The sequence below is a fragment of a genome, unplaced genomic scaffold (genome assembly GCF_019419815.1).
Source record: "Pyrus x bretschneideri cultivar Hongxiangsu unplaced genomic scaffold, Pyrus_bretschneideri_v1 Contig9, whole genome shotgun sequence".
Taxonomy (NCBI): domain Eukaryota; kingdom Viridiplantae; phylum Streptophyta; class Magnoliopsida; order Rosales; family Rosaceae; genus Pyrus; species Pyrus x bretschneideri.
The window spans coordinates 6,034,204-6,106,292 of record NW_025999831.1 but is presented as its reverse complement, the minus strand read 5'-3'; the positions used below and the strand labels follow the sequence as shown (position 1 = coordinate 6,106,292).

The 72,089-nt window shown below is 36.7% G+C and overlaps 4 protein-coding genes and 1 pseudogene across 4 annotated transcripts; 3 read left to right on the top strand and 2 right to left on the bottom strand.

The window, feature by feature from the left end:
* The first annotated feature begins 17,333 nt into the window (after positions 1-17,333).
* Positions 17,334-22,395, top strand: LOC103946495 (transcription initiation factor IIB-2). Its single transcript, XM_009357204.3, has 7 exons — positions 17,334-17,855; positions 18,622-18,646; positions 20,167-20,296; positions 20,389-20,519; positions 20,662-20,750; positions 21,739-21,815; positions 22,033-22,395. The coding sequence occupies exons 1-7, from the start codon at positions 17,503-17,505 to the stop codon at positions 22,164-22,166; spliced, it is 939 nt and encodes a 312-aa protein (XP_009355479.1). The 5' UTR covers positions 17,334-17,502; the 3' UTR covers positions 22,167-22,395.
* Positions 22,396-25,042: 2,647 nt separating this feature from the next.
* On the bottom strand, positions 25,043-28,856 carry LOC103946531 (annotated as a pseudogene).
* Positions 28,857-42,697: 13,841 nt separating this feature from the next.
* Positions 42,698-43,218, bottom strand: LOC103946498 (defensin Tk-AMP-D1.1-like). Its single transcript, XM_009357207.3, has 2 exons — positions 43,049-43,218; positions 42,698-42,965 (listed from the first exon to the last, which is right to left on the bottom strand). The coding sequence occupies exons 1-2, from the start codon at positions 43,110-43,112 to the stop codon at positions 42,766-42,768; spliced, it is 264 nt and encodes an 87-aa protein (XP_009355482.1). The 5' UTR covers positions 43,113-43,218; the 3' UTR covers positions 42,698-42,765.
* Positions 43,219-52,306: 9,088 nt separating this feature from the next.
* LOC103946496 (uncharacterized protein At1g65710) lies at positions 52,307-55,493 on the top strand. The gene is made up of 2 exons (XM_009357205.3): positions 52,307-54,299; positions 54,482-55,493. Exons 1-2 carry the CDS (start codon positions 53,043-53,045, stop codon positions 55,355-55,357), a joined length of 2,133 nt encoding a protein of 710 aa, XP_009355480.1. The 5' UTR covers positions 52,307-53,042; the 3' UTR covers positions 55,358-55,493.
* A 13,227-nt stretch (positions 55,494-68,720) lies between these two features.
* LOC125473517 lies at positions 68,721-69,803 on the top strand. Its single transcript, XM_048576427.1, has one exon. The coding sequence runs from the start codon at positions 68,721-68,723 to the stop codon at positions 69,801-69,803; it is 1,083 nt and encodes a 360-aa protein (XP_048432384.1).
* The last annotated feature ends 2,286 nt before the right edge of the window (positions 69,804-72,089 follow it).

The window sequence follows — 72,089 nt, the reverse complement described above, 5'->3', positions numbered from 1 at the left end:
TTATACTTGATGAAAGTATTAATAAACTCTTTAAGTGTTAGTGAATTTATCGTTTTGATGGTATACGCATCCTACGAAACTAATTTCAACGATCCAATTGTCAAATTGGTTTATATATGCTTCGAGATCGCATACGCCAAAAATTGTAAAAAACAAACATTCAGAGATCAAGTAATGAGACAAAATTTTTCGACAGTTATAAACGAAAAATCACGATTTAACGGTTATTTTAACTCCGATTTTGATGATTTTTTATAGCTACACTCCTTGACCCTATATGAATACAATGATGAATTCGATCTTCAATTTAAAATATTTACACTAGTGACTTGATGAAAGTATAAATAAACTCTTAAGTGTTAGTGAATCTATCGTTTTGCTGGGATACGCATCCTACGAAACTCATTTCAACGATCAAACCGTCAAACTTGTTTATATATGCTTCGAGATTGCATACGCCAAAAATTGCAAAAAACTTTTGACGGTTATAAACCAAAAATCATGATTTAACAATTATTTTAACTCTGATTTTGATGATTTTTTACAGCTACACTCTTTGATCCTATATGAATACAATGAATTAATTTGATCATCAATTTAAAATATTTACAGAAGTGGATACCACAAAATCTTATGTCATAATGATCTATGAAAATTGAGGATTTTGTAAAAGGAATAACATTTAAGCTTTGAGTTCCATTGGCAAGGTTACATGGTCGTTTAGATTTTTAAAACCCTCCAAATCTCATGAACAATATTATTTATTTGAGTGAAAAATTAATAATAATTATTGTAGAAGTGTGAAAAATGTAATCACTCGTAATGAAAAGCTTTACAACTTTCATTAAGGGGTCAACTCCGAAATTTAGTATGTATATACTAATTTAGTATTATGTTTGACATTTTTTTGGGTCAAACTATGTTTTTCATTTTCATTTTTATTGATTTAAAATATAATTTTCTTAACGAGTAACGGGTCGGATCATATTACCTGATAATATTAACGGGTTAATTTCGGATCGGGTCATATTACCCATTTACTTTAACGGGTATTACATGACACGACCTGTTAAGCTATCGGGTATAACACGAAAAGGACACGAACACGAAAAACACGACACGAATGTCAGGTCTAATGGGAAATACATTTTCCTATTACCCTTTTTCGTAAAGATAGGAAAGTAGATATAAATCTAGAGACAAGTTACTATTTTTAGTTTTTAGTAGAGATAAAATTGGAAAATAAAACTATGAAATTTAATTAATGGCCAAACTCAACCTAAGTTTCAACTCTCTATTATTTTTTGTTGAATCGTTATCGTATATGAAATTTCAACTGATAACCTCTTTCGACAAATTAAGATTAAATTTTATTTGACAAAATTGTCATTTGGCAATCCCATTTTATAGTGAACTCCGACAAGTCTGTTATTGTGTCATCAACTATATATGCAATCGTCATGCAATATTATAAGAAATAGTAATCAATCACGTACGTGAGGGGGCACATTGTCAATTGCTGGAGTAAATCTCCTATGCAGTAGGTTTGCAAGTAACACATGAGTTTACACAACTTGCGGCGTGGGAAAAGTACAACTTTGTTGCTGTTTGTTAGCTTTTCAAGAGCAAATCTCTATGATAAGGTAATTAAGCAAGTTGCTTGCTTTGATGAACATGATGAGATAAAACACTAACAAAGCTAGAGATTTTTTAATGTGGTCGGAATCGGAGCAGTATGTCATATGCTATTATACAAGTGGAGAAAACTCAGGATTTTTTTTTTTTTTAATTATACAAATGTCCACTTGTATAAGATTTTTTAGCCAAAATGATCCTAAAGATTTATATAACTCCTCACTTTAGTCCTTAAGATTTGAAATCAATAGAGTTTCGGACCAACCATTTCCATTTAGTTATTATCTCTAAACAACCATAACTCTTGAGTCTTTGAGAAGACATAATTAATAGTTTCGAAGTGCTTAATCAACAACCACCAATGCAATGAAACCAAGTACTGATCAAAACTGATTAAGATGACCTGTGACAACCCATCTCGAATTATAATATAGTGTACCTTCGAAAGCGTGGAAATGACGATTTTGCCCTTGTAACGATGTGTGGTGGATGTATAAGCCGGCTAAGGAAATGGACCAATTACTTCACCTCCTATTTCTTAGGTCCAATTAAAATTGTAGGGTTGTTTTTGGACCAAATGGTTAGCCTAAATTTGCAGCCCAATAGGATTTGAGGCAATTTAAAATTGCCCAATTCCATGAGCCACACACACACGTGCCCTTCTTCCCGTTTCTCTTTTCCTTTCTTGAACTCTCTTCACGTCCATGCGACCAAACCCTCTAACCTTCAAACATCGTCACACACTCATAGATCCAGTGTAAGGATAACATTATCGTGCTTCCCTTGACTTCACAAGTTGAGTCGTATCCTTGGTTGGAGGAGAGGATTTGCGAAACTCGAGATACCTGAGCTCTGGTGAGGAGTATGAAATTCTCCGACGCGATCACGAAGGTTTTAGTTAGTTTTGAGACCTAAGAAGGTATTTTTCTAACTTCTCCAGTACGTTGGAACAATTTTAAAGTAGTTTGACGTCGAAATACTAGGGTTTATTGAGTTGCAGGTTTAGACGGAAGATCGAAAGATTTTCCGACCATATTCTGTTGATTTTAGAACCTTTGAAAGGTAAGATCATGTTCTTCTAATTCAGGGCTTCAATTTGATATTGAAATTTGGTTGAAAAATGGCGAAGATATTAAAGTTCAAAATTTTTCCAGAAACCGACGAGTACAGCGGTGGTCGGCGCCTGAATCCTATGAACCATCGAATAAGACAAGGAATATTCTATCAACTTTGATGTAATATACTAACGGCGTAAGGTAACATTATTAGTTTTTAGACGGTATATGTTGATATTTAATGGAATATTCCCTAACGTCGTTAGGGAATCTGTCTTTTGCCAAGCACGTGCTTGCACGTGGCCTACGTGTGGGACGTTGGTAAATTATTTTAAACATATAGGGAAGCTGGTAGTGTTGAGTAGGCCACGATGATATACTAAAACACGCCAATTGAGCAACGTATGATAAGTTATTTCTTAGTGATGGTTATGTGCTTAAAAATAACATTAAAATAGTTGTTTCACATATAGGTGAGACGTTTCTAAAAGACTGAGAGTTGCCAGGTGAGACTTGGGGGTTATGACCCGGCTACATACCAGTGAATAGGCTTTTTGGTTACACACACACACACACACACACACACACACACACACACATATGCCTTATGTTTCCCAGAAACTGTTTAAATGGCTTTACGTTTTAAATATCATGTCGTATGCATTATATATTAGTGTATGTTATAATATAGCTGTGCATATTACTACTTGACGCCATGGACGCTCAAGTAAGCTTCAGGTGAGTATATAGTGATGGTTGGGATGGTAGTGTGTATGATTATGATGATTGCTTTTAGTGAATTATATCCTGCACATCGGTGTTAGTGCTCCGCCCAAGGATAGGGCCTAACCTTCACGTGATCGTTCACCTCCTGTACCACACGCTCACTTTGGATCCAAGGCAGCCAGCCTGTCATACAAACGACATTAGGTGGTTCCGACTCGTAGGTGACTTGCGATACTTGCGATACTTTGCACAGCCTTCACGTGATCGTAGCACTTGAGCATACTTATTTACACTTAGCCTATCGTATAGACCACATAGGTGGTTTTGACTTGTGTGCAGGATTTGATTTGATTGTTGAGTTATTGATTCAACCATACAGGTCATGTTAGGTGACTACGGCTAAGATGTCACTTTATATTAGTGCAATTCACCTGGCTTACTTATTCATGGTTGAGATAATTGTCATGGCATACACATGGTTTGGTTATTCTTGAATATAGTTTTCATATATGTTTACAGTATTATTTTCTGGGAAACTTATATGGGTTTTACAGTGAGGGGTTATTACATTTGAAAAGATAAATGGTTTTGAAAGTTTTGTTTTTGCCCACTCACACCTCTGTTTTGCGCCCTTCCAAGTTCTAGATAGAAGTTCATGTCGATGGTTCATGAGGACTTCACGACAGTTTTGACAGACATCCACCAGTGTAGGGTTTCTTTTATGATCTGTATAATTATTACTTAGTCTTCTGGACGACACTTCGACACCTATGCTCTGGTTGTGTGTGTCTTTACTCTAATCACTTTCACTCGTACTTATAGGCTAATCTAAGGTAAGATAACTAGTGGTTTTTATTTATTCACATTTTCATATCATTACCACTCCTGCACAGCACACATGATTACGTCACCCTCACATGACGGTCAGCATGCCTCGATTGAGGTCGGGGTGTGTCATGACAACTGGCAACTGTCAACTAATTAAAATCATATTAAAGTATGCTTTCACTTTCACATTTTCTATAGACCTCCATTCCCAAATTAACGCCTGTTAGACAAGCAAAATGAAGGTTGTACTTGAATAAAAAAAAAGTTGATTTGAGTGTTCAAAGCGCAATAGATAACAGTAAAAACTTAGTTTATTATTTGTCCATTTCATCAATTAATGATAGTGACATTATCATATAACATTGATGATCTAACGAATGTCTAATTTTCAAAATGTTAGATAATGATTTGAAATATTTCAAAGGCTAGGACCAATTTAATTTTCATTTTGTGTACATTTTCTTGTAGAAGTCTTCTACATCTCTCCCACAGTCATTCATCAAATCTTCTTCATCCACCGTCTCCTTCATGTGTTTCACCTTCATAAGTAAAAAAAACAAAAGAAAAAAAAGGGTTATCAAACAAGTTATTAAATAAATGTGAAATGATGCATGGCACTACAAGAAGGACAAAAATTTGAAACAAGTTTATACAATATTTCTTTTGTAGTCCGAAAAATAAACAGTAAAAATTAATTCTAAAAATTGAATACTTGACCATAAAAAATCTAACAGTGAAAATTATTTAAAAATTTAATCCACTCGATACTTGGTAGGATGGGCTACTAACATATAAGCTGCCATGTGGTGGAACGCATACCCGTTAGTCGTAATGTATAATATACATCCCAAGAATAATCAGTTTAATGACAGAACCTAGATACAACTTGAATTTAGTTTAGTTAATTAGCCAACTAATTAACTCTTAAAAAAATATAAATAAGTTTGTTTGTTTAAAAGGTACTTAAAATTTCATTAAGCTTGCTGGCTGATGGCTAACCAAATAAGCTAAACAAATACAACTTTTATTTTTTGTTTTTCTTTGTTTAATATTGTAGACAATTGCAACGACTGATTTTATTCTTTTATTTTTACTGTTGTGAATGCAGAAATTTTCATCTCATAACATAATAAATATATATGTAAAATAGATGACAATGTTGTAGGCCATAAAGAGAGGGAAGGTGCGGCATAAAGAGAGAGAAAAAAGATGTGTAATTATGATGTGTGTTCTATTCCACTCTATTGTGCTTTTATTTATAGCAGTAGGATAGGTAAAATCCTTACCCTTTTAGGATTACAGCTTAATAGGTAATCAACTCTTAATAGGAATATAAGAGATATTCCTAGATTCACTAGGATTTACACAATCATATTCCTAATCTAATAGAACTGCAACACTCTCCCTTGAGTGTGTAAATACTCAAGTAAATGGCCATCAGTTCTTAAATGATGAAGTAAGTACAGTTGATGAAGTCGTCAGCACAATGAGAGAATGCGAGTCTCAAATCAACGGAATAATGCATAAAAAGTAAAACTCACAAAACCTCGCTATGGTAAAACCCAAGGTGGGTGAAAAACTCATAGTCTAAGGAGAAAAGTGAGAAGTTGCATTAAGTCAAAACTATACGTCTTTTGGATGCAAATAAAATAGCTCACAAGGGAATGATCAACCCAAGATGGGTGCCTCGTTAAAACCTAGTTAGGTAGCAAAAACCTAGTGGGAAAAATGCTCCTAACCGTAGGGAAAAAGAGTACATTAAGATCAAGAGAGTATGCTTCTGGATACTCCCCCTGAGTTTGACATAACTTCCAAATGAGAACTACAAGCATTGCATATGTATAGTTAGGCATACCAATTCCTTGAACAAGCTTTTGGAAGGTTGACTTTGGCAGTGACGTTGTGTAGAGGTTGGCAAGGTTGTCTGGGATTGGTTTGCATGACTTCAATCTCCTGATGCTTTGCTTATGCATATGTGGACGCAATATGTCTTGACGTTGACTTCGTTGATGTATCATGTTTTGGTCGGATGGATACATGAGGAATAGTCTTCATGGATTGTTGTTGGGACTCAACAATAAATGAAAACAACAAGTACTTCGAATATGCTCAACAAGAACTCCTAACCATGTCTCGCTTATGGCGTAGTGAAGTGAGGTGAGTCGTGGAACGATTTGAAGATTTAGCAACTAAGATCATATCGTGGACCTCCAAGATATTGTGATATCCCTAACCGTAAAGACATAACCATTTAGGGATTTTACCTAATGCAGGTTTGATCAGTAACCTATGTTAGCATAACAAACAAGGTAAGCATCATTCCGAGGATCAGGGGGGTTGGATCCGCTCGAGATGCAATGGGATTTGCCCTAATAGTACCTTCAGGGTATATTTTTAACATCAATTTCGTGGTTGCATGTAGGCGCGGTGCTGTATCCTAACAGTAAATGAGATGTCCAGTCTAATACAATGAGCTAAGTACACTGAAGCGCAAAGTTGAACTTAGATATGGAATGTCATATTCCATAATCTCTTCAAGGGTCTCATTTGCATATAACGTAAGGATGATCATAGGTATACTCAAAGGTAACACATTCAGGGTGTAGTTCGACTGGTGGACCAAAATATCGTCAGAACAATGCTTCAACTTCAGGTCAAGGCATAAATGAGTTTTCCTAAGATCTTTTATCTTAAATTCCGTTTTAGGTGCGAAATAGTTTTCTTAAGCTCTTCTAGAATCTTAGTGAGATTCGTGTCAACGACATAAATTGTAACTCTAGCAATTCGAAATAAGAGTTCATAGTTTAACATGCAAGGGCATAATTCATATCTTTGATTGATCAAATAATCACTTAGACGCATATACTACATTCGTCGAATTGTAAGTGAACGCTTCAAACAAGTTAAGAGGGTGTTCCATGGTTTGGAACTATTTGAACCAGTCCATGTAATTCTTCGGGAACTTACATGTAAATCTCCGTATATATATCCCCATGGAGAAAACACTAACCACATTTCATAATGCTGCTATCAATCACATGACGTTTGAGAAAAACCTTGTGCTATAAGACGTGCATCATATTGCACTATTTCATTCATCTCATAACGCTTCCTTTCCCACTTGTAACACAACAAGGTTACCTTGGGTAGCATAGGAACAATAGGTCCAAAACACACTTTGGTAAGGAATTTGACCTGGATTGTAATTTCGGTTGTCCAACTAGTTCTACATTGTCACTTAATCAATGGAACACGGTTCGATATCGTTGCTTATTTATGTCGGTAGCTACCATATAATTGAAAACATCACCGATGGTAATCTCATTTCAATTCCATTTAGCTTATCCAAACTAGTATACTGGACCAATAACTTCAAGTCTGGGGAGTAATCCAGATTAATTTCATGAGATGGAAATGATTTGAGACAACGATTAAGTATGGATTCATTGTTATGTCGTGTCTTCCTCTTCTAGGGAAGTGAATCTTAAGAACCGAATGACCTATCATGCTCCAGGCTAAGACAGATTGATTGACTATCCATCGGTGTACCAGACTGTCTAACAAGGAAGTCCAAACCGTCTAACAGGGGCAGCACACCCTTCAAGGATGTTGACTCGATGTCTATCCTTGCACATGTTGCATGTTTGCAGCTGGTATATGATCTCGTCACTTTAGCTAGATCAGAGGAATTCGTCTGGAACAACATTCTGAAAGCTAAAATTTATCGTACTTGCTTATCACACTTATGCGGTATAGGGATTAAGATGAGACATAGTGGGCAACTTCCACATAAATTCGCATCGTTTTCTAGGAACGTCGACATTGTTATCTCCCCTAACGGCGGGAAGACTGTCTCATTAAAGTGACAATCAGCAACTAAGGAGTAAAGAGATCGCGTGCAAGGGCTCGAAGAGAGCTAGTGTGAAGGAGAATCATAATCGACAAAGATTCACATCCTTCTTTAAGGACCCATATTGGTACATTGCAGCGACGCAACTTGGCACATGGAATGCACACTGAAATGTGTAAATACAAAAATGTCAGGTTCGTACCAGTAACGAATTGTAACGTCAAAATGGTTGGGTGGCAATAGACCTCAAGGTGGACCAACATAACTGCGTACAAGATTGCATAGCCCTAAGCAGAAATTGGGATGTTTGGTACGTTTTACCAAAATTGGGGCGATCATTTAAATTAAGCTTTATGATCACTAGGCGAGGCTATTTGGGGTAAACATGGGAATTCGATGTTTAATTATAAACCCAAAATACATGCAATACTTTATCGAAAACCGTCGATATAAACTCTTCGGCATCATCTAGTCTCCCGGACTTTACGGGATAAGTAGGGTGGCGAGCCCTTAATTGGCCAGAAGGTTTACGAGCAATTTGTGTCGACAAACATGTGACCAATTTGTCAATTCATCAACCAAAACCATAAGTATTTATATGGTCCGCATTTTGGTTAGATTAGTCCACATATATTCCCTTGAATTCACTATGAAAAGATAGTCGTTTCGTATATTTGCTAGGGATGATTTAGAAATTAAATTTCTCAAAACGAGCAGGTTTTGGCAAAGTGTGCTTAAGGAGATGTGTCGTAGCATCATTGTTCGACCTAAGTGTCCCAAAAGGTTGTGCCAAAACAAGTAAACTGCTCGAATCACCTGACTCCAGGCCGGCCACATGTGGCGTATTTCTAGTTGGGAGACAACCCATTGGCCCCAAATCAAAGCTTCAGGCTCATTTTTGGAGGTGGTGCAAAAGATATTTCATTTTTTTTTTCTTCAATGGTTTCATTGATGATCATTGTTCTCTCGACTATCTTTAAAAACTCAACAACAGGGAAAATTTAAGATCCCTTAAATGGTAATTTAGTACCATTCATACAACGAGGAGCGTGCCAATGCTCTTAATCAGGTTGGATATACCTGAAGTCGTTGTTAGAGATGTGATTTAGGTGTAAAGTTAGTGTGCATAGTATCACATTCATCCAGACAACTAACTTTCCCACATTCCTACCTAATCACATGTTTAATTGAATTGAGTCACATGTATTAAGAAACATGATTCAATTAACTCATATTCAAGGACAATATCAACAAGATTATCCATAAGTAAAACAATCACCAAATGTGAATCCAAGAGCATGAAAAAATGTTCACAAAGTAAATAGTTTACGAAGGAGATTTAGCCAACAAGGCCATCCATGTCAAAATTCTTCTCTTCCAACAATGTTTGGTAAAGCAAAATTAGTCTCACAGATAAGCTATGGGAATGGTACTCCTCAACAACATTGCTAGGGGCACGAACAGGTGCATAACCGATGATCTATTCAATAGAGATAGAAGTAGATTCTGCAGGGTTAAGGTTTAGAAATACTATCCCTTATTCTTGAAGTTTTAGGTCTTAGGTACCAAGGATCATGCTTCAGGAATGATGCCACACCTTGGCAGGCCCTGATTCTACAATATGTTGTAAAAACAAACTTGGAATTGGATTATGAGAGAGTATGCCATTCAGTGTATTCCTGCCGAAGCAGTGCATCACCATTTGGTAGGCTTTGACCGAACTGGGTGGAGCCATTCGGTAGACTCCAGCCGAACTGAATTTATACCGTTCAGTAGACTCCAGCCAAACTGGGTCTATACCTTTATCTCACATTTGTGGTAGTAATCAGATCTGAGAATTTGGTAAACTTCTGCTTTCTACATTGCTGCTTCAAGGACGAGTTAGAAACATGGAAGGACGAGAAAAGTATTCTCTTAGTCAAAATTTGATCAGATTTATAAACTTCATAATCGTACTCATTTATGGACGTAATCATGGTTTGCTTTAGGCAATGTCTTGTACCCCACATAAAGTGGTTTCTATCAGAAACGTCCAAATAAGGGAAATCGAACTTGTGACAGTTCAACAATCCACTTATTTGGAGGGCACAAGATTGTGATTGGTGCTATGGGAATGAATCATCCACATGCATCAAAGTTAGAACATTCGAGTTCTAAGACATGGTTTTCATGAAAAACGTTGGGTTTTCATGGGTGTATTATTTTATGAAAACTTCGAGTTTCAAGGGCACTAAATTTGAAATTACAGGTTCAATTTAGTTTATGAATGTTTAGTCCATAAAAGAGAGGTTCCTGCAAGAACACATAATGCAATATGCTGATTTAAGTGTAGTGGATTTGAGTTTCTTCGGGAACTCAAGTGTTAGAGCTTCATTACTACGAAAGTAAGTCAACAGTTCAAAGTATAAAAATAATAAGTCAACGGTTCAAAGTATAAAAATAAATTATTGAATCATTAATGTCTAAAAGCCATCTTCAGGTCAATAATTTTGGATTCATTATCAAATTAATGGACTGCAGATCACTTTTAATTAATTCAATAGATTGAGACCAAACGGGGTCGATTGTTGAAGCAAAAATAATGCTAAAATAATAGCATTGGGTCAAAAATACCATAGCTAAAAAATTAAGCTGGGTGTCGTGAGCATTAGGCACGGGTGTGGCTGCAATAGCAGCCTATGGGGAGGCTTCAAGCCACGGGCCAAGTGACAAGAGCCCAGCAACCAAGGCCATAACGCAGGGCTAGGCCCAGAGGCCTACAGGTATGAGGGAAACCCCAGCTGCAGTTGGGTTTCTAGTTTAGGCCGAATGAGGCACAAGTCAGGCCCAACGAAGTGCTGGCCTACAGGTTTGTGTGTGCAAGGACTAAGCCCAACCCCATGGGCTGGTTGACTGAGGCGCAGGCCATGGTAATGGCAGAGCCTAGTAGCAAACTATTGGTATGGGCCGACGTGAAAAGGGACCAGCCCAGCATGCGCTGGTGTGGGTCAGGGCTGCAGGCTCGTGGTAAGGAAACCAAACCAAGCACATGGCCTAGTTGTCCACATTGTGCAGCGATGCCTAAAGGCTTCGGCAAAGGTCTGAGACGTCAAATGACGTCGTGTTAATGAGGGCTTCCACACGGCTAGGCTTCAGGCCAACACGGTGCTTCTTGTGGTGATGCCATGGCGGTGGTGCCGCAAAGTCCCAATATCTTTTTTTTCGAAATTGTTAGGGTTTTACAAACCCTATATTTGCTTATAATTTATCAATATACTTTGACTCACAATTCCACGTAGCAATTTAATTGTGTAATGAATGAAACAAATATATATATATATATATATATTGACAAATATACGAACAAATACAATATATATATATATATATATATATATCGGAAGGTAAATATAAATGTAGGGGGTTCATGCATCATGGGGAATGTTTTTATGCTTCATGGTCATTTCAAATATCTTCCTTTATTTTAAGCGTATCTGATTGGTAGAAAACAACAAAAGTCTTTGAATTTGTTGAAGATCCTACATGGAAAGCCGTAATTGCATCTCCAATGCATTGTATCACGTTCAACACAAAAAAATTAAATTGAATCAATAGCATGTAGATCAATTTAATAAAATAATAAATTAATCATAAAAAGAATGATTAAAACGTAATACTCCCCTGATTGAAGAACAAACTCTCTTTAGCGCAACATCAAGAACGTGCTGATAACGTGTTGTAGGCATAATTTACTGAACAATTATGGAGACGATAGAGAGAGGGAACGTGCGGCATAGAGAGAGAAGAGAGATGTGTAATTGTGAGGTGTGTACTATTACACCCCTTTGTGCTTTTATTTATAGTAGTAGGATAGGTAAAATCCTTACCCTTTTAGGATTACAACTCTTAATAAGTAATCAACTCCTAATAGAAATATAAGAGATATTCTTATATTCACTAGGACTTACACAATCACATTTCTAATCTAATAGGACTTCAACAGACAAAACGATCTCCAATTTTTTTTATTTTTTTAAAGATAATATTTAGAAAAGATGATAAGAGAATATATCATTTCTCCCTTATGATATTTGTATTATGAAATAATGTCACAATAGTGATAACGGGGACTTTCCTCCTTATTGTAAATGAGGAATGTATTATCATTATATTGTTTAGAGAAATATAACTAACACTCCAAAAATCTAATTGTGTACTAATCATAAAAATATTTTTTGTTTAAATATAAAAGTTTCGAGAGCAATTAGATTTTTAAAATGCTAATAATAATTCTCTCGTTTTAATGTCTTCCATGTTGGTCCTTTTAATCAAATTTCAATCAATTGGTGTGAATGGGGATTCTTAATTTTAATTCACGTGATCTTTTTAATTAGAAATTTAGAATGCTTTCAGTCATCTGCTTTTAGGGAAGAAAAATATGTGAACTAAACCTAAAATTGGCTCCACATTATAGTTAACCCTAAAAAATAATTGTTTCTTTTTGGTTTTTGGCTTGAGAGTTGAGATGATATCATGTACTATTAATTACACTAAAACTCAATAATGCACTCATTGACGTCTAGTAACACTTTTTTATTACAAGCTATATATTCTACAGTAATCTACTATACAAAGAGAAGGGAGAATTTGGACCCAAAACGCAGTGAGCTAAAGAAAAAGATCCTAATCACCAAAATGATCCACTACATTCTAATTTTTTATATATCAAGTTTAACATTGTGTTCGTCTAAATCATCTTGTTAACAATTTAATCGCATAACATATTCAAGAGAAGAATAATATATGCTTATTTGACTTTGTTCTTATTTGAACTACCCACATTGGGTTCTGATTTGATTCTGTTCTTTCTTCTGTGAGCTTTCTATATTCATTTATCAAAAACAAAGATCGGATCATTTTGCAACTTTCATATATCGTTTTATTTTCCGGTCTCTTTCAGGCCAGCTGGTTAATAATTCAATATTTAGACAAGCTCTGCATAATATAGTAAATTAACACAGACTCAAATGCATTTTTTTGCCAAAATTATAATAAAATAAAGTGAAAAAAGAAAAGAACTCAAATGCGTTTAAAACAATTTCATCACCACGTGGAAATCACGATCACGTTGCCACCAGTTCCACCCTCACCAGTGCCAACATCCTCCTTACGGCCACTATCACTATCTTAAAATTTATATTACAAAATCATTATTACTATATACAAATAGGATTATTATTTCAATTATTTGTACCAGACTTTTCTACTATTATCTTTCTAAAAAATTATTCTTGGATTAAACTATCACAAGCATTTCTCTGACTGTAAAAATGCAAAATTCTATTTGTCATTTTTGTTTGACAAAATAATTCTTCAAAAATCGTTGACTCAAATGGATTTAAAACAATTTCATCACCACATGCACCCTCGTTGCCACCAGTTCCACCCTCACCAGTGCCACCATCCTCATTACTGCCACTTTCACTATTTTAAAATTTATATTACAAAAAACATTAATACCATCCACGAATAGTATTATTATTTCAATTATTTGTACCATATGTTTCTATTATTGTCTTTCTAAAAAATTATTCTTGGATTAAACTATCACAAGCATTTTCTCTGACTGTAAAAATGCAAAATTCTATTTGTCATTTTTGTTTGACAAAATAATTCTTCAAAAATCGTTTTGTGAAATATTATCAGATGGACTCTACGCTAGCCATATTTCTCTTCGTACATTTTCATTCTACTTTCTTCGAATCTATTTTCATCTTACAGTGTAGTTCGATAATCGGAATGACCTAATTTTTAAGACATACGATTTTGAAGATTGTATATTAAATAATTAACCTGGAAATTATTTATACATTTTCATGATTTGTGGGTAAAACCCAAGAATCTACTGGCGGGCTGCAATTGAAATTCGCAGTAAAGAAGTAAAATTGAGGTGAATACAAAGAAGGTGACGTATCTGTGTGTAGGCTTACCTAGGGAAGAAACGGCGTCGTCCGCTCTGGGTGTGTGGGATCGAATTGGAATTTGGAAGTGGAGTGGCCATCTACTTAATCTTGTCTGGTTTTACGTGATGATTGATTGCAAGAGGGAATTTGAAAAACGATTCGCGATGGAGTCCAGCGGTGTTGAGTCGAGTGACGTCTTCTTTCTTGTTTGGATGTGCCAGTTTGTCCTTTGGAGTTTTTGACCTTTTTCCCGCTTTCACTTCACCACATGAATTTACGTGTATGCTCCGCAATTTTATGCCCAACTCTTCAACTCATCCAATCCATTACCTTAATGATCCGTTTACTAATACATAATCAAATAAGTGAAATTAGACGGAGAAAGAATTAAATAGAGAAGAAAATAAAATTCAAATTTTCATTAAATGACTCGTTTGGAAGTGTTTTTAAAATGATTGAAAGCACTTTTGATGAAATTGTTTTTCAGTTCCAAAAGCACTTAAAGTGCTTTCTGCAAGAAAGAAACACATAACTGGTGGTTCTTACATGAAGCACTTCAAGTTCTTTTTTCAAGATTCATTTATATTTTTACTCAGAATTGGTTCCAAAAGCACTTTCATTGAAAGTGCATTCAATCAATTTAAAAACACTTTCAAACAAGTCCAAAGTTGTTTACTAAAGTTTTTTGAAATTAATTAGAATAGAAATGATATTATTCTTTGCTTGAGGAGTCTCAATTTTGATTATTATATACTAGCCTTTCTACACGCGCTTATGCAAGCTATAGAGACTTTTTTTTTAACACAGGCTCTGCTTGCCCCTAAATATGTGTCACAGGAGTGCGAAATGTGTTTTTTTTTTAATCACACGCTTTACGCTCGACTTATAAATTATTATTGTGAGTTATCAATGCTGATCGTTTTATCTGTAGTAATCAAACGGACCCTAAATATTTAGAAGTTTTGAATATTTTTTTTTTACTAAAGTGCATCCAAGGCATCGTCCCGAGTCTTAATTAATTTGAAATTTTATACATTATATGATGTAAATGTTTTACTTTGATAGCTTACAACATAGTATAACTGAAGGGAAAGCAGCAGCCATGGATTTCTGACGTCTTGGCCTCCAAATCGTATGGAAAGGTAACCAATATCTGCAACGAAATCATGCTTTAGGTCGCGGCGAGGGCTTTGCTTTTCACCAAGAAATTTTCCAGAGCTTCAACTGATTCTTTGCAATCCTTCTTCTTCGTAAATCTACAAAGAAACACAGCCATAACCATATAAGTGCCTATTACGATAACAACTAACAAACACTAACAACCTAATATAAACCAAATTTTAACCAAGAAAGGAATTGAAATTAAAAAAATAAAAATATTTAACACAAATTGAATGATTTGAGAATATAGGTGCGTCTGGTAAGTTTGTAGAACACATAAATTATCTATTTTCTCTCTTTTAGTATTTCATTGCTGCAGATATTTATTATTTAATTTAAAATATTGTGTTTGTTTATTTATTTTATAACAGTTAAATGATTAAACAGTTTTCATTTTAACTTACTGTTTAAAGAAATAACCCCTAACATGATGTTGTATGGGATAAACAATTACAGTCATCAAGCCGCATTGCATTATGAAAATAAAATGATTGAAAAGAAATTACAAAGAAAAGGTAGCTACCATTCTCTCGAAAGAGACGAAACAAAGTATCATAGGAGGATAATTTGGAAGAAGAAGCACCTACGTTTGAGTTAGTCCTGAGCATCTTCAGTAATAGTAGTTAAATTTTTGTTATTGTAGCTAGCCAAACGATCGGAATGTTAATTTGGCTAGTCAGCACTTCCAAAAATACTAATTATTTTAGCTTAAATTAAAATGTTTTTTTAAACTTAAACAACCGAAACCCTTTTTCGTTTCTTGAATCCCACAAACAATGCAATTATATATATTTTTTAATGTTTAACAAAAATTTAACTTCCCCTCCTAGCTAAATATAGCTAGTTACTATTTACAAAGTTAAGATAACGAGTCATTTAGCTAGCTCGTTAGAGTTTTATTTTTCCTACAGTTTTATTAAAGTAGTAAAAAAAGCCTCATTTAACTGATGGAGATGCTCCATCTAAAGCCATGCTAGATTTGAGTTCATCATCACCATTTTTTTTGTCCCTTTTTCAATTCAATCTTTCTCCCAAAACTGCTCCATCAAGAATTTATCTATTTCTCTATATCTTAATACAGGCCGACAACCAACATGCACTTGATTGTCCTAGGGTTTTCGTTGTAATATTCTCTTTGCTATAAAAAAAAAAACATGCACTTGATTTTGATGAACATTACCGACATATGGGCAGCAGCTCAATTGCACCAATTACAATTGCAAACGAACTATGTTGAGTTCTTACTTTGAATGTTGTTTGGGTTCACTTTTTTAAAGAAGGCTCGGTTGGACTTGTGCCGAAGAAGGTGAAGTACGTTTTCATGTCCTCCATTTTTTGAGTTGTTGGGAGGTAGGCCCAAAACATCTTAAAAGAAAAAAGCAGGTCCTAGAAAAATGCTGTGTTGTTCTTCTAAACAACTGGTATTTGACGTTGATGAGGGTTGTAGCAGCTTTGTAAATAGTTGGAGATGACGAGTTGGTGCTGAACAGGCTTGGTATGAGACCTTGAGGTGTAAGAGTTAAAAACTCACAAATGTAGCAAATGAGAGTGCGTGAACTGATTATGCTTGAGCAACTGAGCTTAGGAGTGATTTTTGGTGGTTGTCCCTTCAAAGATGAGAAAGCGAGAGAACTTAAAAGGTTAGGTTAAGGCTATGCAAGAAAATCCTGAGGTTATGCTTGTGGTTATGGGTTGCAAGGAAAATGATAGAGATTTTAATAGTGGGAAAGGAAGAGCGAAGATTATGAAGACATAAATTAACCACATAAATTGGAAAAAGGACATGTGCACTTTTTACTCAATACGACGAATTACTCTTGACATCTTGAGTAGACCACACCGGACTTAAGCGCTGAGCATATATCTTGGGCCTTCAGGCTCACACACATATGAAGGTGTCATTCGGGCCCATGATATTCCACTCCTGCCATAGTACCTTTCCCAGCCTAAGGAGAAAGAGGGAGATGTCCAATGCCATAATCCATCCAACCCAAGAAATGGAGCCCAATCCAACGAGAGCCCAAAAGAATAAGGCGTGTCCAAACGGTTGCCGTCACGAAGGCTTCATGACCTTCCTACCAAAAGTCTCTTGAATACTCCTCTCATCTTTCTATAAATACCCTCCCCTCCCCTCCCCCTTTCGCCATCCTCCTCCATTTCAAGATCTTTCTCTCAGCCCACCCCACTACAAGAGACAACCAAACAACAACGCCCAAGGAGAGAAAATCTCTCATCCTTCCAATTTTCTCACCTCCCAAACACCATTTTCCCGATAAGATTACTGTAAAATTATTTATACCTAAAAATGTCCGATGCGTATTGCTCCGACTGCAAGCGCCAGACGGAGGTCGTGTTCGACCACTCGGCGGGTGATACCGTGTGCTCCGAGTGCGGTCTAGTGCTCGAGTCTCATTCCATTGATGAGACCTCGGAGTGGCGTACCTTCGCCAACGAGTCGGGTGATAACGACCCTGTCCGTGTTGGTGGGCCTACCAATCCCCTGTTGGCCGATGGTGGGCTGTCCACCGTCATAGCCAAGCCCAACGGGGCTTCTGGTGAGTTCTTGTCTTCGTCCTTGGGTCGGTGGCAGAACCGTGGGTCTAATCCGGATCGGGGCTTGATAATGGCGTTCAAAACCATCGCCACCATGTCCGATAGGTATGTGATTGGTTGCTGAAATACTGGGGAAATTGATTCTGGATTAGATTTTGGGTTGTTTGAGGGTTGAGGTCGGATTGAAATGATTATGATGACGAAGACGACGACGTGAAAGGAAATTGAAAATGAATTAAAATGTTTAGTTGAAGGCTGAACAATCAAGTAGTGTGAGTTTGTTAAGTTATATTTTTCATCATTTAGCTGACTGAATATAGGATTGATTTTATTCTTGTTAAAACCTAATTAACAAATGGATGCTAATCTGTCTTGATAGAGGTTTCTTATGATGATCATGGTACTTATTTCATGAATCCGCATCCAGAGAAATATATGAGGACATGCAAATATCCTTCTTGAGCTTAGTCTAAATGTAGAGGCTCCTAGATTCTCATGCTGAATTTGTAAAGATACTTCTAGTAGAACTTGCTAATCAGCTATTTGGTTGGTCTAGCTTAGCACCTATACAATGCTAATCCAGCGAAAAAAATAAGTTCGATAGTCCTCCAGCTTGAATGATCATTTGTGACTATGACAAGAGTAAGAATGTTCAGATATCACTATTTTGACACTCATTAGTGGGTGGTTTTTGTTTTACCTTTTCCTATGTTTAATGCCTGCTTCTTCCCTTCCGTACGATTTGGTGGTATGGAGATGGTATCAGAAGCTAATATTTTCCTGTTATACTAAATTTCTTTACAAATGGGACTTTTTTTTTTTCAAACTTGTAACAAAGAAAAATAGCTGATGTGGTAAAATTGTGTTTCAGGTTGGGCCTTGTTGCAACCATCAAGGTATGCTATTTGCGTACTACTGAATGTTTTTTTTTATACGGGGACTACTATTAGTTCTAGTACACTCATATGTCTACAAACTCATGGATAAAGTACATAAATTAAGAAGCTCTTTCCATTATTTAATTTTGTGATCATTGATATAAATGAATTCGGTCTGTTATAAAATACTTAAATAAATGCAGCATAAATTTAGTTATGAATAGTTGTTGAAGTATGTTGTTCAAGGTATTCATTGACAAATGGTATTTCTCTGGAAAAATTTCAAGTAGCAGGAAGTCGGTGCGGCTTCGACATATCCAAAAGCACCATTATCTTTATTTTTTCCATAAATATCATTAACGAGTTGATTTGCGAAACAGTAATGGCTAATCCTTAACCTATTTAAGATTTTAGAAGTTCAACTGAATGCTTTTTGATGCAGAAGCATTTGTTACAAAGCTTTTGCTATTACGTCTTTTTAATTGAAACCAAGCCTTGAATGGTATTGGTTGTTATAGGCTATTGGTTAGTCATATATGGATGAAATGGTGGACAGTCAGTAGATCATTTACTTTTAAATGGTTTGGTGTCTTGTGGTTTAGGGATACTGGGTTTATCCTTTTAGGTGCTGATTGATGAATCTTAATTTTGTTAGCTAGTTGGAGTACAAAATAGGTTTGGTTGCTTTTGCAGATGTTTCATCTTGCTTTGATATGGTACATTTGGTTGGAGGTAAAATGTTAGGCTTTCGTGGGAAAGATAAAAGTCAAGTGGGAAGGGTTCCCTCGAGACTTTGTTGTTGTTGTGTGTGTGTGAGCAAGCAAGCAAGCGATTGAGTGCATTTTCTTCACATCAGAGCTAAACTTTTATATCAATAACAAGTTGTTAATACAAAATGTTTGTGCTGATTTTTATCAAGTTGCTTGTTGTTTGGGCAAATTTTTGGAAAAACCTTCAATATTTGAAATGTTTTTGTTGAAAGTAGTGTCAAGAACTTTGTTAGTTGGTTGTAGAAGGTTATGATTGTACCTTCGGTGGACTATTTTTTCATTGATGTTGCATTATTTTATTTAATTCACATTGATAAAGTTCTTATATTACCTTCTTTGAAAATTGATAAAAGGGGCCTAAAGACTAAGATTCTGAGCCTTATGTTTCAACCCGATAAATCTTTCCTCTTGCTTGATATTTAAAGTTATTCTTGTACTACCCTGGCTATGCAAATTAATGTGGCTATTATGGTGTTAAGGAAAAGAAACAGACATCATCTAATTATATTTATCCCTGGCCCATTTCTGACTAAAACAGGATTACCTCTAGCTTGTCTATAATTTACTCTGTATTTTTTAAGATGTTTGGCTTCTTTTTTTTTTTTTTTTTTTTTTTGTTCCAACCAAGCCCACATAGTGGGATAAGGCTTTGTTGTTGTTGTTTGTTTTGGCCTATTTCTTTTCTTGCACAACTATTTTCTCTTATTCTTTGAGCATGCATGGGTTTAGAGTATTATAACTAATGGCACTTTTATGATTGGTTTAAAGGATCGGGCTAATGAGATATATAAGAGGGTGGAAGATCAGAAATCTAGTAGGGGAAGAAATCAGGATGCACTATTGGCTGCTTGCCTGTACATTGCTTGTCGACAAGAAGACAAGCCACGCACTGTAAAGGGTACAACTTATGATTTTTTTAACATCTGGATGCTTCCTGAATTATCTTTGCCTTTGTGTATGAGCTTCCCTGAACCTGTGGATTTCAAATAGAAATTTGCTCTGTCGCCAATGGAGCCACAAAGAAGGAAATTGGCCGAGCAAAAGAATACATAGTGAAACAACTGGGATTAGAGAATGGTCAGTCTGTGGAGATGGGAACAATACATGCTGGGGACTTTATGGTGAGAAGCGTTTCGTTTTCATTTTAATTCTGATTTGAAGCAAAAAGAAATCATTAAATTACCTTAAGCTAGGCAACAAATCATACATAGCACATTTTCCTAGTTTGTTGCTGCCACTGACATAATATCTACTTAATTTCAGAGGCGATTTTGTTCCAATCTGGGTATGATTAATCAAGCAGTCAAGGCTGCTCATGAAGCTGTGACAAAGTCCGAAGAATTTGATATAAGGTAGTGTTTTCAATACATTATGCAGTTATCAGTTTACCGAAAATATGTGTTTCCCATATGAGCTTTCCAACACCTAGGAAGAGATCCAGAAATATGGTAAAACAAAGGAGAACTAACTTGATCAAAATAGCTGATTGAAGTAGTTTGGGTTTTAGCATTTTATTGTGAAGGTCAATGACAAGGCATCATAAAGGATTGGTTGGCATATGGTGAAGGATTCTATAGGGGGTCAAATAGAATCATTAAATAGAAATGATCTCCGCTTCAACCACTGAAACCCTAACACTATGTTTGGATGAGGGAAATAAACATGGAGTTTTGGTAAAAGTTAGAATTTATATATTGACAGGCACCAATTCTCTTGTTTGGATTCATAAACATAGAAATTTAGAATTTCCGCGTGGAAAAAAAAAACTTGGAAATTAGGACCTCCAAATCCCAAGTTCAAATTCCACGTAAATAGGTGTCATTTCTCAATTTCTATGATTGAGAGTTGAAAAATAACAAATTTCGTATTCAATTCCATTGTTCTTTTAGGTTAACCAAACAAGAATATTTACAAATTCTAGAAAATAAAATCTTGTCATTTCAATTTCCGTCATTTTTAAATGCCTTAGTAATCTTAAATTTCTTCACCCAAACATAGTGTAAGTGACTTACAGAATGGCAAATCTCTTTTCAAGTGTTAGGGCATGTTTTGGTTGAGCTTGGCAAATATGTTATAAGGTTAATATAAAGTTTATCATCTGATTCCTTACATGAGATAGAATTGTTACAAATGGCATTTTGTTGGTGCCTTTTAAGAGTTTGTATTTGAATTCTGCTGCCTTATATTATTTCTTGTTGTGAACTAAATTCATTGGTCTTATTATATGCCCTTCGTATGTAAGGCGTGAAGATTCTTTGTTTAAAGATTGGTGCTTTCACTTATGCCAATCTCTAACAGTTGCTTGTAATAACTGGTGGTTTCTTTTTGTCTAAATTTCAGGCGGAGCCCTATATCGATAGCAGCAGCAGTTATTTATATTATCACCCAACTTTCAGACGATAAGAAGCCTCTCAAAGGTTTGAATCCTCTACCTCTTAGAAACTAGGATTTAGCGTTTGAGAATTGGGGTTGAAAGCTTGTGAACTGGGTTCGCTATGGAGACAAAAAACTTGATGTGTTTAACATCATTCATTTCTGAATCATTTTTTCTCATGCTACTATCTTATAGCATCCCTTGTAATTTAATTCATTTTGAATAAGAGCTGATTTACGCAATGACAAATATGAGTGCAGATATCTCCGTTGCTACCGGAGTAGCGGAAGGAACAATCAGAAACTCGTACAAAGACCTTCATCCCCATGTGTCAAAGATTATACCGGGCTGGTACGCAACAGAGGATGCTCTCAAGAACCTTTGCAGCCCTTGAAATGTAGACGAAGCGGATTAATTAAAAACACGGAGAAAATTGAATTGAATTGAATTGGAGAGTGTTTTCTTGCGTTTTTCCTTGCGTTGTGTTTAACAGTCGGATGTATGAACGATGCAGAAGGCTTAAATTGTTTTATAGAATTGCTTTTCATAGTAAATTATATCATTCAATTGACTGAATTCAGATTTATGCTTGAAGTAGCAGAATGTTTTCCAGTTTTGTTTAATTTATGAGTAATAAAAAACCTGACTACCATGACTGCAAGTGTGAAAAAGTCTATTTAAATGAGTGTATAAAGTTTACAGTATTCAATCAGGATTATAAGAGTATAAAAAGTCTATTTAAATTTGAGACCTGTTATCGACGTTCAAAAAATTTGATTCTGCAATTTTTGCAAGCGTATTTTCTTTCCTAAATATAAAAAGTTTGAAATGCAAATAGAATGCCAATAACAACTCCCTAAATTTCTGGTATTCAATTTATAATTCCAACCAATATCCACAAGATATCAAAAACGAGTCTATTGAAATTCATCAAGAATATGCGTACGGCAGCACCTCTTTTATGGATCTGGTCTAGACGGAGAGAAATATCACCTGCAAATTTGTAACTAGCGTCCGGCGTTGAGTGGAATCATTTTGAGGACGACAAAATGTATATTATTTATAAGATTATATTAGCCACATTATTGCTAGTTTATTGTGAGGCTAAACCTAGACCTGTAAACGGGTCCGGTTTATTGGGTTTGGGTCGGGTTCAACCTGACCCGTTAAGCTAACGGGTCATCCGTTTCACCCGTTAACAATTATTATTATTATTATTTGCATAGAGTTTATTTTTTGTTGTTAAGGCTTGACTAAAATTACTAAAACATCCTCAACTAACGGGTGCTAACGGGTTGATCCAAAGTGACCTGTTATTTAACGGGTTGTTAACGGGTTCACCCGTTAGCAACCCGACCTGACCCGTTAAGCATCCACCCAAATACTAATATTAACGGGTCAAGTTCAAAATGTCAGGTCTAGCACCTATCTACTAGTGTAGATAATATTGTTTATTCAGAAAAAAAAAAAAAATTTTTGACAACTTAATAAAGCAAAACTAACTTAAAATCCATGAACCATTAGAAAACACAAGTTCTTCCTTTGCTTTATTAAGTTGTCAACTATTTTAAGCCAGTGGATATAAACTAATATAATTTTGTGGCCAATAAGCATTTGGTTCTGCCGCTTAATACTACAGTCTAGTGGTATTCATTTTCACTTGTATGAGAGGTTTTAAATTCGATTGTCGCCAGAGGTAAAGTTAAACCACATTATTATAACAAACTCATTGTGAAGCTTAGCTCACTCCACCACCCCTTAGTGTAAATATTATTGTTTGTACGGAAAAAAATGCATTTGGTCCTCACATGTCCTAAAAAATGAGGACCTTAGGAGAGCAGTACTCCCATGCAGCTTCCCAAAAACTAGTAGTCGGATGATCAGAATGAGTGCAGCGATGCTGAAACTCCATTGCTCGATCAGAGATCTGAGATTTGAATATTTGAAATTTGATGAGCAAGAGAAAAATGAGAGATGTGAGATCGCTGGAAGATTGAAATGAATGAATGAGAGATTTGAGATTGCTGGAAGATTGAAGAAAATGAGAGAGAGACACACAGAGAGAGAGAGAGAGAGAGAGAAGAGAGTGAGCACAAGAGGATTGGATGAAGGAAATACGGGCAGGTAGTATGACACACCTGAACCCAAATTCCAGTAGGCACCAAAATCAAGGTGTGTTAGCTATCACTCGGATGGGTAACGAAGTCATCATATGCATAAAGTATAACTAAAATCATCAACTGATAAAATTTATCGAAAATTCAATAGAACTTCCCTTAAAATAGGGATAAACCCAAATTAAAACACTTGTAGAAAATAACATATCAACATATCCCCGTAGTGCCATAGTTAGTGGGTCTTTGACCCTTAGTTATATACACAATAATAGTTCAGCGTATAGTTGTCTAATACCAATTTACGGATAACGTTGATTAGATAACCTAATCAATAAGGATGTAAGCGCCTAGAAGGATGCCTCGACGTCAAAGATGCTCACATTAACTGCTATTGATTCCCGTATACACTGTGAACTAATTGAAACATATATACATATATAAATAAATAAACATACATACATACATACATACATACATACATACATACATACATATTGAGCTGATACTTTCCGGTGGAAGTATTCAATATCATCTACACACCATAACTAATGAAAGCTGGATAATATAATCATGTCATTGCCGAGTAGTCTCTAGGCAAAGACAAGCGGAGAATACAATTGTAATCATGTCATTTCCGAGAAATCTTGAAGTAATGACAAGCTAAGAATATAATTGTGGTACCCAAATGCACATGTAAGATAATATGTATAATCATCCACTAGTTGTAGCTAGTGGAAGCTGAAAATATAATCATGTCATTACCGAGTAATCTCAAGGTAATTACAAGCTGAAATGACATGTCCACAATGTGAACAAGCTAGAAATACTCATAAACATGCAAGTTGTGTCCTATGGCCGTGAACGTGGTACATTACTCTAAGTCTCTACGTGTTTATGCGTGCCACAAGATAGTAGTGATGAATCCAACGTTCCTAAAATCATCATCGTCACAAATCATAACTTATAAATCTGGTAATGTCTATCCTAAAATCAAATCATAAAAACATCACATCCCAACTCGGAAACCTGGTACACTATTTTATTTTATTTAATCTTATGACTACATTTAACTTTTGAGTTTTGTTCCAAAAAAATAAATAAATAAATAAATTTGAGTTAGATTGCCTATGTATCATGTGAATGGATCAAGCCATACGTAATCCACCACTTTATTAATTTCAAAAAAACATCTTTTATTTGCAATGACTTTCAATATCTAGTCACACGAATGTACAAGTTCTATAGAATAATTCTACATAATTCCCGGCTCTTTACATCAAACTATAGAATATCATTGGCGTTATCCCGTCATACTGGGTAACCACCACTACCGGATGGTGTTGTTCTGTAGTTCTCGGTTTGAATTGCTGTTGCGATTCTCCCCACCTATTTGTATATAATATTCTCTGAATCTCGTCACCGCCCCCAGCTTCTCCAAAAACCTCGATTACAAATTGCTGCAATGCTGGAGGAACACCAATGCCATACCTCACCATTTCTTCCAGTAAATCCCGACTTGGATCAAGTGCACCTTCATCGCAAAGCCTCCTGATCACAGCGTCGTAAAAACTGGCATCTGGTTTTGGATCTTTTTCTCCCATTTTCTTCAGAATCTGTGCACAATCTACTACCTTCCCGTTCTCAATCAATTCATTGAACACCCTATTACCCAGACAAGCAACCACTCGCAGGCCAAGCTCCACCATTCTACTAAATATCTTAAGAACATCATCTACGCTCTCTACTTTGAGATATGCATCGATAGAGTCCTATGCGTCGTGACATCCGGGGCCAGTGACTTCGAGGACAATTCTGCAAACAGTATCTCAGCCTCCGGTAACATCCCGTTCTCACAGTACCTAGCAACGATATTATTATACCCCGCAACGTCCATGGAAAAAGGCTTCGAATTCACCTTTGTCCCAACCTTCTTAAAGGTGGCAAGCGCCTCGTCGCACTTTCCAAGCTTAAAACACTCATTAACCATTATATTAAAGGTTTCCGAATTCAGAGCCTGGAAATTTGGCTGGGTGTGGTTATCCAACATCTGGTCGAACAAATCCCAGGCCTCCTTCTTCTTCCCATACTTCAGCAATACCTCCAAGAGAACATTACAAGTTGCCGGGGCCATCCTAAACTGCCTATCAAGCAAGGACTTATACGACTCCATCGCCTCCTTCTCCTTCCCCCGGTTGAAAAACCAATCCATTAACGTTGAATTCACGACCCCATCATAAACCAAACATCTCTCCTTAAGCTCATAAAAAATCTCAACAGCTTTCTCCAAATTCTCCAAATGCAAGAACCCCTTAATCAAATTATTATAAACCAACGAATCCGCTCCATGGCCCTTATTCAACATCTCCCTCAACAAGTCCACACCCTCGCTGATCCTCCCGGCATTGACCAGCCCTTTGGTCAAATGCCGGTAAGTCACCAATGAGGGACTGAAGGGGCAATTTGCAATTATATGTCGATAAACCTCCAGGCCCGTCTCATGATCAACACGACCTTCATCACAGTAAATATTGATCAAGTTATTGTAAGATACAATGTTAGGAACAATGGTGGAATGGTTGAAGAAGTAGTGGAAGAGAGTAATAGCGTCATTGTACCTCTTCGCGCAGTACATTGCTGCCACGATGGAGTTGTAGGTGAGAACAGGTGGGACGAGTACTGGAGAAGACAGAGTGGAGGGCCACTTCGGAGGCGGCATCGAGGTCTCCGGCATGTATGAGCGACTGCACGCGGTTGTGGAGGTTGAGGCGGGGGGCATTCGGGTCTCGTGGGAGTGGAGGGAGGGAATCCCGACGGAGGGCGTTGAGTGGGGGGGCTCGATTCGGCGTTGGTGCTCACTGGCGGCTTCTTCGGCGGAGGAGAAAGAGAAGGTGCGAGTGGGAGCAGGGGTGAGGTGGGGAGGAATATTAGGGTTAGGGTTATAGAGGGGGAGGGAAAAGAGGGATAGGGTTGGTGGGGTGGAAGGGCGGCGGAGAGAGCGGAGGAGCTGGCGGTAGAATGACATGGCTTTGCTCCTTGCATGTAAATTGTTGTCGTTGTTTTCACTTTTAATTTTTTTCACTTTTTGTTGTTCTTTCTTTTTATTTGTTAGTTGTTTTTTAAACTTGTTGAACAAGATATCAAAAGTTAAAAATATTAATAATCCAAATAATCAAATCTATAATTTCAGCCATTTTTTAATTTCTAACCATATATATCCAAACAATGGAATTGCTAATTGATTAAATCCTGCAATTTCAACTTTTGTCATTTAGAATGTCTATGAAAAATAAAAATTCCCGATCCAAACGAAATGTTAACTTTTAGAGTTGAGGATACCAGTGCTTTTACAAAGGCCAAAACAGCCTGTTAAATGTGTAGCGACAAACTCATTAACATTTCAGGCCTAGCAAAAACACTCAATAGGCGGAAAAACACTAATTGCGATAGAAGTAATAACACTCACTTTTATAACTTCTAAAGCTTTCCCTTGCAACAAAGATAAATTAGAGGGAAGAAGATCGGGCATTGAAAGACCAATATCTGTACCTTTATACACCAGCACTGATAGCAGACACTGCTCCACTCTTTATGTGAGGTGATGCACTGGTGAGATAGCCCATTATCTGAATATTATAAAATAATCAGTCAATAACATAATCAAGAATAGTGATGAAGCAGCATGCACTGGATTACTTGTCAAGAACTTCAACTGGGATTAGTGAACCCTTCCATATTAATTAATTTCTCGTAAGCTCCATCTGAACTGACACATGATGGATCTCTCAAGCTAACACTTATTTTGAGGAGCACATCGTAAGCTGCCTCCCTGACTGCTTCATCCTTGGCCTACAAATCAAGAAACACTAAATATTATTAACAGATCCATTGTCATGTATCCAGAAAGTTGTACCTGGTAATTAGCCTCAAAAGCAAGTACATACAGAAGATTCATAAGGCTCATATTCTAAGTCAGACTCAAAATTCATAGAGTAAGCTTGGCAACCTCAATGAGATGGAACAACGCAACAAGAGTAATAACAAAGGGATGTGTCACAACATTAAGCGAATCATCACTATTCTACGCATAGTTCTTACATCTTTTAACTTGAGTATGATCTCATTGAGAATAAGAAACCATTTTGAATTTTCCACCTCTGAGTCTATCTGCAAAAATCTATTACAAAGGTTAAACAAACTATTCAATTGACCACTAATCCCACAAAAACTCTCACAGTTGCACATGTGTGGCAGAAAAAGAATACACGTTTACACAGAATAACTACAGGATGCTGACAAAGTATCATTAGCATGAGTTTAGCATGCCAGATTGACGTATCAGAAAAATACTGTATTGAGAAACTTTTACTTTGACGACATGAACCAATTAGAAATGATTATACGTATACAACCATAGCTGGTAAAAAGCTTAAGACCTCAGATACTCAAGAAATTATGCCAAGTTCTTTGATGTAAATTGACAAAAGTCATGGGCTCATGCGCTTGGTTACCAATATACAAACAGGTTTATTAACAATATACAACCATACCTCGTAAGTCGTAACACAAAAATTTTTAGACCTCGGACACTCAAGGAAGTGATGCAAAGTTCTTTGATGTAAAATGACAAAACTCATAGGCTTGGTTAACAATTTTCCCCTCGACACTGCTTCCATGTCATCTTTCCCTGCCTTCTAAAAATGCACATATGCACGTACATGACAAGGAACGTCTCTGAAACAAACCAAGACTTCTATACGATATTAAGACAAAGGCATGACTTCAATATTTCTATATGATAGATATGAATGACATTTTTAAACAGATAAATCTGACCTTCAAAGTATGAATCATTAAACTCTGGAAACTAGCAAAACAACTCCTTAGAGATATGATATCAACGGGAGATCTCAAACCAAGTAGCAGATCAATCAATTCAGCAAACCCAGACGAACAGAACCAATCATGCTCCTGTATTAGTTCAAAACAAACAGGGATAAGGAACTTCAGCTGTGAACATAGCAAGAGCATTACCTATGAAAAATTTAACAAAGATGAGAATGCAAACCTCTAGAATTCTGCTCAATGTTTGGTATGCTTCACTAATGGCGATCTCATCATTGTTCTAAATACAAGGTTAAGTTATAAACTTAGAAATAAAAAAGTAACAGTTACAATACAATGTATGAACAAAAAAACATGAAAATTTTAAAAGAATCAACTGTATACCTGTGAAGTATCTTTAGCAAAGGTATAGATTAAATAAACAAGATCCTCCTTGGCTCCTTTAACAAAAGAAGATGCTAATTCCATCATCACGCATCTGTAGGAATACAATTTAGACCAGTTATTAAAAAAAAAAAAAAACAATTTGATGTATCATCAATACAATTATCACAAGGAAGAAATAGTCATCGTAGTTGCCTCAAAACATAGAAGTCTCTAGCTTACCGCAGAGCATTTTTTCTCTAGTACTTAGGTCGTGTCGTTCTTCACCGGCCAATGCATCAGCCTGACTCTTGACCTTTTCAAGCTCATGACTACCATCTTTGAACTGGAACTTCCTGAGCAACGACATGAAAATCTTCTTGGCATTGGAAGAATCAGTTACTGACGCCAAGCATCCTATGGCATCCTGGAATTAGAATACAAATAATTTGAGTCAACATGAAGAAAGATGAGACAAATAATATGTGAGTCAGCACTCAGCATGGAGAAAAAGAATATACATAAGATGACCATTTAATCTAGGTTTGTCAATAGTTGTCCAAAGTTTCTGAATTAACAAAGCACAGCACAAATTGAGGACAGTGAACCAAACCTAGTTTTCCAAAGCATTTCACCTAATTGAAGGCATTATTGTCCTTCATAGTAAAACAAACCAGCAAAAATCCAAGTTGGTTTGAAGCATGCTAACAATTTCTGGCTAATTAATGAAGTCTAAACAAGGGACGAATGGAGAACCTTTAAATATGAACGCTTCTCAGGGGGTGAATCAAGAAATACGTCTGAGAGCTATAAGCAGCTCAGAAGAACATGATGTCAAAGCCTTAATGTTTCTGGTAGCAGTTTTCTTTGAATAAGTGGGTATGTTGCAGAACTCTAGTAAAGATTTGTTTACTGCATAGGAACTTGTGTCACCAGCACCATCCTTTTGATCAAGTACACTTTTGTTCTGATTCACAATAACCTTGACATCAAATACAAAAAAATATAATAAGAAACGTGAATACATTAATAAACTTCAAGCGAACCATTTGAATTCTAATTATTATGAAGGAGGCATCACCTGCAAGGCAACTGCAGTATTTTCATGCATTAAGGAGTCCTGAAGAAATGTTACTAAAATCTCAGCCAACGGCCAAAACTTGTGGCATATATCAGTGGGAAGATTGGCAGAAAGCAGGTAGCAATCCCAACAGATCACATGCATGAGCCTGTAGGTCTTGACTGGTTATTAACTTTTTAACTGGAAAAGGAGGAGCAAAAGAAAATGTAATGTCCAGAAATGGGTGATTTATGTGAAATGACACATTACATTTTATTGAAGCCAATGAAAAGTAAAAAAGGAAAGAAGAAAGAAAAGGGTTTGTGACAGAAAAATTTATCCTCACTTCATTGAACTTGTATCCCATAGTTATAAAATCATACCCAAAAAGGGAAAATGCTCATCTCATGAAAAACTTCCAGACTGATAAGTACAAAATAAAATGATCCCAGTTCTTGTATGGTTCGACTAAACTCTAGCAAGACTTCCAGTTCACACTGTCTTGTATGGTTAAGTTTTCGTTTTATAAAGTTGTCTAGTTTCCAACCTAAAAATGATAAAACTAAAAAACAAAAAAACCTGTAAGCAGGCCCAAAAGTATTTTCATGTTATATCTCTTTATACTCATGTCATTTGGATGTCTCTTCTAATGAGTTGAATGGCTAGGCTTTAAATTGAATTGTATATCATGAAAAGATGAGAATCTAGAGTTGCTGGGAAACATTCTATGAGAGCGAGGAAAAAAAAACAATGATAATAAGGGGGAAAAAAAAACACTCAACAGAAACTCTGCAGATTTTAGCAAAGAGGAAAATTTGAAGTTGTCTCCGGGAGCGAGGTGCTTCAAGTTTTATGGTTTTGTACATTACCATTATTCGAGGAGAAAAAATATATGTACGCCAAGAAAAAGGCTGAACAGATGGAGACTTGAATCATAAAACTAAACCCTGTTGTAGCATTACCGCAGCAGCACATAAATCCAAATATGCATGTGTAGCCTGTTAATTTTGTTCACAAATATGAAGTCTGAAGAAAATACCTTGACCACTGGCCCGACAAAAGGATTTTGCAAGAGGCATAATATGCTCCATATAGTAACCAGTGATGCTCCAACAACATAATCTTTCAAAATAGGTATCAACCAAATGTTTGAACTGGTGAAATCGCTAGCATTGAGAGATATAGGAACAAGTTCAAGTATCCTCTCAGGTCCAATAGCAATTACAGCAGTTCCAATACATTTCTGAAGCTGCAATGATAAAAGAGACATCAATCATTTTAAAAAATTTCACCATTACAACGAAGGGTTATGTAATAACATCCTCAGACATGGCATTGTTTCTCAACCCGATAGATCAAATATAGTTGAATGGGTGAGGAAAAGTAAAACAAAAAAATCCTTAAACACAGACCATATAGTGGGTAATCATATGCGTGCGACAGTGTATAAAGCTATCAGGCCACTGGAATGGAAGCTAAAATTGCAAGGGTCATTAAGTTGGCAAGCTAAAATTGCACCAAAGCCCTATCATTATTGCAAATGTCAAATATTTCCATTCAGACTTACATGATCGGCATTAGATTTATCCCCATTAGCAAGGGTCATTAAGTTGGCAAGATTGAGAAGAATATTTCTCATATAGATATGTGAGATTCCTCCTATAACCAAAAATACAAAGTAATAATTAGAAATTGACTTACAAGACAAAGAAACAACGTAAGATACAAATTAGTGAAATAATTCCAACTACTTGGAGAACAAAACCGTAAAGTTTGATTAGTTCCAGAAACAGAATAGCACAACCAGAACAATTAATTGACAAACAATTGTTATAAACCGAAAGAGTGCAAGGTCATGAAATTAGCTGCCAAAACTGCAAATTTATAAATTAAATAACACAAACACTATCAACAAATGCATATGTTTTCAACAAACAAATACGATAACTAACTCAAAAGTTAGCAAGACATCTGAGTTTAGCATTCAACCAAACGAATAAAAGAAATAATAAAGATCTAGCTATGTAGTAGTCCTATAATCATATCGACTATGTAGTAGTTCTATAAATCTTTTGTCAAAATAAATCATGCAAAGCCCTACCGAGCTTGAGGAACAATGCAGATATAACACCCAAAAGATGCTCATTTGGCACTCCTTTACAAGTGCTAAGGGCATCCTAAAAAACAGTACATATTGAAATTAGTGCACTTGCTTTCATAGTCTCGTGTCCTTCGTCATCGGATGGTTGGCTTTCACCCACCAGCAAACCTTTTTTATCCACAAATTTGCTTATCAGATCTCTAAGAATATCTGAAGCGTGTGATGCAGTGCTAGTAGGCCTGGCAATTATTGACACGATCCGATAATCCAATAGGACACGATACGAAATTAACAGGTGTTCGGAACAACACGATAATGAATCGGATCGTTATCGGATAACCCGATAAGCACCTGTTAAGATAACGGGTTGGTTCGGGTATACACGTGAGTAACATTATACACGATAAGCAAAATATTAATTTTATAATTTTATAACCCTAAAAAAATATTATAATAATTGTATATATTAATTTAACAATTTTATACTCCTAAAAACTACAATAATTATATATATATATTAAATTAAATATTAAAAATTGGTGACCGCTGGATCGGCTTAAATATACATACCATTCAATTTCTTAAATGTTATACGTATAAAATAAATAAATTTAAATCTACTTAACAAATAAATAAATATGTATATATATAAACACCATTGAACTTGATGGGATACAAATTCTACGAAACTAATTTGAACAATGCAACCGTCAAACTTGTTTGTATATGCATCGAGATCGCATCAGCAAAAAATCGCAAAAAACAAACATTCAGAGATCAAGTAACTGGACAAAACTTTTCGACGGTTCAACGAAAAATCACGATTTAACGGTTATTTTAACTCCGATTTTGATAATTTTTTATAGCTACACTCCTTGACCCTATATGAATACAATTAATAAACGCGATCTTCAATTTAAAATATTTACACTAATGGATACCACAAAATTTTATGTTATACTTAATGAAAGCATGAATAAACACTTAAGTATTAGTGAATCTATTATTTTGATGGGATACGCATTCTACGAAACTAATTTCAACGATCCAACCGTCAAACTTGTTTGTATATACTTCGAGATCGCATACACCAAAAATTGCAAACAATAAACATTCAGATATCAAGTAACGCGACAAAACCTTTTGACGGTTATTAACGAAAAAGCATGATTTAACGGTTATTTTAACTCCGATTTTGATGATTTTTAATAAGCTACACTCCTTGACCCTATATGAATACAATGAATGAACTCGATCTTCAATTTAAAATATTTACACTAGTGGATACCACAAAATCTTATGTTATACTTAATGGAAGTATGAATAAACTCTTAAGTGTTAGTGAATCTATTGTTTTGATGGGATATGCATTCTACGAAACTAGTTTCAACGATCCAATCGTCAATCATGTTTGTATATGCTTCGAGATCGAATATACCAAAAATTGCAAAAAACAAACATTTAGAGATCAAGTAACGGGACAAAACTTTTCGACAATTATCAACGAAAAATCACAATTTAACGGTTATTTTAACTCCGATTTTGATGATTTTTTACAGTTACAATCCTTGACCCTATATGAATATAATGAATGAACTCGATCTTTAATTTAAAATATTTACACTAGTGGATACCACAAAATCTTATGTTAAACTTAATGAAAGTATGAATAAACTCTTAAGTGTTAGTGAACTTATTGTTTTGATGCGATATGCATTCAACGAAACTAATTTCAACAATTCAACCGTCAAACTTGTTTGTATATGCTTTGAGATCGCATGCGCTAAAAATCACAAAAAACAAACATTCAAATATGAAGTAACGGGACAAAACTTTTCGACGGTTATCAACGAAAAATCACGATTTAACGGTTATTTTAACTCTGATTTTGATGATTTTTTTACAGCTACACTTCTTGACCCTATATGAATATAATGAATGAACTAGATCTTCAATTTAAAATATTCACAGTAGTGGATACCACAAAATCTTATGTTATACTTAATGAAAGTATAAACAAACTCTTAATTGTTAGTGAATCTATTGTTTTGATGGGATACGCATTCTACGAAACTAGTTTCAACGATCTAACCGTCAATCATGTTTGTATATACTTCGAGATCGCATATGCAAAAAATTGTAAAAAGCAAACATTCAGAGATCAAGTAACGGGAGAAAACATTTCGACGATTATCAATGAAAAATCACGATTTAACGGTTATTTTAACTCTGATTTTGATGATTTTTTACAGCTACACTCCTTAACCCTATACGAATACATTGAATTAACTCGATCTTCAATTTAAAATATTTATACTAGTGGATACCACAAAATCTTATGTTATAATAAAAGTATGAATAAACTCTTTAGTGTTAGTGAATCTATTATTTTTATGGGATACGTATTCTACGAAACTAGTTTCAACGATCCAACCGTCAAACTTGTTTATATATACTTTGAGATCGCATATGCCAAAAATTGCAAAAAACAAACATTCAAATATAATGAGACAAACTTTTCGGCGGTTATTGATAGGAGCATATTCATGCGACTTAAATGGCTTGTTCTCGTGCATTTACGTTATGTTTCTTTAGTTATTTTAGTCCTTTATGCTTCTTTTGTGTGTTTTCAGGTTCTAAGGGCAAAGTATGCAAAAGGGTGCATTTTGGTGCATTTTGGAGTAGTTTGGGGCGTTAAATGGATTGCATATACTTGAAGCCAAGTAGATTGACGAAATTGAAGACCAAAGGAGGCCCTTTGTACCAGAAATTCACACCAACACATCCCATTTCAGATTGCATTCCAATCATTGAGCCAAGCCACATGCACTCCCTTTAATTTATTCAACCTAGCTGTCAAAGCACATGCACTCCCATCCATTTCATCATTGCAGCCACATATAGCTTTAATTCACATGTAAACAATCATGCATTCCCTTCATATAAATCAGCCACATGCACCCATAATCATTCAACCAACTTTGCACATGCATTCATCATCATAACCTAGCTGTCATTACCCTTTAATCACATGCATAAATCAGCCACATGCATCTCCCATCACCATTCCAGATTTCCACCAAGTTCCTAGCTGTCATATTCCCTCCTTTTCACCTATAAATAAGCATCCATTGCAGCCACAAAAGATTCACTCTTCCATTTTCAGAAAATCATCCACAAACACCAACCATTCCTTGTGCCGTGCTCTCTCCCTAATCATCCAAACACCACACCAGAAATCATCCCATTGCCGTGGCCTCCTCCTTCCATTTTCACCACTCCCCAAACCATTCACACCATCAAACTATCCTTAGACCTTGTGCTACAACGAAGAGGAAGATAAGAGGGCCTAAACGTTCATACAATTCAAGTTTGAGTTGTTGGAATGTTTAGGTGTTTCTTTGATTTCAATGTTTAATTTCAATACCCTTTGTTTTGTACGAATGAGGAATGGAAGAGAAGAGGGCCTAAACGTTCATACAATTCAAGTTTGAGTTGTTGGAATGTTTAGGTGTTTCTTTGATTCTCTTTGTTTTGTATCATGAGGAACTAAACCCCCCGTGGTTAGGGGGGATTCGAAATATATGTTTATGCTTGCATTTTGATTTGATTACTTCTAATTGCGTTTCATAAGTTGTGGATTCAATTTGTTTAACTGTTTGATTGATAACTTATTTATGTATGTTTATTGAGAGTACACGCTTAATTTTCATGCATGAATATGACCCTAGAATATAAGTGAGTTTCACCTAATAGTTACGAACTTATATTCACAAGTAGTGGAGGTTGCTTATAAACAATCGCGTTAAACGAATTCTTGGCATAAGTTTCATGCAATCGTAGTAACGAATGCCTCGTCAACACTTATAATTTTCATAGAGCGTAATGATTATTGCTTGTATCTCTATTATGCAATCATGTAGGGGACTTGTGGAGAATGTTTTGGGTTGTCGTATGCAATCATCCAATTCAATAACATTAGAAAGATTTGAAGGTTAATTAGTGCATCACGATTAACCTTGGGGTTTTGAGAATTCATGGTTTATTGAAATGCAATTGGAAATCTTTTTATTATGCAAGTGTAACATGTGTGGAGATGAACCCCTTAGCTAGCCATCTCATCCATTCAATTCCATCACATTCATCTTTACAATCTGTTTTTAATTACAATCTGTGCATTTTAGTTAATTTCGTCAAAAACTCAATCCCCCTTTACTTTAGTGTCCAATATAGTTAGAAAGTGTCTTAATTTGTGTTTCTAAGTGTTTTGATTCAAGTTATTACCCAAATTCGTCCAAAGTACTCAAAGTGCTCAAAACTGCCCAGAAAGTGTTTTTAAGGCAGTTTTGAGTGTTTTGGTGCTGTTTTGAGTCTTTTGATTTGTTTTAGTGTTTTAAGTGTTTAGTTTTGCATTCTTTGAGTCTAGTTTAGTGTTAAAGTGTCTTAATTTGTGTTTTAAAGTGTTTTGAATCAACCTATAATCTTAAATTAGTCCAAATTTGTGTTTAAGGTCAGAAACTGCCTAGTTAGTGTTTTTAGGCAGTTTTGAGTCTTTTGAACCTGTTTTGAGTCCTTTGAGTCTTTGTGAACGTTTTTAACTTTGTTTTTATGTTTTTGAGTCAATTTAGAGGTTTTAGCAAGCCCTCCTAATCCCCGGTCCTGAACGATCTCTACTTACATTCTATACTACAATTGTCAAAAAGAGGGTTTAATTTGTGTGCGTATAATTCTTGCATCAGTTATCAACGAAAAATCACGATTTAACGGTTATTTTAACTCCTATTTTGATGATTTTTTATAGCTACACTTCTTGACCCTATATGAATATAGTGAATAAACTCGATCTTCAGTTTAAAATATTTACACTAGTGGATACCACAAATCGTATGCTATACTTAATGAAAGTATGAATAAACTCTTAAGTGTTAATGAATCTATTGTTTTGATGGGATATGCATTCTACAAAACTAGTTTCAACGATCCAACCATCAAACATGTTTGTATATGTTTTGAGATCGCATATGCCAAAAATTGCAAAAAATAAACATTCAGAGATCAAGTAACGGGACAAAACTTTTCGACGGTTATCAATGAAAAATCACGATTTAACGGTTATTTTAACTCCGATTTTGATGATGTTTTACAGCTACACTCCTTGACCTAATATGAATATAATGAATGAACTCGATCTTCAATTTAAAATATTTACACTAGTGGATACCACAAAATCATATGTTATACTTAATGAAAGTATAAATAAACTCTCAAGTGTTAGTGAATTTATCGTTTTGATGGAATACGCATTCTACGAAACTAATTTCAACGATCCAACCGTCAAACTTGTTTGTATATGCTTCGAGATCGCATACGCTAAAAATGACAAAAAACGAACATTCAAAGATCAAGTTACGGGACAAAACGTTTCGACGATTATCAATGAAAAATCACAATTTAACGGTTATTTTAACTCCGATTTTGATGATTTTTTACAGTTACACTCCTTGACCCTATGCGAATACAATGAATGAACTTGATCTTCAATTTAAAATATTTACACTAGTGGATACCACAAAATCTTATGTTATACTTAATAAAAGTATCAACAAACTCTTAAGTGTTAGTGAATCTATTGTTTTGATGGGATACACATTCTACGAAACTAGTTTCAACAATCCAACCGTCAAACATGTTTGTATATACTTCAAGATCGCATATGCCAAAAATTCCAAAAAAACAAACATTCAGAGATCAAGTAACGAGACAAAACTTTTCAACAGTTATCAACGAAAAATCATGATTTAACGGTTATTTTAACTCTTATTTAGATGATTTTTTACATCTACACTCCTTGACCCTATATGAATACAATGAATGAATTCGATCTTCAATTTAAAATATTTAAACTAGTGGATACTACAAAATCTTATGTCATGATGATCGATGAAAATTGAGGATTTTGTAAAAGGAATAACATGCAAGCTTTGAGTTCCATTGGCAAGGTTTCAACTTTTAAGAAAGGCTTCACAACCTTGAAAAAAAAAACTCTTTCATTTTGCATATCCTTGCACATTTAATATTTTGTAATAAACTAGCAGTGTATGAATGTTTGTTTATTAGGCTCTTATTTTCAAGTGTAGATGTAGTACTTAAATGACAAATGTGTTTTAATGTTTTGAAGTAATATTTATGTGGCAATGTGTGGTATGTGCAAATTTAAGAAAAAAAAAATACATTTTTCTTAACAGGTCATAACGGGTCATAACGGGTTGGATCATTTTACCCGTTGGGTAAAGTGATCCGACCTGTTAAGGACCCGTTAAGATAACGGGTGTGACACAACAAGACTTGTTAAGATAACAGGTGTTACACAAAAACGACACGAACACGACAAACACGACCCTTTTGCCAGACCTAAGTGCTAGCCTTAGAAGTGAAAAGACCTAGACGAGTCAAGACAATATGTATTAAAGAACCACTCAACATTTTCACAAGTTCATACATGACTACAATTAACAAAATATACAATTAACAAAATAAAGTATTAAAGCAAACAGAAGAATAAAATATCTTTGGTATTTACACTATTTATGGAGATATGACACATACACGGTCAGACATGCTGAGAAAGTTCATCTACAGTTATGCCCTTTTTTTTTTTTTTTTTGAAGAACTGGCATCCAATAAAACCAGGGCCGAAGCCAAAACGCACCAGAAGCTCACCGAGAGCAAGCTACAAAGGAAAACCACAACTAAAACAGAGGAGGAGGATCAACACTACAGACCCAGCCCAAAGCCCCGGTCTCCCCCTCCCCAACAAAAACAAAAAAAACTAATGGGGACAAGGTAACCCATCCTTGTTCAACACATGGACCAACGAAGATGGAGGGATATTAACTCAATTCACATCGCACATCTCCGGATTACTTCTCGACGCCAATACATGCGCCGCCAAATTGGCTGACCTTGGAACCCAAGCCCAGCGACAGACCTGAAAGAGCCCCCCTAGGCGCAAAGCCTTGGAAATGACGGGGAAAGCCTCCCAGCTGCCTTGCGAGCACCCCTGAGCTAAACAGAGGATATTCTCCTTAGAGTCAGACTCCACAATGATGCACTCCAACGCCAAGGCTTTGGCCAGCTCGCACCCAAGCAAGATCGCCGCTGCCTCGGCAGCAGCAACATTAGAGGCCCCAATCAATCCACGACGAGCAGCCACAAACTTCCCCGCATGATCCCTGATCACCACTCCAGCAAAACCACTTTTGGAACTGGCCTCCCAACTCGCATCCACATTCACCTTCAAGAAAGGATGGCCTGGGGGACCCCAGCAAGCAGGAGGACCAAGGCGAGACAGATTCCTCTGAGGGTGACCCCCGGAAGCAACAGATGCCTCCAAAAACCCATTCACCGAGTTCGAAATAGACAAGATGACTTGATTAGGATAAATTCCCCTGTTATCATAAACAAAACTACACCGGGTTTTCCAAATAAACCAGCAAGTAACAGCCACAATCATCAGGATCCTAGCAATCTCATCCTTAGAGCCCAAGTCAGAGCCAAGGAACGAAAGAACCCAGGCAGGAAAGTTCGATATATTTGCTCTATTCACCCGATAATTCAACGGGCCCCCAAACCAAATTGGTTCAACCCATGGGCACATAAGGAACATATGTTCAACAGATTCATCGTGCACTAAACAAATTGGCAGTTATGCCCTTCTTATAACCATCCGGGGTAGTGTGGCAGTGGCACCAAAATTGAATGCTTTGCATAAACTAAACAATTAAGAGCATTATGTTCAAAAAAAAAAAAAACAATTAAGAGCATTAACGTCTAGCAAACTGATGAAGATAAGCAAATTAGAAAACAAAAGTGCAAACGCTTAATTTATGGCGCTGAAACATGCCAGGATAATTCAGTGACAATATCTCAGGGAGAAGAATCACCACCAACCACGTCAGCTGTCGTAAAGAAATATGACATTGAGTAGAATGATGAGAATAGTCATTTCTAAGCGCCATGAGAAGAACACCTTTTATATTTCAACTGAAACAAGATTTGCTAGAGACTACTGACTAATGAAAATAAAAATTGGCTTAGAAGTTGACCTTAATAAAGTAGAATCAAGAAGCCTTGAAATAGTAAATACAATAAAGAGCCATACCTGCCACAGAACTACAAACTATAGGAAGCCTATTAATCCACGATGTCGATTCACCAGCATGAAGTATACACAGAGAAGATTTTAACAAGGTTGCTGCTGACATGACAGTGTCCGAGGGAACCTCATCTCCCAAAGAGACATATCAAGCAAGAGAAGCTATAGTCACCACTGTTTCGGAAACAATGGCATTAACTCTTGAGATCTCAAACAATGCTTCAATAATTTGGAGTACATGCCTTGTGAGTGTTGAGAACTGTGAAACCACAAGCTTATTTGTTTCTGAAAGAAGTTTTGAACCGACTTTCTTTGATAGAAAGGGAACACTAAGTTTCACCACATTTAGCATGTGAAGGACCTCAAGATTTTTCGTCTCTCATCTCTTGACTTGCTCATTAACTTAATTTATTTATTTACAAAAAGATAGAATTGTATTAATAATCAAATACGAATGGCAAAATTTACATCTTCTGCTAGAACATTAAACAAAAATTCAGGTCCTAATTCATCCCAACCAAATTTTCCGCCATGCTTAAGAATGTACGATGCCACCATATGGGCTGGACGATTTCATTATGGGTTCAGCTCATTTATATGAGTCTAATATTCAAAATTTATATGGTCTAGGAAATTTAATTATTCGATGAAATATATGTTAACGCTCAAAATTAGTGAGGTCAACAAAGGTTGAAATGGTTTAGTGTTGGCCCTTGATAGGCTCAAGCTTTGCAAATGATAAGAAATAAACAACAGAATTTAAGCCCGTCGCACCTCAAAATTGGGCCACATTTAATGAGTGTCTTGGATAAATAAAGAATAAGGTTACGAATAACGCTCAGCTTAGTATAATATAATTCCTCTCTCAATCGTCGAACCCCCTTTAAGGAGTATTCGTCATACTTATATAGGCTTTTTCTGAGTCTTCAGCCTTTGGGCTCGAGTCTATCAATTCATTTTCATTTAATGCACCACATACACAAATTTGACCTGCTAGTTGTCCCTCCACTCTTTGACTGACACATAGCAAGGAGGTAACACTTGTGCAAGTCCACTTGTGTCTTTTCTTGGGATGACGAGGTTGAGCGCCTTGCTCGGGCCCGGGGTTGGGGGGAAGTCATACACGAGTACCCTACCTGTTAGCCTTTATGTTCTTTCGTACGCCTCTATTCCATTGTCTAGCCACCACATGGCTTAGAGTTAATGTCTAACTAGGTTTGCTTTTTTTTTTTTTTTTTTTTTTTGTTCCAGGGGATCATGCCTTAATATTGTCAATGGCCAATTTGCCCTCTAGTGCTCAGAAAGCACTTTATGAGAAAGTCCTTCCATACTCATCGGACCTTGACTGTTTTCTAGCCGATGTTCCTTTGAGCTTGTTAGAGTCGGAAAGGACCCTATGCTAACAACATCCACTCAACCCTAGAGTTGACAAAGTTTGAAACTTCGAAAGGTAGTTTAGTAATTCCATCATTTTGATCTAAGTCAGACTTCTCAATGCTTTAAGAAGCAATGAAACTTAGCAACACTTCCAATCATGCAATGTCCAACTTAAGCACCCACAATGATTCGTTAAAATAGGCACTTGACACTATTCTCCACGTCAACTTTATCCAACCTACCCATTTTCATCCCTCTCGTCCCCTTTCTCCTATTGTATATTCAATTTTCGCCGCTGGTATTACTTCTGCATTGAGGAGCTGGAGTAGTCAAATTCTGAAAAGGATTAATATTCATGGAGGCAATCAGGCTTTATTATCCATTTGCACTCCTACTGTGTAGGATGGGTTTGTAGACAGTGGATTACAATGGAGTTATGGCTCTGCTTTTATGTAAGAAAGGAAGAAAGTTCATGAGTATTTTAACATTTAATTCAATTATTTTACCATGGAAAAGGATGATGGAGAAGGGCGGAGTGCACGGTGTTCATTGATGCACCCATGACAAAGACAACAAGACGAAAATACATCAAGGTATGTAACATGATTCTTCCAAATTCTTTTAAATCCGTGAAAGTCTGCACTGCTAGTGTTCTTTTAAAATCATCTCAAATCCATATAGAACATAATATGTGAACTATGTCACTTAAAAAAGTCTTTATTTAAAAAAAAAATTTAATTTGATTACACCCTTCTAAATTTTTATGTTTATAAATCCAAACAAGAAAATTATTATATGTCAATTTATAAAGTCTGATTTTTGTCTAAATTTAAAGTTATTTCCCTCACCAGATTGCTAGTTTTAGCAAGTCATTCAATTTATTAGCAAAAGCAACCATGTGGATACAGGGTCATATCAATCCATCACATTACACAAGCACATTCTCTACACAGATTACATTTCTTTTTAACAAATTAATTAGCACTTTTTGGTGCACATGCATGTACGAGTGAGGAGACTACATTTGCCTCTGGTAAATTGCTCCTTTCTGCAGGTGTGTTTACAGTTGTTAGACGAAAAGCACAACCCCTTGAACATGGTGCTTGGAAACTCGCAGATCTTTCCCTCAACTGCCTTGCTTGACTCAGTCCTTGCCTCAACACCCATTGGCCCCATCTCTAAAGATCAAAATTTTTTGTTGAATAAGATGCTTTAATCGAAACACCATAAAAAATTAATTATTAAAAAGAGATATAATTACCTGTAGCAGCCAAAAGCAAGATAAGAACGAAGGCGGCTGAAACAAGACGCATTGAACGCTCCATTTGAATCTGTGTGTATGTGAGTGTGTGCTTGATATGTGAGTTTATGTGTGTGTGCTTGTGTATGATAAGAGAGATCTCAGACGCTGATGCAAAGAACAATAACCATGCAAAGCTTATTATATAGGGATCTAGTGCAGATTAATGAGGATCAATCTCCGTAAAGCAAGGTAGCTCCATACCCAAAATACAAAATTGAAATTTCCAACTTAAGGGGCACCATAAACCAAATTCCTATTTTTGTTGACTAAGTTCTCCGCCATACATTTTTCTATGCTCACATTAGGGTTTCTTTTTCAAGCACATTTAACTTTTGCTTTTAAAAGAATATTTAAGTTTTAAGCACATTTGACTTATTATTCACATTTTATATGTAAATGAAGCGGCATGTATATATATCTCACGTAAAATACCATAGTTCTTATAACAGTATATTACTGTGTTAAGATATTGTGGAAAGGCTGTTTTTGTTTCATTCACCTCCAAATCACAACAGAACCATTTTACCAGTACACTAACGGCTCTCGTTCTTCAATCATTCCAACAAAAATATAAAAGGGTAAATATAAATTACTTGAAATAATTTGACATTGGGAACAATTTCACATAAATTGGTAATTCTTTCAAACTTTCTGTGTAGAAGTTATACACTACGAAACCACAAGCTCATACTTTTTTATGCAGCTCACACCAAGTCTATAAATTTTAAACCCACTTATGCTAAGTATATGTAGTAAATCAATCACTTAACAAGGAAGCAAATTCCAGCAAATGCCCTACCTTGGGCCGCCTATCGACGGAGAACTTGAGCACGTCTCCAACCCCCATTTGATATTGCCCCAATCCTCCAAATCACAAAACCCCACCAAAACCCCCAAGCACTTTATCAAAGCCCTCACGGCGGGCATGGATAGCTCCTCCTCTCTTTCCAGAAGCCCAATCAGCATCGACCCTGCCTCGCTCGCCTTGGCCGACGAGACACTCCCTGGAGGCACCAGCGGGAGTACCATGGCCAAGAACGACAACAGCGCCGCTGAGGCGGTGGGATCCAGGGTCTGGGACGGGGAGGATGACATGTCTTCGATGGCGGAGATGGTGGCGACGAAGTAGGCAGGCGGAGTGAGTGGGAGGGACTCGGCGGAGATGATGGAGCGCATTGCGGCCGCTGTTGCGAGGAGGTGGCGGTGCCGCGGAGCCGAGGACTTTTTGTAGCGGTCCATGAGCTGTTGGCAGATGTCTGCACTATCGTTAAATGGCTCGACTGCGTCTAGGTCGTCATGGTGGTCTTCGTCCATGGTGGTTTCTGGTTCGGCGGGTTTTGCCGGGAGGGTTTTAGGGGGTTGGGTTTTGGGTTTTGGGTTGGATAGGTTGGGTTTGAAGGATGACTTGGGTTTGGGCTAAAGAGTAATTTCGACGTAGAAATTGATCCGTATTTTACTCAAGCTAAAAGTTACTTATGAAATAAATTATTTCGCTTCGAAAATGCTGAGATTAAAAGGAATCCTTTAATTAAGATTGATTATTGATTTAATTGTTTTTCTAAATCTTGTAGAGCTTTGGTTTTTATTCTAAATCAAATTCTATGGATGTTGACTCTTGTATCAGGTTTTCATTGTTTTATGACTGTTTTTTTTTTTTTTTTTTCAGTTCCCTTTAGAAATCTTAGCATAGTTTGTATTCGCATACAATCTCATATGGATTTTTATCACACATAGTTCCGAATGTTTTGCAACATCATCAGTTTAGTCTTTTATATTTCAAACTCATCATTTTCGTCTCTCATTTCTTGACTTGCTCATTAACTTAATTTATTTATTTATGAAAATATAGAATTGTATTAATAATCAAATACGAATGGAAAAATTTGCATCTTCTACTAGAACATTAAACAAAAATTCAGGTCCTAATTCATCCCAACCAAATCTCCCGTTATGCTTAAGAATGTACAATACCATCATATGGGCTGGATGATTTCATTATGGGTTCAGCTCATTTATATGAGTCTAATATTCAAAATTTATATGGGGTAGGAAATTTAATTATTTGATGAAATATTTGTTAACACTCAAAAATTAGTGAGGTCAACAAAGGTTGAAATGGTTAAGTGTTGGCCCTTGATAGGCTCGAGCTTTGCAAATGATAAGAAATAAACAACAGAATTTAAGCCGTTCGCACCTTAAAACTGGGCCACATTCAATGAGTCACTTGGATAAATAAAGAATAAGGTTACGAATAGCGCTCAACTTAGTATACTATAATTCCTCTTTCAATCGTCCAACCCCCTTTAAGGAGTACTTGTCATCCTTATATAGGTTTTTTCTAAGTCTTCAACCTCTGGGCTCGAGTCTATCAATTCATTTTCATTTAATGCACCAAATACACAAATTTGACCTGCTAGTTGTCCCTCCACTCTTTGGCCGACACATAGCAAGGAGGTAACACTTGTGCAAGTCCACTTGTGTCTTTTCTTGGGATGACGTGGCCGAGCGCCTTGCTCGGGCCCGGGGTTGGTGGGAAGTCATACACTGAGTACCCTACCTGTTAGCCTTTACGTCCCTTCGTACACCTCTGTTCCATCGTCTAGCCGCCACGTAGCTTAGAGTTAATGTCTGACTAGGTCTGCTTTTTTTTTTTTGTTCCAAGGGCTCATGCCTTAATATTGTCAATGGCCAATTTGCCCTCTAGTGCTCAGAAAGCACTTTATGGGAAAGTGCTCGGCTTCGTCCTTCCATACTCATCGGACCTTGACTGTTTTCTAGCCGATGTTCCTTTGAGCTTGTCAAAGTCGGAAAGGACCCTACTCTAACAACATCCACTCAACCCTAGAGTTGACAAACTTTGAATCTTAGAAGGGTAGTTTAGTAATTCCATCATTTTGTTCTAAGTCAGACTTCTCAATGCTTTAAGAAGCAATGAAACTCAGCAACACTTCCAATCATGCAATGTCCAACTTAAGCACCCACAATGATTCATTAAAATACGCACTTGACACTATTCTCCACGTCAACTTTATCCAACCTACCCATTTTCATCCCTCTCGTCCCCTTTCTCCTATTGTATATTCAATTTTCGCCGCTGGTATTACTTCTGCATTGAGGAGCTGGAGTAGTCAAATTCTGAAAAGGATTAATATTCATGGAGGCAATCAGGCTTTATTATCCATTTGCACTCCTACTGTGTAGGATGGGTTTGTAGACAGTGGATTACAATGGAGTTATGGCTCTGCTTTTATGTAAGAAAGGAAGAAAGTTCATGAGTATTTTTACATTTAATTCAATTATTTTACCATGGAAGAGGATGATGGAGAAGGGCGGAGGGCACGGTGTTCATTGACACACCCATGACAAAGACAACAAGACGAAAATACATCAAGGTATGTAACATGATTCTTCCAAATTCTTTTAAATCCGTGAAAGTCTGCACTGCTAGTGTTCTTTTAAAATCATCTCAAATCCATATAGAACATAATATGTGAACTATGTCACTTAAAAAAAGTCTTTATTTAAAAAAATAAAAATTAATTTGATTACACCCTTCTAAATTTTTATGTTTATGAATCCAAACAAGAAAATTGTTATATGTCAATTTATAAAGTCTGATTTTTGTCTAAATTTAATGTTATTTCCCTCACCAGAGTGCTAGTTTTAGCAAGTCATTCAATTTATTAGCAAAAGCAACCATGTGGATACAGGGTCATATCAATCCATCACATTACACAAGCACAGTCTCTACACAGATTACATTTCTTTTTAACAAATTAATTAGCACTTTTTAGTGCACATGCATGTACGAGTGAGGAGACTGCATTTGCCTCTGGTAAATTGCTCCTTTCTGCAGGTGTGTTTACAGTTGTTAGACGAAAAGCACAACCCCTTGAACAGGGTGCTTGGAAACTCGCAGATCTTTCCCTCAACTGCCTTGCTTGACTCAGTCCTTGCCTCAACACTCATTGGCCCCATCTCTAAAGATCAAAATTTTTTGTTGAATAAGATGCTTTAATCGAAACATCATAAAAAATTAATTATTAAAAAGAGGTATAATTACCTGTAGCAGCCAAAAGCAAGATAAGAACGAAGGCGGCTGAAACAAGATGCATTGAACGCTCCATTTGAATCTGTGTGTATGTGAGTGTGTGCTTGATATGTGTGTTTATGTGTGTGTGCTTGTGTATGATAAGAGAGATCTCAGACGCTGATGCAAAGAACAATAACCATGCAAAGCTTATTATATAGGGATCTAGTGCAGATTAATGAGGATCAATCTCCGTAAAGCAAGGTAACTCCATACCCAAAATATGAAATTGAAATTTCCAACTTAAGGGGCACCATAAACCAAATTCCTATTTTTGTTGACTAAGTTCTCCGCCATACATTTTTCTATGCTCACATTAGGGTTTCTTTTTCAAGCACATTTAACTTTTGCTTTTAAAAGAATATTTAAGTTTTAAGCACATTTGACTTATTATTCACATTTTATATGTAAATGAAGCGGCATGTATATATATCTCACATAAAATATCATAGTTCTTATAACAGTATATTACTGTGTTAAGATATTGTGAGCTGTCGAATGCAATAAAAATTCTTTTAATTAATTCTACTCAAATCTGGAAAATAAAATATAATGAGAGGTTATGCAGGTATAGTTGGAGATAAATTGACATGTTAGGTGATTGCAGTAATGCCAAGTTTAATTATTAGTTTTGGTTTATTTCATTGGATTTTAGTCTGCAAGTTTTGGATGTTTCCAGTGACTCCACTTGAGGGCGTTTTGTGACATCTCTTACCAAATAATTGGCTTGCTGTTTTGAACTGCAAGAGTGAAATATGGAATATAAGTTCTATCACATGTTGATCCATACATACTTCTCAATGGGATGTCCCCGGACATAATATTTAGATTGTCGGTTTATGGTATAGTAGTAGTAGGGTTTAGTAGTAAGTCACTTAATCTGCACCGACATGATTGTATTAATAGACCTGTAAACGGGTTGGGTTTATCGGGTTTGGATCAGGTTCAATCCGACCCCTTAAGGTAATGGGTCACCCAAATCCTATTCATTAAGCTAACGGATCATTCGAACCTAACCCATTAATCTAATAGATCACCCTTTAATAACCTTTTTTTTTTTTTGGCATTCCAATACAATTACACATATTAACTGCAAGGATATATACAAAGGTGCTGACAGTGAAAAAGGTACTGACTTGGATATATAGTAAACAGACAAGGAGCTGCGACTTGGATTTCTCCTCCATTTGGTTCTGGAACTTTTCCTATAGACAAGGAGCTACGGATGATGTCTTCAAAGAGGATGGAGAGGAGGGTTGACTTGCGGATCACAGAGCGGGAGGTGTGGCACAGGAGAAATTGGAGCGGCTCGAGGGAGGAGATTTCTTGGGAGAGATGGTGGAGGGAACAAAGGAGGGGCTGGTCGGAGAGCTTGGGCGATATGAAGGCCCCCACTGAGGGCCAGCGTTTTCACAGCGGAAATGCTTGCGGAGATATTGCCATGAACTAATGAATCAATGAAGTAGTAGATTATTTATCGATGATAGAAAAAAAGATAGGAAAATAGGAAAAAGATAGGGGTGTGATATTTACACATCCCATTTTACTTTTCACACATTTTTCTAATTTTCTGTCGTCGAATCAAATGAATTGAAGAAAATTAACAGATAAAAATTAATAAGGGGTGTGTAAGACGTAAAATGGGGTATGTGGATAACACACCCCAAAAGATAAGGTGTGGTTATAATTTATAGTGGGTGCTAATGGGTCTAATGGGTTGACCCAAAGTGACCCGTTATTTGACAGGTTGTTAATGGGTTCACCCGTTAACTACCCGACCCGTTAAGCATTCATCCAAATACTAATATTAATAGGTCAGGTCAGATCGGGTTAACGGGTTAGGTCCAAAATGTTAGGTCTAATTGTATATGCATAATTTTTTAAGCCAAACCTGTAACTGTTAAAGTAAATTAGCAATCCGTTTTGAGTTTCTAACTGTTTGATTGTTTGTTCGATCGGGTACCTCAATTGGGAAAAGTTATGCTCGAACTGATGAACTGGGTGTACCTTTTGCAATCACGGTTATTTCCCTCACCAGAGTGCTAGTTTTAGTAATTTAGTACCTATATAAGCTTTTGAACTTTTGATTTGTCTGCCTGTCAAGAAGTCGGTTAATTGTCAAATGGGGAGCTCACTTTTTTAATACTATTTAGGGCTGGTTTGGGATTGTGGTGCTTAAAAAAAAAAAAGTTTCTTAAATAATATGGAACATCAAATGTGTTTGGTAAAAAAAAAAAAAAAAAGAAAAAAAAAAGTGTTTTTTTTTCAAAACATAGTGATCAATGCTCATTTACTAAAATTTGCAAATAGAAAGTATACCCCCTCCTCGTATATTTTACAAAACTACAATCTTTGCTCCTACATTATTCTTTTTGGCAATTATTATACCACATTAAATATCATATATTTTTTAATCATTTAACATATTCACAACAATTTTATATAAAAGTTACCAAACACTCAAAATACTTTGTTTTTTTTTTTTTTTTTTTTTTGTTAAAACACTTTTACAAAAATAGTTTATCAAACTGTTGACCCTAAAACTACCAAGCCTACGTGGCGCGCAGGTCGAGTAATTAATAAGCTAACTACGTCCTACAGTTGATGCAGGTCGTGCCAACTCGTCAACCGAGCTTGGCCGAGGAGTAAAATGTGTTGATGTTGTATTGAGCGCGCTGCTGACTTCTTGATCTTGCGACTGCAGCTGAGGAAGGAACACGTCTCGGCCTTTGGGTTCTAGAGACTGAAGATAAGGCTGCTAGTCTTGCGAAGTTCACAGATCGTCGACGTCGAGTTCGGTTACGGTGATTAAATTCGTAAGAGTATAAGCATGCCGAACTGGTACCAAACTATATGGACACAAGTACTCAAAAAAGATGTATGTCTTGATGGTAAACATGGTTCGGCCGTCAGAATGTCAAACTCTAAAACTTACTTGTGAGTATCCAATCATAAAACAACTCAACGTTCAATGTGCCAAGCCTAGTAATCTATGACACATCACTTTGCCGAGAAGGCTAATGAGATGACCTCTGACAACAAGAACTCGAAGATCTTTCTTGGCCGAGACTTGGATAGATAACCAATCGGCCTCGACGTAGTGCTGTTTATCCAAATTGAAGGTGTTTCGGGGTCGGCTGATTCTACGACAATAGTGTTGTTTATCCAAACTGAAGATGTCATCGGTTGCCTTCACAGTGCTGTTTAGCCAAATTAAAGATGTGTTGGCGAAAAAAGAAAATAAAAATCTCAAGGTTGTTGAGAGGTTTCACGTAGAGCGAGAGTTTGTGCATGGCAGTTTGTGTGTTGAATTGGGCACCTTAGAATGATGCACCCCCTTCTTATTTATAGCAGCCAATATCATCATGGTCGAGCCAGAACTACACTAGGATTAGGATTCTTTAACCTAATCTAACCAGGTCTCGGCCAATCCTACCTCCATTAGGACTTCGAACCAACCTCTTTATCCGGCCACGTTCACTTCTCGAATCTCAGCATCCTTATTCCATTGAGACTTCTTATTATACTAGGATTCGACTTACCCCATCAATCCGCCTCATACTAAGACTCGGCCGATCTTAACCAAGAGGCCCATAATAACTAGAATTCGTGATGGTTCTAGAAACATACTGCTGGGCCGAGAACAACTCCTAATTTGGCCCACACCAATATTTTGGGCCCAAACACAAACACTAAACAATTTTATTATAAAACTGTTTATTCTCACAACACAGCAAAAATAATTTTTTTAAAAAAGCACAGGAATACCAAACTAGTCCTTAATCTTTTTAATCACAACTTCAAAAAGTTCATTGATCAAAATTGGAATGAGAAAATTCTTAGGGACCATAGAGAAAACTTGTCATTAGCTGAAGACAAATAAAGCTAGTAATAACTTCTAAGTGCTGTGGAAATAATAAAGTTGAAGTTGGTGGTGGGTCACGGGTTGTTCGGTAGCGGGTCCGAAAAATTCCATCCAACGGCTCTCTACGCATCAAACGACTTCATATTTCAAATGAGCGACCCCGCCCGCTAGCCCGACATGCACTATTCATATCACTCTAACTCAACAAGCCCGATCTCACGTGATTTTGGGTGTTATAAAATCTAATTTCCCATTTTGCCCTTGTGCAAAGAGGATAAATGGATAACAGCAAACAAGAGATAATTAAAACTTCAAAATTTTTTTTGTAAAATATAAGGAGACAGACAGGACCGACCGACTCCCTATATGAAATTATAATCGAGATTCTCACTAAGAAAAAAATTATTATTAATTAAATTTTCAATCATTGGTAATTTAAATATGTTTTGGTACATACAAGTTCAATGAATACAATCAGTTGAAGTTGATTAGGCACTAAGAAAAAAAATTATTATTAATTAAATTTTCAATCATTGGTAATTAAATTTGTTTTAGTACATAAAAATTCAATGAATACAATCAGTTGTAGTTGATTAGGCATTCCTTATTCTTCTAAGAGTTCCTCGATCTAAATCCTTTTGAGATTATTTTAAAGTTTTAATGTCTTAAAATTGTTATTTAATATTACGTTCTAGTGATATTTATCTTCACTAGTAAGTCAAAGATTTTAGTTTTAATTATTGGAAAGTCGATTTGAACCAAATTAACATGACTAGCCCATTGTGAGTTTAGCTCACTCCTCCCCTATTTAATGTAGATTATATCAAATGTATTTCAAAATATGGCTTAAGATGAATATTCACTTACGGGTTTGAACCCATAACGTCGTCCATGAGAAACGTAATGGAATACTATTTAGGGACACAAATCTTGTATTCTTATTGCACAAAATTACATGATACCAGTATCTAAAGGCTCTGCCTATGGATCCATAGGCATTAGGCGGTTGATGACTGCTACGTTTAAACTCTAGGCATTTGAAAAATAAGAAATTACGTCTAGACCTGCCTTCAATATTAGGGGCCCTGAGCGAGTGCACCACCTGCACTACCTGAGGGTTGGCCTTGGCAAAAGAGGCGCACATCCTCTACTATTACAACAATGAAACAATATTATACAAATTCTCAACTAAAAACCTTTGTCATCCCTACTTATGTTGATTTTTGGCACCACACTGTGTAAACTATAATTTGGGGAGCGCTAACAATTTTCTTGTTTGGACTTTTTGATTTTTTTTAATGATTCTACATTGTTATTTGATTGATAACTATGGTTGTCTAGTTTCTAAATTGCTCGTTAATGATCAGTTTGGTCATTTAAATTTTATCAAATAAATCGCCGAAATACAATTTTCACTTAAACATTGAAATTATGATAATGTTAATCAAACGGCTAAATGCTGTCTGATTCAGTTTTTTTTTTTTTTTTTTAAATGCAAGGTTAATCTTCAAGATATGACTTAAAAATTAAACTGTTCCAAAAATCAAGCAACATTTTAGGATCTTAAAAAAATGAAGAAAATTATAATTTTGCTGAGAGAAAAGGGTAAAATGGGAAATAGGGAAGTAGAGAGTGAGGGCCTCAGTCGCTGTGACGAGTAGGAAACATGATCATTTCAAATTCTCCCTCTCTCTCTCTCTCTCTCTCTGAATTAAACAAATCATAATTAGTTTTTTGAATCAAATCCACAACGGCTAAAGAGTCAGAGAGACAAACCATTCATTTTAAAATTCCGTCTCGGGCAAAGGACCACCACCATCTCTTCCCTTCTTCCTCTTCTTATTCTTCTCTGATAACCCTTCAAAATCCCTCAAAATCTTTGTCTTTCCGCCTATGATTTCACTCAACATTCTCTTTCCTTTTCTGTAATTTGATTTACCCACTTCAGATTTTCCATCTCGCAATCAAATTTATCAATTTCCGCTGGAATTTCTGTAATGGGTACTTGTTTTAGCAGGAAGAAAACATCTTCTTCTCCTCCGCCGCCGCTGCCTCCTTCTGCTCCGCCCGCTACCGGTTATGGTTACGGTTACGGGGTGGTTGATTCGAGCATCGAGAGCAAGCCCAAATCGGAAACCCAAGCAGCGGAGCTTAAAACGAAGGTGAAGAAGCAGCCAGGAGGAAAACCAGAACACATTGCCCAACAAGGAGACAATCAAGATCAAGAACCCCAAGTCCAAGTGAAAAAGGAGGTATTTGTCATCAAACACCGAAGGAGCCACGACGAAAGAGGGGACAGAGATTGCAAAAAAACCCCACTTCCCCAAAACCAAATCCAAACGAATTCACCACCGTCAGACGCGGCGGTTGTTTTTGCTGCTGCCACTGCTTCTTCCCCGCAGATTGGTACTGCCGCCAAGACGGGTGCTTGCAGCGAATCTGCAGATGACGTCGACAAGGTTGGGAAGCGTGAGAGGACGCTGAGCTGCAACAAGGAGGAATTGGACGCCATTCTCATACAGTGTGGGAGGCTCAGCCGGAGCAATTCTTCCGGGCCTGCGAATAGAACCAGAAAGTACTCCGGTTCGAAGAGGAGCTATGATTTCGATGCGAGTGATGGTCATGCCAATGTCAGTGATATTTGCAATGATGCTGATGGTGAGGGTGAGGGGGTTGCAGAAGAGAAAACCCACCGCCAATCCTTGAGGTCAAGGCCTTCTTCTCCTTCTTCTCAAGGGAGGAGGAGAAGGAGGACACCCAGCAGAGAAAGAAATCAGCAGCAACAGCAGCAACGGTCGAGCAGTAGGGAGAGACGAACTAGTATTTCACCGGGCAAACGCTCATCTTCTAATGCTAATTCTGCTGCAACTGCCACTTCAACTGCCAATGCGAATCCGAGGCCAGGAAAGATGGTTTCCGTCCCTGCAGCCGCCATTAACAATGGAGGGGAATCCGCAACTAACATCAAGCGAATTTCGGTGAAGAGAAATGTTGGATCGCCTCGTGCTCAATCCCCAGCTAGAGCTCAGTCCCCGGCCAGAGTTAATGGTAGAGCTCCCAATGATGGCCAGCAGCAGCCTTCACTAAGCCGAAGCTCCTCAAGAAAAGCGGAGCACTCGCCCTACAGAAGGAATCCGTTGGCTGAGATCGATCAGAACTCCCTTGCCTATCCACAAGCGAATAACAACAACCGAAAGAAAAGAGAAATCCAGGCTGAAGAGGAGATTGTTGTCAAGGAACACACCCATCTTCAGGTAACATATCTTGTCATTTCCTCAATATTTTTCCCCATATTCACCAAAGTTCGAATCGCCCTCTCCGTAGTTTAGATTAGGCAAAATGCTGTCACTTACCTCAAAAGTTTGTACTTTTTAGCCGAAAACCAAATTGCAGTATGAAATATTCTGAAGTTTAAGCTTGATTAATCATCTTGCAGAAACCGACTCTCGAAACCAACAGTAACAGAATTGTTGCCCAGGGTATAAACTACATAACCAGCAACAGTCCAATGGACAACAAGAACAAGGTGCTAGTGGAGGAGGCTAAGGGACAGCCACAAGGGAAACCCCAAACATTAACAAGAAGCAGGTCGTCTAGGCGCTCCAGAGACCTAGACATTGATCCTGAAACAAACACCCTTTCGAATCCTGTGCAGTCTTTGTATACTTCACTATTGCTCCAAGACATACAGAATTTCCACCAGCAGAACGCGCCGAATGCAGTATCACTCCCTCCATGTGTATCCAAGGCCTGCTCCATCGCAGAAGCAGTTGCCGACCTCAACTCTACCACGAAAAGCACCCCAACTGATCAATTGAACAAAAAAGTTGGTCCTGGCTATAATGCTTCAATTGTTGGGAAGAGCATAGGCAGCATAGCAGATGAGCGAAAGGATCCTTTTGTGGAGTCTGAGGTAGTTGTCAATGATGATCTGATGGAGCCAAGCTTCCATAAGTATGTGACTGTGAGAAGGGGTACAGGTGCACTGGAAGATATGGAGGACCAGGAGTCTTCTGGCAGCAACAGCTTTGTGAGCGGTAGTTCTTGTTCGCAACAACATAATTGGGGCTTCACTTCTTCATGGCAACCCAATTCAGCTGACTCCACTGATTGCTGGGCTTCAAGATCCAACACCAAAGAGGAGGATCACAAAACTCCACTGAGTTTGGATAAGGACGAAGCTGCCAAGAGGAGATTGACTGGCCGCCACCACCAGCGCAGTGGTGGTGGGATTGGGCGTGGGAGGCTTGCTACCATCAACGCCAAAGGGCTTCCTAGACTTCCAGGTGTTGCTGCTGCAGCTTCAATGTAGATGTAGTGAAGGGTTTTTCACTAATTCATTCAGATTTGTACCTTTTGCTTTCAGCAACTCCCCCTCTAGTGTAGACTACATTTGTGTTGGTAGTTGCATACTTGCAACATTTTCCATATGAACTGCTTATTAAATTCGTCTTCTTTTTTTCCGTAAATGCTTTCTGTTAAACTGTCACGCTATGGTTTATAATTCGAGCAGTCACACGAGTCTCCACTCTTAGCTATCAGACAATGCAATGAAGCATGAGATTGGAAGCTATGCATACTGAGGGTTCACGGTACGACTGATTGCAACTCTCTTTAACGACCTGGCTTCTCTGCCCTCTCACTTTCCATACACTCCCATCCCCTTCTATTTTGCGCGGTTACGGTTAAACCACGTTAACATTTTATATTACTATTGTTTTTTGTCTTATTATCTTTATAAAAAAATTAATATAAAATATTAACGTGACTTAACCATAACCGCACAAAATAGGAAAGGATGAGAGTGTATGGAATGTGGGAGGGCAGAGAAGCCGGGTCCCTCTTTAACAGTTTCATAGCCTATGTTGTGTGAGAGTACGAGGTACTTTTTGGGGGCAGTTTAGGGGTATTGCAGACCTTATGATGGCATTCTACAGCTGCTTTGATGTTCAAATTCGTATGATTTGTATGTTTGAATTTGATTGAGGGTTTCAATGCTTCATTTCTGTCGTTTCGTTTCTCTACTTTTATTTTGATTTTGAATGGGATTAGGGTTTTTAATTTTACTGTTAGATTAATTTAAATTTCAAAAATTGGCTCTTAAATCAATTAAACCAAACTAATTAACAATAACCAATGAGGTGGTGAACATCACTTTTTTATGACAATGAGAAAAATGCACTCGATAAAAAGAATGTTCTGAGTCTTGTGATCAATACAGTACCTGAGAAATGGTCCAAAGTGAAGTGCACAACTGGTTTTATATTTGCCACGATATCGATCCATGATAAAAAGTGAAACGCAAAATCAGCAAAAAGAGCAAGTGATGAAAGTCTAATCAAATAAATAAACCAATGAAAATCATTAACTGTGTCTATGAATGACACGAATCATGAATGGTGTCCACTCCAGTCCACCGTAAATATAAAGCTCCAACTTTAAAGTCAATTTCAACAACATACACAATGATGAATCGCATCAAATCACTCGCTTTCAACTTAAATTTGATGCATGCATGCTACAAAATTAATCACTTCCTTGATCATAAGTGATTTAACCTTTAATGCCATAACAAGTACTCAAAACAAAGTATTTGACCAAAATACTATAACATAGTAGCTATGAAGTTGTTATTGACGCTCCTAATCGTCACTTTGCATTGTTTTTTAGTGAAAAAAAAAATAAAGAAAAAAAAGTAGACGATGTGTTATTTTGAAGTGTTACTAACAACCTCATAATCTTTTAGTTTTCCTTGATCATCCTATATCCAAAGCTTTACAACATTTATAGTGGATACAAAGACCTCTCTAAATGTTAGAGGGTGCAAAATCAATAGGTGTTGGAGCTGCTACAATTGCTTCAGCGGGATCTGCTTTCGATATTGAACCTCAACCTCAAGGGAATCGTCCACATGGCTACAATCACACTTGTGCTAAACAAGATGGTATTGGTGATTTATATATAAGAAGGGAGTTCCTGTTGGAGTTGGAGGTGCAAGAGCAATGAACATGACTCTTGGAGTAATATTTAATTATTTTTAAAATTAAATACGTACAGAAATATATATCTTTTATTGTCTTTGGTACTTGCATGTCAATAGTTGCTTTGCTTCAGCTGGTGGGAGCGAGAGGTTTGGAATATGTTTGATGTTTCTTATAGCAGTACGATAAGGAAGATTATTAGTGAGGTAGCCCCTAAACTCTTACTATTGTTGCTTTCACCCATCGCTTCCATTCACCTGTCGGTTGGGATTTGGTTGATCCCTCTTTTCTTCTATTGCAGCATACATTTAAAAAAAAAAAAAAAGACACTTTGGATGTGGTCCTTAGTTATCAATATTCTTTAACTGAAACCTTGTTTGTTTTTAGTTTTTGATCGAAGTCCCTGAATTAATGTAATAGTGTAAGTTACTATATTTTTTTAATTAAAAATTAAAAATTGAAATTTGTATTTGTTTATATTAATGAGATTTTAAATATAACTCATAATTTGTGGGATTAAAAATAATAAACTATAAATTAATACCCTCTATTATATTGTGTGTGTGTGTGTGGATACATTCATCAAAATTAACAAAAAAAAGAAATTTATTGTACCAAAATTTGGATACATTCTCCAAATCAACGAAAAAAGAATGTACCCATATAAGTTTAAAAATAGGTTAAAACATTAATGGATTTTATATTAAAAAATTGGGTACATTTCATATAAAAAAAATTGTATATGTTATATTAAAAAAAGGGTGCATTTGACATATAACAAATTGGTATATTTAAAAATGGGTACATTTAAGATTAAAAAAAATTGAAAATTATATGAATGGGTACATTTAAAATTAAAAAATTGAGAATCTTTTTATAAAAACTAATGGGTACAAACTTATTCTAATTTTTTTTTAATTTTGGAAATGTTTGAATTCAAAATTAATTAGGAGTTTAATAGAGGTGCGAGTATTAAAACCCTAAATCAATCACTAATTTTTATTTAAAAAAATATGTAATAAACATGTAAATTCATTATCACATTAATGCTAGGGACTTCAATCAAAATTTGAAAACTAATAAGATCTCAGTCAATGAACATTAGTAACTAAGGACCAGATACTAATTTTTCCAAAAAAAAACAACCCAAAACATAGAAGTTTTCCTCTCAAAACAAAAACACAAAAGTTGGAAGCATCACCTCGATCGTACTTTAAGTACATTGATTAAGAAATTACAAACTTCTCAACATGTGTAGTAGTAGTATTGATTCTATTGAAACACATGTGGTCCGTTGACTTATATTTTTGGGAGGTCAACACTTGACTGGGCAAAGTCAAAGGAGATTAGGTCAACAGTAAGTCGGATTAAGGTGGATTTGGATCCTCTCTTGAGCAAAGCATACTAGCTGTTGGATTTTGATCCAACGGCTACAAAGAGGAGGCCTCTCTAAAAGTTATAATAATTGTAGTTGTTGGATTTTCATGTGATTTGCTCAGGAGGCTCAGCCCCCCTGAGCTCAAGAAAGGATCCAAATCCGATTAAGGTGAGCCCTAGCTCAGTAATAACAAAGTCATGCACATAAAGACAAGAATAGAGTAGTTCACCCTTAATTAGACTACATCAACTTTGTGTGTGTGTGTGTGTGTATATATTTGTATTTGATTATATAAGAAGTGTGCAATTTACATAGAAACCCCCTTAGGTGTAGGTGCCTTTATACGAAGAATGAGAGAAATGAAAAGTGAGGTCAGTTTGACTAAGTCAAGTTGACCTGGATGATCAACCAGGGAATGAGATCAACTAGGTTAGGGACTTTAGACAGTTACCATAACTTAGCCGAGCTAACTTGGATGATGGAATGCTCTATTCTTAGGCCATTTCCAGTTGAAGGCTGGCCAAAGGCCTTGTTTTAGCCCTATGGCTCTCCAAGATATTATTATTTTAATGAACAATACATGGCCATATTTACCTCCATCTCCAACTGAGGGCCAAAGGGCCATAGGGCACGTTTTCACTCTGTCACAAAAAACCGTCTCCAATCGATGGCCAAAGGGCCATAGGGCCAAACATTATTTATTATTTAAATTTAAAAACTACAACAACTTAAATTTAAAAACAACAACTTATATTTAAAAACTACAACTTGAATTTAAAAACTACAAATTAAATTTAAAAACAACATTAACTTAAATTTAAAAACTACAACAACTTAAATTTAATATCCATAATCAACATCCTCTTCATCTTAATCATCCGTCATTGTAGGAGTATAGTCAAAAGTAAACAATTGCCGCCGGGTCATAATATTTTTTTTTTCTTATCAAAATAGGCCTTACTCATTGGAGTGTAATTCGAAGTGTTCCTTTCTATGTTCTTATCATCCATCTCTTCTTGTATTTGTTTGACCCATTCTTCATGCCTATGGTTCCTTTCTTCCGCGTCAATGACATTTTTCTCCGCCATTAATCACAACGAGGCCGCCACTTCTGTTGAACGGCATAATCATCATTTGCCTTGCCCTTTTCCTTCAACTTTTGGGCCTTGTTTCGTCCCATAGCCCTAGGTATGGAACCTTCACCCGAAGACGGATTTTCTACCCTTGTTTGTTGAATGGCAAAAGATCCATCTTCATCAATATCTACAGCTGAGGATGCAGTTCCAATCACTGTCGCAATACCTACTCTATATTGAGGTGGATCTTCAAATAACATCCACCCTTTATAAATTTCCCAACAACCATGAAATTGAAAGGGTTTCGAGCTGCCCTTCATATAAAAAAACCTCCAAGCGGAGGAATGACCTGAAAAAAAAAAAAGAAAAAAAAAAAGTGAAATGGTGTAGGAATGACTTAGATATTTATAAGAAAAAAAAGGAATTTTTTAAATTCATAAAAAAAGAAAAAAAAATTGAATCCAATGGTAACTGACGTCAGCTAGCCGCTATATTTGAAATTTTGGCCTACCATTCATATCGGATATAATTAACAGGAATAAGTACAATGTTGTCAGATATAATCGATAGGAATAATGAAAATTCTGGCCCAGCCTGGGGCTGGCTGGTTGAGTTGGGCCAGCTGGTTGGCCCTTTGGCCTTTTTTGTCCAGTGGGGCCCACAAGCCCTTTGGCCTAACTCTCGGTTGGAGATGGTTTTTGGGCTATTTTTGGCCCTCTAGACCCTTCAGACCAAAGGCTGGCTAGAGAGCTTGTTTTAACCCTCTAGCCCTCCAAGATATTAATATTTTAATGAATAATACATAACCATATTTGCCTCCATCTTCAACCGAGGGTTATAGGGCTCATTTTAGCCATGTCACAAAAAAGGGTCTCCAACCGAGGGCCAAAAGGCCATAGTGTAACATCCCACATCAACCAACGGAGAGGGGGTGGTGTGCCTTATATGTACATGCCCACCTTCATATAGCACGAGGCATTTTGGGAACTCACTGGCTTTGATTCCAATGGAACTACAAAGTTAAGTGAGTTTGGAGCAATCCCAGGATGGGTGACCCACTAGGAAGTTGCTTGTGAGTTCCCAGAAACAAAACCGTGAGGGAATGGTAAGCCCAAAGTGGACAATATCGTGCTACTGCGAAGCTGAGACTAGGATGTGACAGAATGGTATCAGAGCCACTCTACTGTGTGGTGCAAGTGTGCCAACGAGGACGTCGAGCCCCTAAGGGGGGTATATTGTAACATCCCACATGGCCCAACGGAGAGGGGGTGATGTGCCTTATATGTACATGCCCACCTCCATATAGAACGAGGCTTTTTAGGAACTCATTAGCTTTGGATTTCGACGTCCTCATTGGCATACTCGCACCACACTGCAGAGTGGCTCTGATACCATTCTGTCACATCCCAGTCTCGACTCCGCCGTAGCACGATATTGTCTGCTTTGGGCCACGTCTTCATGAATTTGTTCTTGGGTTTTGGCACGAGAAGTTTCCAATGGGGGTGGATTGTAACATCCCACATCAATCAACGAAGAGAGGGTGATGTTCTATATATGTATATGCCCATCTCCATATAACATGAGGCATTTTGGGAACTCACTAGCTTCGGATTCCATCGGAACTTCGAAGTTAAGCGAGTTCGGGCAAAAGCAATCCCAAGATGGGTGACCCATTGTGAAGTTCTCGCGTAAATTACCAGAAACAAAATAGTGAGGGTGTGGTCGGGAGGACCATCTCCAACCGAAGGGTCTAGAGGGCCAGAGGGATCGTGGGCCCCATGAAATCGGAAAAGGCCAAAGGACCAAAGGGTTTGCCCAATCCAGCTGGCCAGAAATTTAAGAATTGTTGTCTGATATAATCAATAGCATTGTTATTAATCATGTTGATTATATCCGTCAAGAATTCTTAAACAAATTTTTAAATCCAACGACTAATTGACGTCAGCTAGTTGTTATTTTTGAGTTTTGTTTTTCTTTTACAAAATTTTTTTAAATTGTTTTTTTTTTTAATTCTATTTTTTTCCTTTAACTTCCCTAAGCCATTATACAACATTAAATTAAATAACATGAAACACCATTAAACAATATGAAACAACATTAAATAACATTAAATTTAAATAATAAATTATGTTTGACCCTATGACTTTTTAGCTCTCGGTTAGAGACGGTTTTTTGTGACAGGGCTAAAACGAGCCCTATGACCCTTTGGCCCTCGGTTGGAGATGAAAGAAAATATAACTCTGGATTGTTTATTAAAATATTAATTTCTTGAAGGGCCAAAGGGCTAGAACGAGTCATCTAGCCAGCCTTCGGTTGGAGATGACCTTACTACCTAGCTAGTCAATTAAGGGAATAAGGGCAGCTCGGCTCGAGTCTTTCAATGGTGACTGTAGCTTAGTTGAGCCAAGCCGGCCTAGACGATGAGCTTCTCTCTTCTTATTGGAGTGTGTCACGAACTAATTTTTATTTTTTGAAAAAATAAAGAATCTTTTTCTTAAAGAGTATGATATCTAATTCTAACCCATGACTCAGATCGCAAGCCCATACTTTCCTCTTTTTCTTCAGGGAAAAACGAATTATGTAATTCTTTCAATTTTAAAGCTATTATTTTGGGAACTAGGGTTTATGACTAAACTCAGAGACAGAGTGAGCGGTAGCTACGTACCGTCCAGCGAACGGGTTAAGGTTTCAATGTACAAACAGAAGGCTACAAGCAGGCAGCTGTGGACAAGGCTTTATTATCAACACGTGTGTTTTGTTTCATGGAAGCTTCGATTAGATCTACCGTCAAAACAGTACCAAGGAACAATCTCGAGACCCACCTGGACTAATTGGGACCCTTCATTCAATATCATGCATGATCTCAGATGATCCCACCCGTCAGAGCGATCTTCACGTCTTTGTTTTGGTCATCAGCAATCATGGACCAACGAAGCGCCAGTCTAATAGTGTCTACCACCCATAAACTAAAAATTCAAAGCACCTATTGCTACGGGAATACCATTTAGCCGACATGTGCCGGTTTGAACCGCCTCAGTTAATTTTGTATTTTTTATAAGAATCAATATGATCTTTAATACAGTCCCTCTTTTGAATGAAATTTAATGGGATCTAGAGAGACCATGTCTTCGTTCATAAGGCCCTCAAATCTCCCGATTTAATGACTACGGAGAACAATTTATATACAACGAACTCATTATCAATGTGGTGTCTTATTTTATTAATAAAATGTTATTACATTCTCATATCGAAATGTATATTGTGATATATTCATTGCCCACAAGTTGTTATCATGATTATCAGTCTCTATTTATATACACATATGCATATTATTTTACCAAAAAAAAAAATATTGTGAAATTATTCTTGATTTTTACCTTTCTTGAGCATTATGACTTAGCATGCTTAAATAATTTATCGTATTTATCAAATAGGTCATATTTATCACGTTTGTGTCGTTTTTCGTATCATACCCGCTATTTTAATGGGTTGTGTTGTGTCAAATTCGTATCCTAGCAGGTTCTTAACAGGTGACCCAATAATGACCTCATTCGTTAATGGATCGTGTTGTTTCATGTTTGGTTAATGGGTCATCCAAAAAATTCCCACGCCTAATATCTAGATCTGCAAAACGATATCTTATAAGGTTCTTAACAAGTAACAAAATAATGACCCGACTCGTTAATGAGTTCTTAACAAGTGACCCAATAATGGCCCGACTCGTTAACGGATTCTTAACAGGTGACCATATATCAATCTGATTCATTAAGAGGTTGACCCGAGACTAGTTATTTTCGTATTCTTTGCGTCAGATTAATAAGTCATGTAAGAAATTGTCAGGCCTAATTAGGTCAAGTATTTGATACTTCCTCATTGGTGTCTTTGAAGCATGAGCATAAGATACGGTATCGAGCAATCTAATATCTTGGATCATGAGGCAACTCAGGTCTCAAAACAATTAATTAATGTTAAATAACAAGTTACCTTGGTCACCTTAAATAATTATACATATTATATAGTATGGTTGATCATTTAGCTATGCTTTGCGCCGACATCCAAAACAAAACGAGGTTATTGCGAAGTTTAAGAGTTATGTTAGTATTTGATTAGGTCGAGATCCCATCACTTAAGCCAGTGACATTTTTCCCGACTTATTATCTGTTAAACAAGAGGCTATAACGCCTGAAGGCTAACCACAAAGAAAATATTACTTCGTAGTGGAGGTATCTAGCAACCCAATATTTCCCCAAAATAAATTTTACCACACGATAGTGGCGGATTATTAAGTTAGTTGGTCAAGATAATGTGTTTGTCTAGTTGCATTTGAGTTCAAACTTCCTCTCTTTTTTTTTTGGTTTTTTTTTTTGTTTTTTTTTGTTTGAACACGTGATATTATTTACACCAAGGAGAGAGGGTGGATTTAGTCTTACAATGGGCTAAGTGGTTCATATTCGCCTATGGCGAGAATCGAACCTAAGACATCTTACTTACAAGTGAAGAGAAATACCGCTATACCGTAGTACTAAGTGGCAAATTTACTCTTTTTAAATTAGAATAATATGTTAATTACATTGCAATATTTGAGAATTGAAGGGAAAATTAAGAAGAAAGGATGAACACAGAGATATTAGAGAGAGAGTTTAGAGAGAGAAAAATGATTTGTATTAACTAATAGAATGAAAGTTACACACACATTTTTTATAAGAGAAAGCCTAACTACTCTAACCAAATACTAACCAACTTACTAATTGTATTGATAATTGTATTTCCAATTGTATTGCTGACTTATACCCTTAATACTCCATCTCAATCTCAACTGGGGAAACCCAGTTTGAGATTGGAAGAACATCTGTAATCACTACTATGAAACCTAGAAAAACAGAACAGGCTTGAACCAACTGCAATCTTGCAATCCTTTTAGATGATTGAATTCATCCACCTCATATTCATTCCATGTCATAATAGCTTCATCAATGTCAATATTAATCAAAATTTGCATATGACTAACATAACTATTGGGCGTTTATATAAAACTCATTCAACTTCAAGTTCGGCGCCAAATTGCCCTTATTGTGCAACATCCTCATCTAAATTCTGGATAGAAGCATGGTTCATTAAACCATCATCCTCACATGCATGTAGTTGCTACTACCAAACCATCTCCCATTCATCATTTCTATGCACTTTTGAGCATCATTCCTTGAATCATAGTAAGAATGTGGCACATTAATTGCCTTCCAGACATCTCCACTAGCACATAATTATGCTCCCTGGTTTACTGGAGTATCTGCAGTGTTTAGATTCTCTGTATAATCAGGTACATTTGGAGGAAAATGATTTGATTCTATAATGATATGCTTTTCTAAATCATTATCCGACTTTGTCCTAAAATGTTCATCTGAATCTATATTTGTGGGGTTGCACTCATGACCTCCAGTAAGCTTTTGTGGAGACATGTCATCTTCTTCCATGTTTGTGGAACTCGTCACCCTATAAGAAGAATAATAGTAGCAGTAATTGACACCATTTCTCTACTTCTAACAGGAGTTTCTCAAAGGACAACCTTCTATAAGGTAGTCGTAGCACACCCTCATGCTGGTATGACAACTTCTTACGAGTTTACCCTTCGTGGGATTTAGTGTCAACAATCTTCAACTTGGCTTCAGCTTTTAATATTTACAAAAACAGAAAATTAACAAACTATAGTGTGGCGTCAGCCTTATCTATAGCACCACGGGATTGCCCTTTGTGGATTTTACCAAAAACAACTTCTTTGAACAATGGCATCGGCCTTCACAATTTCAACAACATAAAATCAACATCTATATCAGATTATTCTTCATGGGATTTACCTACTCACATCACAGAATTACCTTTCATGAGATTTACCGTTAACAACTTCTTCTACCCTTCGTGGGATTTACCTACTCACATCACAGAATTACCCTTTGTGGGATTTACCGTTTACAACTTCTTCAAACACATCATATAACTGGACTTACTGTAGATTCTTGCTAACAATTGAGCTAGTTAGACTCGACATTATAAGCTATAATAAGGGAAAATTACTAAACAAACTCCTCAATATAATTGCAGAAAATCAATGAAAGAGAAAGACAAGAATTGGATACTGTAAAACTTCCTGAGTAGTTCGCCAATGAACACCTTAAAGATATCAGTAGCAATCAAACCCAATAATCCATACCCATTTCACCAAACATATCAAGATTTGTAGAAAGATCAAACCCAATAGAACTGCAGCATATTAGTGAGAGAGAAAGAACTAGACACCATACAAATTGCATAATCCAGCAATGACCAATATTCTTGAATCCAAATATCACAAACACCGATCTTGAAGCAATGACCAATCTTGAACCCAAGTGTTGTGGAAGAGCCCAGAAAAGACTCACAAGAAAGATGGCTTCAAGCACTTAATACTCAACATATCAACCAAATGACTTTATGCCCACAACAACAAACTAATTAATTTACATAATACTAAAAGAATCATCGTAAGAAATTCAGAAGAAGTGGCTGAAAAACTTAACCTTCACATGAAAATTCTGAGTTGGTCACTTCGTCAAACACTTGGACTACACAAAAGTCTAAGCTTTCTTCCACGCCAGAGAATAGAGCACATATCAAATTCGCAAACAAGCAATGATCGACAACTCAGAGAGGAATTCGGTTTTACCTTCATAGGAATGCTTGGGAGATCTCACGTAGTCCTACCCCCATTGCACAAATCGTTTATCTTGTCGTGTTTGACTAGGTTCAGCGGTTGGATTAAGAACTTCCCAAAACCCTTTATTCGAGATAAGCCGACCAATGGAGGAAAATGGTGCCAAGAACAGGGAAGAGGAATTCAACACAGGGTCATCGATTGAGATGAAGGGATTCCACTGGATCCAAAAAAATAAAAATAAAAAATTGCTTGACATCCCATCTTTCTTCCTTGTATCAAGAACTTGATGAAAATCTGAAAAATTCTCGAATTCAAGGACCAAAACCTCAAGAACTAAAAAGAAAAACAAATTGCCACTTCTATTTGGCCTGAAGAAACAGTTTTGATGACCTATATTTTGACCGACAATCTCTGTTCATAGGCCAGACAAAAAATCAACCAAAAAATTATAGGACGATCGTCGAAGCACTGAAGAAGTTGAAAAAATTTCTATTGAAAATTTGAATAGAAAATAAAACTAGAAAACGATGAAATCTAATGAAAAACAGAACCAGTAGAATCCATGGCGTGAGCCTGGTGGCTCTGATACCATGTTAACTACATTGCAATATTTGGGAATTGAAGGAAAAAGTAAGAAGATAGGATGAACAAAAGGATGAACACAAAGATATTAGAGAGAGTAAGAGTTTAGAGAGAGAAATATGATTTGTATTAACTGATAGAATGAAAGTTACACACATAGTTTTTATAAGAGAAAACCTAACTACTCTAACCAAATACTAACCAACTTACTAATTGTATTGCTAACTGTATTTCTAACTGTATTGCTAACTTATACCCTTAATATAATATAGCATATCATTTTGTGAAACAACAATTAATGACCAACGCGTTGATAGATTTTCCCTTTAGCATTATGACTTAGCATGCTTAAAGAATGTAGAGACGTGCACAAACCAAAACACCGCATCGCTAAAGTAGCAAACTAATACAAACCTGTTATATTTTTGGCTTATTTACTCCAACGCTTCCCGAAATTCATACTTGCTTTCACTTTGCTCCATGAAAGAGGTGCATAATGAGAGGTTGTATAGCTATGGGGGTTAAGTGAGTAAAAATGAGTTTCAGAAGGTAACGGGAGAGCAAGTATGAGTTTCAGCGGGGCTTTTGAGCAAATAACCCTATATATTTTTTTTGTTGACCTTATAACTTAAAAAGATAGATGATAAATCAATATAAGGTGAGAGAAAATAAGACAGGCGCCTGGTCATAATAGCACTTCAAATCATTTAGAGAAAGTGATTTCTTCTCACCTTTTTTTTTCCTTTGCAGGCCTATTTATTTCTGGTTTGGATTGAATAAATTACAAAAAAGATTATGAGACAATAATATTTATGAATGTGCAGAAGAAAGAAAACTTGTGTCGAAATTATTAACTAAAAGATATAAAAAAACCGAAACGTACCACGGTAATATTTAATTTTATATCTTTTGATCAATACGCCGTTAGCATTTTGATTTTGCTCAATTCAATAATTGTAATTCATAAATTTCTCAACAATAAAAGAAAGCTTAAATTAACTGTTTTTATTTTCAAAAGGAAAAAACACAAGTGTGAAATTAAAAAATGACAAATAAAACTAAAAATGAAAAAAAAAAAAAAAAAAAAAACCCCCCACTAAAACTACAAAACAAACACTTATCAAATTTGAAAAAACAAACCAAACTAAAATCCCCGGTAAACAGTTAAAATAAGTGATGGTTACCACACTTATAGTATTGAGTTTCTTTTGCAATTTATTTGTACCAACAATTGAATTAAATTATAGTTAAAAAATTAACAAACAAAACTGGTAAATACGCGTATTTACCAAGTATGGAAACACCATGCCATATTTCTATCCATCTTTCCCTTTTTAATTTTAATTTCAATTTCAATTTCAATTTCAATTTCTTGCACAGCAAGAGAGGCAAAAATCAAAACTTATTAACAAGTGGGGATCACATGCGGCCAAGAACACCGCAGCAAATAATCCTCAAAGGGTAAAGCGCCAAAGCCAGAGAGAGGAGAGAGACTAGAGAGACAGTAGAGAGACAGGATGGGCTTCATAGCAAAGGCCATGAGCAATAGCAATAGCAGCAGGAGCAGTGAAAATTGGGGGATGGGTTTGCTTCTGGTGTTATTCCCGGAGGACAACGGCGGCACCACCACCGCCATTGTCCACAAAATCACCAAGCTCTTCTCTTCTTCTTCCACTTCCTCTCCGTCCTCCTCCTCCTCCTCTTCCTCCTCCAAAACATGCACGGTTTTCAGAAGAACCAGCTCCAACAACCTTATTCTCTCCAAAGCCCAATCCACAATTTCCATCTGTGCCCTTCTCGTCTTCCTCACCCTCCTCCTCTTCACCCTCTCAACCTTCGAGCCCTCCGCAGCCAAGCCTCGCCCCGTCGTCCCATCACCTTCCAGAAGGTTCCTCTCCCAAAGTACTCAAATTCCCCAATCGCCCACCCATCAAAACTTCCCCCTTCTCTCCTCCTCATGGTTGTCCGATATGTGGAAGCAAAAACAGCAGAAGTTGTTTAAGTCCCAATTTGCCCTCCAGAAGATGGGCACTCTGTACCGCCGCGGCACCAGAGCCATGCCCGATCTCGTCGTCGCCCACGTCCACGACGACGTCACGGAGCCCGAGCTCCGGTTGTTTCTGAGGGTGTTGCACCGGTCCGGCCTCACGTCCAGAGCGGACGTGGCGTTCGTCTTCGCCTCCTCCGGTTCGAGATTCGGGTCCGTAATCCAGGAAGAGAACTCCTCGTTCTTAGTGCTGCTCCGCCGTTACGGGGGCGTACACCGGACGGCTGCGTCGAGGGAAAAACCCGGTTTGGGATTCGACGCGGCTCAGTTCATCAAGGCCGGGAAAAAGGATATTGAAGAGCCCCTCTGGGGGAAAAAGGGTGCACACTCGGAAGGCGACGGTGAGTTGACTCGGTTTAGTTATGGGTCAGTTGTGGGGTTCGAGGCGGGCGAGCTGGACCCGGAAAACTCACTATCCGGATTCGTGGAGCACGTAGTGCCGATGAGCCTGCGTCGGTGGGCGTGTTACCCGATGCTTCTCGGCCGCGTTCGAAGAAACTTCAAGCATATTATGTTGGTGGACGCGAAAAACTCCGTCGTGGTCAGGGACCCACTCGGCCGAGTCCGGCACCGGAGTCCCGAGTCGGTTCTTTTATTCGCAATGCCGCCGGGTAAGCACCCCAAGAAAAACTCCGACTCAACTCAGTCTCACGGCGCGGTTAATTCCGTCGTTATTACGGGCGGGGCCCGCGGAATTCGGCGGCTGTCGAACACCGTGTTGACGGAAATAGTTCGGGCCACCATGCAGCACAAGAGGAAGAGCATGGTGACCGAGTCGGGAATTTTGAGTCAACTCGTTGCCAACCCATTCGTAAGGAAGAGCATTAATCTGGTCACGTCAAGTGAGTCGGTGCCGGACCCGAGTTCAATCGGCGGAGCAGCGGGGCTGTCCGGCGGGCACACAATTATCCAACGTGGTAATAGTAATCACGACGAGCTTAAGTCTATTATTATGAAGCAAATTTGTTTATTAGAAATAGATTCTTCTGTCTATAGGGATTGTTAGGGAAAAACAATGAAATAAATTTAGAGGATAAAAGAATAGAAATGTTTGTTAAGATCCCCTTTTTTTTTTGGTTACTTGTTTATAATACCGATTTAGCAATAAAATCAATTCTTTTGTATGCTTTCTCTTTTTATGATGACTTTTTTTATAGTATCATATTCAATATTAAAAAAAACAATTTATAACGTCATGTGACAGTGTAATTTTGTCTAAAAAAAAAAATCCTTTTTAGTAGAAATTTTGGTAGGTAGAAGTATTAAATAGTGATTAGAGTGAGGTGAGTTTACTAGGTCAAAATGAAAGTGACAAAAATATAAAGTCAACTAAGAAACTATTGCCCTTTTGGGATTTTGAGAGAGAGTTATGAAGGGAAAAAATAAAAAAACCTCATTCCACATGCTTTGCCTAGCTGCCCACTTGAATCAATCCCTTGCAAACAGATCTGAGACTCTCAATTTGTAAAAGCAAAGGTCAAAGCCAAAGACTAAGGACTTGCAAATATGAGAGACTGTTGAACAAATTTAACTGATTAGGATAGTTTTTACATCGGATGAGATTAAAACACAATAGCTCTTATATATATGTTTTTGTAAGAGCGGCCAAATCAATCACAAAATTAGGTTGTTCTACCCAATTTTTTCTTTTTTCTATGAGTAGACTAGCCACATATAAATAAGTAAGGTCGTTGTAGGTCAAGAACAATTGTTCATGCACGAGTACCACTTATGCCATTGATTCGATGAGGCTCCACATTACGTAAACAACTAAGAGTTATCTGGACGCTCATATTGCATCAACAGTTAACAGCAGTCCAATTTAAGATCAAAGAATCTCCAAAAGCAAAGTTGATAGAGAGATTTGGAGCTGGTGAAGTGTCAATTTTGTGTTTGTGTGTTCACGGCTGGAGTGTGAGGTACCTACGCGTTGGAGAAGTGAAGGGCATTGATGATGTCCATGTGCTTGCGATCTTCCCATCCGCGTCGATTTTAATAATTCCCTGCTTTTCATGCACAAAAGCCACAAAAAGGCCACAAAAACGTGTGAGTAATTCTTTAAGCACTTTTGCTTTCACTTTGCCAGCTTTTAACGTTACTGTGCTTCCAACCAAACAATGCCTTATTTACTTCATCTTTCCCATGCAACGCATGCTCACATAATTAGTTAGCCAACAAAAGTAGTTGACATTAAATTTGGATTCTCAAGTGTTTTTACTGTAACATGCCTTTAGATTCTCAACCGTTTTATCAACAAAAATTCTAAAACTTTAAGGTGGTGTTTGTTTTGCAATTTTAGCACTTGGGAATGACTAGTATCTAATAAGTTGTACGTGACAATTGAACACTCGTGCATGATTGGTTGGATTAGCAACTATTTATATATTTGCGAAACTCAAGTGCATTAAATGTTTATAGGCACTCATGAGCGAGTGAGCAACTGCTATCAGAATCATTAGTGTGCCATTTGAAACGAAATGGAATTTTCCACTAGCATTGAGAACTCACAAGATTTGAGGTTTTGTATTCTTAGTACAAGAAATAGTGGATTGTCATAGCATTTTGTTGTTTTGCTAGAAGGGTTTTCCATAGCATTTCTTGGGTTAATTTAGAATAATAATAATAATAATAATAATTACCACATTATAAATCCGTAATAATTAGACTAATATAAAATTCTAATACTTGCAACATCTTGTGTATTTATAAATTATAATAAGAGAATTTTAACGAAACACTTCCGATACTGTTCACTTTTAACGAAATGAACATTTGCAATTCCTAGTGAGTGCTTTGCACGTCACAAATTTATGAAAATTCCATTCATTTAAAGAATGAGCATGAGATTTTTTTTTTTTTTAGTACATCGATATAATTTTACACTAAAGGAAGGAAAGTATGGCTAAGCCACATAATGGACAACCTAATTTAGCATTAAACTCGCCATCCAGGAGATTTAAACCTAAAATCTCTCACTTATACGAGATTTTTAGACTTTAGTAAACAAACATTATTTCATAAAATAATATTATTGCTTTTAGTGATTATAAAAATAGTGAATTAGCGTATGGGTGTTACTCCATGTTTATACCTTTATTCATAACGTTTTTGTCTATCATCATAAATTATGGTATGGGTTTATTATACATTAATTATCTGTTACGTGTCTTTCTATTTAACTTTGGTTAAAAAATTTTAAAAATAAAATGTAATATTTAATATGAAATTTAACTAGAATAAAATAAAATGATACATGATAAATGATTAGGTGTACGATGAACACACGATAGTT

Coding starts and splice junctions, on each gene's coding strand:
- LOC103946495 (XM_009357204.3), top strand. CDS start 17,503: ATGTCCGATGCGTATTGCTCCGACTGCAAGCGCCAGACGGAGGTCGTG. Junction 17,856..18,621: donor ATCGCCACCATGTCCGATAG/GTATGTGATTGG, acceptor ATTGTGTTTCAG/GTTGGGCCTTGTTGCAACCA. Junction 18,647..20,166: donor GCCTTGTTGCAACCATCAAG/GTATGCTATTTG, acceptor ATTGGTTTAAAG/GATCGGGCTAATGAGATATA.
- LOC103946498 (XM_009357207.3), bottom strand. CDS start 43,112: ATGGAGCGTTCAATGCGTCTTGTTTCAGCCGCCTTCGTTCTTATCTTG. Junction 42,966..43,048: donor CTTGCTTTTGGCTGCTACAG/GTAATTATATCT, acceptor TTTGATCTTTAG/AGATGGGGCCAATGGGTGTT.
- LOC103946496 (XM_009357205.3), top strand. CDS start 53,043: ATGGGTACTTGTTTTAGCAGGAAGAAAACATCTTCTTCTCCTCCGCCG. Junction 54,300..54,481: donor AGGAACACACCCATCTTCAG/GTAACATATCTT, acceptor ATCATCTTGCAG/AAACCGACTCTCGAAACCAA.
- LOC125473517 (XM_048576427.1), top strand. CDS start 68,721: ATGTGGAAGCAAAAACAGCAGAAGTTGTTTAAGTCCCAATTTGCCCTC.